Source organism: Tamandua tetradactyla, chromosome 9 (assembly GCF_023851605.1).
Source record: "Tamandua tetradactyla isolate mTamTet1 chromosome 9, mTamTet1.pri, whole genome shotgun sequence".
Classification (NCBI taxonomy): Eukaryota; Metazoa; Chordata; class Mammalia; order Pilosa; family Myrmecophagidae; genus Tamandua; species Tamandua tetradactyla.
Genome location: NC_135335.1, coordinates 41,068,559 through 41,140,647, shown reverse-complemented (window position 1 = coordinate 41,140,647; position 72,089 = coordinate 41,068,559). Strand labels below are relative to the sequence as shown.

General features: G+C 40.6%; 1 long non-coding RNA gene across 1 annotated transcript; it reads left to right on the top strand.

Moving 5' to 3' along the window:
- Nucleotides 1–22,593: 22,593 nt before the first annotated feature.
- On the top strand, nt 22,594–33,910 carry LOC143646071 (uncharacterized). Its single transcript, XR_013157252.1, has 3 exons — nt 22,594–22,827; nt 30,938–31,005; nt 33,202–33,910. It is a non-coding gene; the product is annotated as an uncharacterized LOC143646071 (long non-coding RNA).
- Nucleotides 33,911–72,089: the final 38,179 nt, after the last annotated feature.

The following is a 72,089-nucleotide window of genomic DNA, read 5'->3' as shown; positions in this document are numbered from 1 at the left end:
ATTCAAAAGTATTTATTGAACACCTACTATGTACCAGCTGTTGAAGATACCTGGTGAGCAAAAACAGACAGACAGAGCTCCTCACCTTGTGGGCTTTCCATCTGTTGGGGTCACAGACGTTAAATAAGCACAAAAATCATATAAAGTTAAAACAGTAATAAGTCTCCATAGGAGTCAGGTAGGGGGCTGCTTAAAGAGCATATGATATGCAAAGCAGCTTTAGAATAGTGAGACTCAGAGAGGGGTATTTGGTGGTATCTCCTTAGGAGGACTGGGTTCAGAGGACAGGAAACAGGGTTGAGAGGATGGGTAGGGATAGGGGATAAGTTGAGCTCCTCAAAGTGACTCCAGCTGGGCTGTAGAATTCCATAGGAAAAATAATGTCTTTTATCCGCTTTTTTGGTTTTCTAAGCCAACTCAGTGTAGTGGACAGGAAGTCCAGATTCAGTACTAATTTATTCAGGAATAAATTTGGCATTTGGCAGGAGTGTCCTCTGGACTCTAACTCTGGTGAACTTGACTCCCCCATGGGTAAAGGAGGACAGACCTCTCAAAGCTGCCACCACTCACAAGGTATTGGCGTTCCAGCAGTGGCACCAGGAGCATTAAGGCAAAGAAAGAGCTTGAAGAAGCACGTGGTCGGAAAAGTTTGCTGAGCTCTGGATTCTGACCAAACTGGAGCCTGTCACTTATTAGCTGATTTTCAGATGTCTTAGTTTAGGCTCCCCTATGAGCAGACATGGAGGCAAGGATTCTGGGGCAAGTAATGTGTATGAGAGGTGATTTCAGGAAAGACAAATAAGAGGGTGGGGACCAGGAAGAGGGAAAAGGAAAAACAGGAAATAAAGACCATACTATCAAGCCAATTGCCACTGTGTTCTTAAATCTGCTGAGATAGTGTAGTAGCCAAACTAGAGCATGGGTGATCCATTCAAGGGATGAAGGAGAAGAGGTGTTTATCCACTTACTTCCATGTGTCTTTGGTTGAAGTCTACTCCCAGGGATGCTAATTTCACAGACTCTTCTGTGTACCCTGTTTCCAGGCAGAGCAAACTTCAGCAGGCATGGAGAACCAGCTAGAGGGAGAGAGCTGCAGGTATGAGCTCTTGGAAGTTAGAAAGGCATGCACAGAAATGGTAAATACCAGGAGACTAGGGGCACGTGAGCTAAAGCATCCTCTCTATCACCTTCACTTCTCAGAAACTCAGTTTTCACATCCAGGAAAGTGAGATCTAAATTCTCAGGACTGAAGAGTCCACCAGAAAGTCTGCTCTGTACAGAAAGGCTGCTATATGTTCAATGCTTGCAGCACACACATGGTCCCCATAAGTATCTGTTAAGAGAATAAATACATACATTGTTATACTGGAGCTGGCTTGAACTGGCTCAGAAGAGCAGAGTGTTAAATATTCGGAATTTCATAAACCACTTGTTAAACTGTTGGTGGCTTGAAACCAGACATCAGTGGGTATATTTATGCACCACAAAAGTCAGCAAATACTATAAATCAGGTTTTTTCCCTTCAAAAAGCACCACTGAAAGGATGTAAAGGTACTCGGCACCGTATCTAAAATATAGATGATGGAGGTGTTTTAATGTGTATTTTCTTCCTTTCATTGTAATTTTAAGAAAGGAGAAGATTTCAGAGGTTGGGGGTGGTCCCAGGACGCTCGCACCACCCCATCCACCCCACCCATCCACTTTCGGCACCATGTGCAATTTGCATTAAAAAAGTCAGTCTTTTGACTCTGCTTTGCTTCTCTATCCTGGGTACCAAAAGCACCCTTCAAAGTGGATGCCATCTCTATCTGTAACATTTTATTTAAAGATAAAAGGTGCAGAGATAAGCAAATATGATAAACTGTTTTATCTGGTTGATGAATATATGGGAGCTTATTATTCCCTGCAATTTTCTATGGGTTGAAAATGTTCCATACTAAAAGGAAAGGAAGGAGAAAAACTAGAGATACTTCTTAGCTTCAGTCCCGATGTCATGGCTTCTTGGAGTGATAGAATGAGGGTTTCAAGACAAGCAGACACTGAGAGACCCTCAAACCAGCACAAGTGCTGCCCATCTAATGTGTTGGACCAGAGCAGGCTGCAATTAAGACTTCATCTGCCTGCAAGTTTGAGCAAAATGAATTACAACAGTGCCTCAAATCCAGACATAACCTTCCTAATCTATAATCAGAGGCAAAAGGTAAAAAATGATAATTAGCACTTAACATGTACACCTTACAAATGTCGCTAAAAAAACACATCTGAAAAATTCAAAATTATCAGTTGAAACCATCATATATTACTATTCTTATTTAATGATAATTAATTGTGAGGAACTGGTTAAACTGATGAAATTGTGCCTTCCTTTGCTTGGATCCTTTTGTTTCCAGAGTAGCAGGAAATATTATATACACAGGAAATTGGAGAAAGCATTTCTTTTTCTCTCATGAGCCATAACCAACTTTTCAAAATGATAAATTCTTAATTTCAGAAAGCTTGTCAATAGTCTGTTTTCCTATTTCTCCACTGAAGAGTGGTGAAGAAGACTTTGTGTTATCAAATGCAATCTTCTTCGGAAGCTTGCACTCCTTTTACTGAATCTCTGACAATAGGACACATCTCAAGTCTGTTTGAAAATTCCCATGATTGGAAACTCACTCCTTCAGAAAGCAACGAATAAAAGCAGCTAAAATACACTGAATACTAACTGTGTGCAAGGCGCAGTTTATAAACAGCAGCTCTGTGGAATCTTCATGGAGATACTCTGAGTAAGTGATATAATTATCTTAATTCTAGAGATAACAAATTGGGGGGCTTAGAAAGATTACATAGTTTGTCCCAAGCTGTAATCCAGCCAGCAAAAGCAACATAGGATGGCCCGATTGCAAAGCCCATGTTCCTAAAAGTTATGTAAAAAACTGAATCCTTACCATTTCAATACAGTGATCTTTGAGTCACTCCCTGGAGTCACACAGAAAAGGTTTAGTTCTCCCACCCAAACTTTAATGTATTCTGGCCTCAGTTGGCCTTAGTCTGGCCTCTTTGAAAATTTCTCGTGTGACATTTTCTTGCAATTCCCTCTTCAGCACTTCCTACCCCAGATGCTTTCCAAGTCCTTATGTCCTTCTTAGAGACCAGCAGACAGATAAAATGTGACCACACAAGGTCCGCTAGGAATCTTACTTCCATTGTTTTCAGGCTATCTTTCAATTATTAATCTTTCTTAATCTGAGGTAGATGATTAATGTCTCCAAATATTTTTTAAATTGACTGTAACAAAGCCAACATCTACCTTTCTTTATGGTAATTTTAATTTTGCTTTGTTTTGTTTTGTTGTGAGCCTGAAGGTAGGGTTTTACCTCACTGTTGCACTGGGTATCTATGGGCTTAGCCTGCTCAGCATCCATTCCACCTTCTTCTGGTAAAGCACCCAAATTTGTTTCGCATAACCACCCGTCTGCCATCGGCTCCCCACCTGGGAGGAGGTGGGTCTCTCCCAGCATGTCAGCTTTGAGTGTAGTGGCTCGGGCTAGTAGGAGCTGATACAAACCATGGAGGATCCCAGAGGAAATTTCCATTTGTACCTTCTAGCTGGGTCCTCAGAGACACCCTCTCAAACCCCAGTTCCTTAGCCCTCATATCCTTCCAGTGAACCTCTTTACTCAGTGTCGTTCTGTTTCTTAAAAAAAAATAAAGAACCCGAGATAATGCAGTTGACCAGCCAGCCGCCAATTACACTGTTAACATGTGGCGGACAAAGGCAGAGCTGTAGCACCATTCTCGTGTTGACCCAGTGAGCCATTCATTCACTGACCCACTCACACTCATTCCATTCGTTAAGTCTGATGGTGTGCTGGAAGCTGGAGTGCTCTTCTAAGTCAGAAACATTTCCTGGGAATAGTGTTCAGATACCTTATGCTGAATAACGAAGCAGCATGTAATGCGTATCTACCACTTTACCCACAGGGATATCAACAGAAACTTTGTCAAAAGTGTTGCCTGAAATCAGATCATTTTTGAAAGCAAAGAATCCCTCCCCTGACACACAACACAAACAGGAGGGGGAGAGGAAGGGGAAAAGGGGGGAGGGGAGGGGGAAAGGGGGGAGGGGAGGAAAGGGAAGAGAAGGGAGGAAGAAAAGAAACCAACTTAATATTCTGCTTGAACTTTTCTGTGATAGCCAAATCTATGTTTGCTTTTATATATATTTAACATATGCCTATATATTTATATATAAATTTCAACCAAATACATCTTTGTTTTTCCAAATGGTATATGAAACAAATATACAGCAGGCGTGATTTGTCTGCTGATTTTCAGTTATGTATTTCTAATTGAAAAGCAAGTTCATCTTAGGCACTTGGAGAGCAATTACGTTCTTACTATACATCTCAGTCCAAATGTTAGCATTAGGACAAACATTTATTCCATCAACCTAGGCTGCTTCTGCACTGGGGAATCTTTTTCTTCAGCATTATATCACATTTTAGATACACCTAAGTTTCTACCTTCTAAGATCAATTTCCTTCTAGCTTCATATTTTTTTCTGATCCATATACGTTGATTTAATTTTTGCTATGTCTCCTTTACTTTGTCCCATAAATAATAACTTTGTTTAACTAAAAATGCCTCCCTAAGATTAGGTAGGCAAAGGAATGCCTATGAGTGAATAGACCTGGTTCCTGGACTGGCCTCTCAATTCTCTACATCATCGTGGATAGCTCACGTAACCTCTCTGAGCTGCATTTCTTCATTCATTACATGGACTAGATCCCAAACTAGTCCTGGTGTTTCGGAAGTTCATATTCTGTGTCTTACCCCCAATTTATCAAAACAAAATTCTGTGGATGGGGGACCAGGAAGCTATATTTTCCAGAACCTCCCCTAGTGATTCTGGTCCAATCAATCCATGGAAGAATATGCAGGAATAATAAAAAATGACAATAACAATAATGGCGATGTGTATGGAACAGTTGCTGCTAACACTTTCTACCACAATAATCCCATGAGTGAGGAATTACCATTAGGTTGCTTTTACAGCTGAGGAAACTGAAACCTAGAGATGTTAAGAAATTTGTCTGACAGCCTAACACCAGTAAGGGCAGCTGGAGTCCTAACTCAGTTAGTCTGTCTCCAGAGCCCTGCTTCCGCAGGGACTATTATTCCTGGGATCCATTGGGTTAGATGATGGCCAAGATCTTTTTCTAGACTTATGGCAACTTTGCTTTTTATTTTTTTTATTTTATTAGTGATACCAATCGGCATTCAGCATGAACATTCTTAACACATGAACATTCCATACTTGGTGTGCAATCAGTGGCTCACAGTGACATCACATAGTTGTATATTCATCACTGTGATCATTTCTCAGAACATTTACATCACTCCAGAAAAGAAAAAGTGCATACATATCGTACCCCTTACCCCTCCCACTCATTGACCACTAGTATTTCCCTCTACCCAACTTATTTTAACATTTGTTCCCCCTATTATTTTTTCTTTTTTTTGTTTTTTGTTTCTATTTTTGTATGGGCAGGCACCAGGAGTTGAACCCAGGTCTCCGGTATGGCAGGTGAGAACTCTGCCACTGCATCACCATTGCCCGCCCTCCCCCCTATTATTTATTTATTTTTAATCCATATTTCTTACTCATCTGTCCATACCATAGATAAAAGGAGCATCAGAACAAGGTTTTCATAATCACACAGTCACTTTGCAAAAACTGTATCATTATACAATCATCTTAAAGAAACATGGCTACTAGAACACAGCTCTACAGTTTCTGGCACTTCCCTCTAGCCTCTCTAACACACCTTAAACTAAAAAGGGGCTATCTATATAATGCATAAGAATAACCTCCAGGATAGCCTCTTGATTCTGTTTGGAATCTCTCAGCCACTGACACTTTATTTTGTCTTATTTCTCTCTTCCTCCTTTTCAGTTGAGAAGGTTTTCTCAATCCCTTGATGACAAGTCCCAGCTCATTTGAAGATTTCTGTCCCACATTGCTAGGAAGGTTTACACCCCTGGGAGTCTTGTCCCATGTAGAGAGGGGGAGGATAGGGAGTTCACCTGCCATGTTGGCTGAGAGAGAGAGGCCACATCTGAGCAACAAAAGAGGTTCTCTGGGGGTGACACTTAGGCCTAATTTTAAGTAGGCTTAGTCTATCCTTTGCAGCGATAAGTTTCATATGAGCAAACCCTAAGATTGAGGGTTCGGCCTATTGATTTTGTTGTTCTCACTGCTTGTGAGAATACCAGGTCTTCTCCAAATGGGGAAGTTGAAGTTTCCTTCTTTCTCACCATTCCCCCAAGGGGATTTTGCAAATGCTTTTTTATTCACTGGGAAACTTTGCTTTTGCTCAGTAACTTTCTATATCCTTTGAACTGATGTCTGAAGGTTCTAATTCATTTGTGATGCCTTAAACATACTTGCAAACAATTTGTAGGCATAGAGAGAAAATTCTTTTACCATTAAGGATGTGGTTCTTTGCAAATGTTATTCTTCTACCAGGAATACCTCCTCCTGCATTCTTAGATACTTTCCCATCTGCCTTCTCAAGACCCCACATAGATGCCATCCATGAAGACTTCATGACTATGAGTGTAAAGAACATGCATGAAGCTTTAATGTGGAGTGTGTTACATTTCCAAGCAAGGGCAATGCACATGCCACTGACCTGTCAGCACATGGGCTACAAACATGGATCCCGATGACCTACTTTTTCCTCTAGGAAATGCAGCCAGAGGAATGGGTGGATGGATGAAGCTACTTAGAGGCTCAGTCCAATCCTTCTAGGCATGTGCTTGTATCCATCTCCAGGGTCTTGTCCTCAGCTTCCCAGTAGCTCTCCAAAATGTTTTCTTCACCATCTAGAAATTGGGCATGTGCTCTTCTGTCTTTTGCCCACAATATGCGGAATCTAGAATTATCATTTCTGAACAAATCACATACACAAGTCCACACACACGTACAAGCAAGTATCATTTAATCAAGCAAAATCCTTTCTTTTAGTTCCACTTTTCTCAAGGAATAGCATACACTATCTTTGAAATCAAAATTAAAACTTCAAGATCAGTACCCACCACTCCTATTTTCCTGCACTGATTCTAGCCCCTTTATTCACCCAGATGCCCTAGCCAGCACCTGAGTGTCCTCTTTCTGTCCCCCACCCCATCCTCATCTCACTCAGATCCTATCTGTTACTATCCCAATTGAGGCCACCATCAGCTCTCACTTCCTAACTCTATCCCTGCTTCCGATCTTGCTTCCCTCCAATCCATTCTATGTTATGATCTTTCTAAAACACCAATTTGATTTTGTCACCCTAAAACCCATCAGTCAGCTTCTCATTGCCCCAAGAGCAAAGTCTAAATTTCTTAGCATCAAGACATGGCTTAAACCTACCTTCTCTGCTTCCCCCAAATGAACTCACCCCCCAATCTCACTGAACCACAGCAGTTTCCTACATATATTCCAGCATGTGGCTCTTTACATGTATCGTTCCCTCCACCTGATAAACCCTCTCCACCCTATACTCTTTTGCTAACCACTTTCTACCTGCCCTTCACTACCCAAATTTAGGCATCATTTCATCCAGGAAACTTTTGCTAATCCTCTCTTCTCAGCACTCATCAAAATAGTATAATGTCCCTTCTCTGTGCTCCCAAATTTCCCAACATCACTTGTCACATTTTGTTGTCACTATTAGCGGATTTTACTCTCCACTAGAGTGCGGCTCTTTAAGGAAAGAACTATGTCTTCTTTGATCTGTATGGTTCAGGAATTGGCAGATGGTGGGCACATAATAAATCTTTACTGAATAAATTAAGATTTGTTTGCCTTTGACTGGCTCTTAGTGTATTTACTACCGAAAATGGCACCCTAGTTAGAACATTATATGAAAATAAATAAGTTAGAAAGGATAGACAGTGTTTCATCTCATGCTTGCAGAAAAGATATAAAGCTCTGAAACTACTGTACCCATCTATTTAGATAAATATTTTAAGATGCTAAGTAATGCTCTATTTTTAAAACAGTGACCCTCTTTCTTCCCCTTGGCTAAGGCACAAAGAAATCCATTTCTAATTTTGAAAATAAGAAATACAGCAGATTGCTTTCCAAGTAAATACCCAATAACTTCCTGTGGACATAGTTTTAACAGCTATGATTTGACCCAGAGCATATCCAAATCTTCATGATAATATATTATATCATAAAAGTTTTGTACTTTCAGAGAAAAACAGGACTCACCTAAATTTATGACACTGCTATAAAATGATATAGATTTCAAAGATTATTTCCTGGTTATGGATTTCAAAGCTCACAAACAAAACATGTTGCCTTCTCTTTAATTCTGTTTACCATCCCAACTAACTTGTGAAGAATTGCTCTAAAATAGAATCATTTCTACTATCACAGAGACTATTGATATACCTTGGAAAAAGGCAGAATAGAAGGTTCAGATTTAAGGTTATTACAAGTTACATGAGATAATCCTAATTCTTTCAGACATTTCTTTAGAGTCTGAGTCATATGGCCAGGCTACACAGCACTCATCCCATCACCTCAGTGACCAGCCCTTGAACCTCGGTTCAGTTAAGAGCAGGGAGCCTCATTAAGTGTTGTGTAGTCAAAAGGTCAACCATTCCTCACGCTGAAAAAGCAAAAAAGGAAAGACTACTCCAGCAAAACAAGTGAATAACACTGCAAATGTTAGTAAATGAGTAAATACAAAAAAGTTTCTGCTGCAGCTTTGTTGGCAAAACAATCAAAGCACGAAGGAAGATTCTCTGTCATCCATCATGGTCCAAGAGCAGGTCTTCTGGTTAGCCAGATGTGTGGATCAATTCGGCATTTGACACCTACTCAGATTTCCAATTTTCAAATGAATATGATTAAATTAAACACAAGTAATCTATTGTTTCTCCAGTGACTCAGAGTGCTTTGGGACATGGCAGAAACTCAGAAAAATCCAACAAGCTAAAATTTTCCTACATCCTTATCTTTTCTCCCCTGACATCAAGTTTCAGCAAAAGCTCTGCCACCAGGAATTGGAAGCCTTTGGAACTCAACTACCTGGTACCCCAAGGTGTCAGGGGTGATGATGGGTCTCGATTCTTCCCAGTTTTAATAGAATAATAACATATTCTTTTCACTGGAAAGTTGTAGTGACAAAGTGAAAACTCAGATATTGTTTTTTGCAGGTTTTTTTTTCTCTATGTAGACAGTGCTAAGGTCTTTTACCTATCATTGGATTTTTTTAATGGAACTGCTAGACAATCTGACTTGGATGAAGGCAACTTTAATCAATTCAGAAAAGATCATTTTGATGCTTTTAAGTGTGTTGAATTTTTCAGGTACTTTCTTGAGTATAGCTCCTCTATCTCATCTTTGCAGTTCACTTTACAATTAATATTATAGTGTGGAAAAATTCAAAATGGGCACAGGAGAGCTTTTTTCCACAAAGTAAAAAAGCAGAGGGTCTAAAAAGTATACAAATCCTAAGTTATTTTTACATTTCTCCCCAAAAGAAGGTTGTACTATCCATTAAACACTATTTCAAGAATGCCAGGACATTTGTCATTATCCACTGAAACCCAACCTTTATCTAAAGTTTTCCATCTTAATGACAGCTCCTAGGGATGACTCCCATTTAGGAGGTGAGGAGTCATTATGCTTTATTTTCTTGCAAGTAAACAAATATTGTTAGGAATCAGGGAATTAAATATTCAAGGCATTTAGTGCATTTATTTACAAACCCCAAGACAGAATTTATTCATATTATTTCATTTGGGTTCATGCTTCATCAAGCATTAAAAAGCCCTGCACGACATGCCTTTCACAGTTTGACAATTCTGTCAACTTAGCTCTACCCATGTATATGAATAGGTAAATCTGTAAAGACACAAAAGACACAAGGTGAGCTAAAAAAAACCTCACTTACTCTCAAATGACTGCACTAATCGCTCCAATTGTACTTTTGCTGAAACACTTTCTTAAGGAATTCCAGAATTTCATGTCCCTCTGGCCAGGTATGGCAACAAATCCTCATTCCATATTCTGTCAAATCAAACTACCCATACACTTGACACCCAGTTTATCCTTTATTTTCAAATCCATGAGTGATTTCTTTAAAATGAGCCATTCAAAGGAGGGATAAAAACCAAGGGTGGTAATTTTCAAAATCCCTAGGTGAGAAGCTAAATCACTGAATAATCTCTGCCTCAGGGAAAGCTTGATGGGGGCAATGCCAAATCATTTTTGTATTTCTAAATTTGACCTTGTTGAGTAGATTGGAACCCTGCAAGGCAAAATTTTCCTTTGGCACCTGACCTGTTTTTGAAGTAGCTTATCAAGGCCAGATGCAGCAAATATAAAAAAAACACTAAATAACCACTATCTCTAACTGAATTGCTGGGGAATCCTTTCAATAATTTAGAGCTCTTGGGTGCCATGATATGAATAAAGATGACAGTTTAAAACAGCCAGTATTTTGTTAAGGGTGGATATTGTTGAGTATAGTAGGGACGATCTCATCTTACATTAAAAAAAAAAAATCCTCAGTGAAGAAGAAAATTCAAAACAAAGACAATTCTAATTAGCAATGGCACTGAATAACTTTTGGGAATATTTGAGAAGTTTGATGAGATTTATTAGGTAAATGTTGAACTTCCAAGCTCTGGGAAAAACAGACAATATTCAGGCAAAGAAGGAAAATGTAAAGAACTAATGGACACATTTGAGAAGATTAATTTTTTGCTATTTTTTTTTCTAAATACACCATCAGGAATGCTAGGGATTATTCTCTGACACTAAGTTTATGAATGGCCCACTTCGATGTCCTAGTGTCTTATTTCCTCATGACACCTCATAGATGAATTTCTGAAAATTCTCCTTACAGATCAAACATATGGGGAACATGTGACACAAAAAGACAGCTCTAGAAGGAAATTATACCTGTGACTATGACAACCAGAGTCACCAAGCAGTATATGTTCTGAGGTGGGAATAAGAAAGAGTCAAAACATTACTAAGGGGAGGAAATTCTTCCCAAGCTCAGTATGGATTGAGTGGTGATGGGAAAGAGTAGGTTTTGTTGGATTTGTGTTGGGTGAGAGAGTCAGGCATAGTATGACACATTGTGCCACCCACACTCACACCCCAATGTAACAGGCAAAGAGTTACCCTTGTTGACACGTTTCTTCAAACAAGCGAGTATTCAAATTATAATGCCTCCGTGAGAATGGATGCCACAGTGATGATTGGCAAAGGGGATGTCCTGGTAAAATCCGATGAAAGACAAGTGCTGGTATACAGGTCCTTCACCCCACATACACATGGCACTGGGCAAATGCCTCCAATCATGAGGATGACAGCCTACCTGGGAGATGACCACAAGGTGACAGCAGACCGCAAAGGGCACTCTACAGAGAAGAGAAGTTTTCTGTTTAAAGATCCTCCCTGGCATTTTGTCTCTCTCTTTGAGTTCATAGGAACCTGCTGTCCCTGTCCCCACAATCAAATTCTCTGCAATATGAGGCCCTCCACACGTGGACCTCTATCAAAATCTACAGCAGGGTTGTCAAGCATCAGCATCCATCTGAATTGCCTAGAGTCTATGACATATTTAGATTCCTCAGCCTCAACCTGGGTAGTTGGTGTTCAGTAGGTCTGGGGTAGAACCCAAGGATCTATCTTTTAAACCAAAATCCTATTCTAGGCAGATAGTACTTAGATCTCAATTTAAGAAACACTGGTTTAAAGGAAACCATTCTTCCTTCTTGGAAAGATGCACCCTTGGAAAGTACAGATAATATCAGATAGAGTCAACCTCTCCTAGACTTGGAATAGAGAGAACAAAAGAAAAAAAAGCAAACATTTGCTTTCATTAATACAAGATAGTTAATGTATGGAATTAAGGCTAAATTTGTAAGTCCTGATACATGTATCACCTCAAGCTAATCCTGGAAAAAACTGGACATCTCATGTAATTAGTTATGGTGAATGACTATGAGAGGTCCCAATTTAATAAAATGATGGTGGAAATGAACAGAACTTTGGGAATCACACATGGTTTTATGAAAGACATCGTTAGTACCTGTGGTACTTAGATTCAGTTGTCAACTTGGCCAGGTGAAGGCACCTAGTCCTGTTGCCATGGACAGGAGCCAATGGTACGTGAACCTCATCTGTTGCTGATTACATCTGCAGTCAACTAGGAGGCTTGCCTGCTGCAATGAATGACATTTGACTTAATTGACTGGTGTTTAAATGACAGAGCTCAACGTAGCGCAGCCCAAGCAGCTCAGTCCAGGCCTTTGGAGATGCAGAAAGGAATCACCCTGGGGAAAGTTGTTGGAACCCAGAGGCCTAAAGAGAAGGCCAGCAGAGACCATCCTGTGCCTTCCCACGTAAGAAAGAACCTCAGTTGAAAGTTAGCTGCCTTTCCTCTGAAGAACTGACAAAATAAATCCCCTTTTATTAAAAGTCAATCCCTCTCTGGTATGTTGCATTCCAGCAGCTAGCAAACTAGAACAGTACCTCAATCGTTCGTATTAGAAAATGTTCACATGTGCAGTGGCCTAATGGAGGGTTCGCCTTTCTATATAAGAAATGCTCTTTGGAGATGAGACTGAATTCTAAACTAGGGCTTTCTGTTATTATCATAGCATGGCCAGCTGAACAAAAAGAATATAATTATGTGGGAAAAATAAGAGCTACAATAAGTGTTTTTACTCAATTACCAATCACAGGGAATGGGTCTGGTTTAAATTTCATATTGCAATTATTTGATATCTATTTTAATTGCTTTAAGGAAACTGTGATGGTTATGTTAGGTTCTGGTGTCACTTGGCCAAGTGATGATGCCCAGTTGTCTGGTCAAGCAAACACTGGCCTGACCATTGCTGCAAGGATATTTTGTGGCTGCTTGATAAACTGGAAAACTGGTGCATTAAATCATCAGTTAGTTGGTTGCAGCTGTGGCTGATTACATCCACACTCAGCTAAGGCATGTTTCCCCACAAATGAGATAATTCAATCAGTTGAAGACTTTTATGGGAGAAGAGAGGCTTTTTCACTGCTTCTTCAACCAGCGAACCTCTCCTGCGGAGTTTGTTTGGACCCTTCATCAGAGCTGCCAGCTTCATAGCCTGCCCTATGGATTTTGGACTCTTCCATTCCCACAGTTGCATGAGACACCTTTATAAATCTCATAATTATAGATATCGCCTGTTGGTTTGTTTCTTTAGAGAACCCTGACTATTACAGAAACCCATGTTTCAAGTAGAAAAAAGCGATTAAGTAGTTTTGTTCCTGCGACTTTTATACCATGTGAACAGTGGCAGAGAGGTATGGAGTGATTAAATAATAGTAAAGTCAATAAAATTTTAACTTGCATGTTCATAATTCTAAATACTCTAGGATAGACAGTTATTTGGCTGAGCTTATTGTAAAACATGCATATGTATCCCTCAATTTAATTGACCTGTTAAATTTTGGTTTCTGTATAAATGAGCATGGCTTTCTTGCCTCTGAACCACAGACAGGAAGCAGAGAAATTGGTAAGGACGCTTTTTAAAATGGAGAGCTTTGTAAACACAAAGTATTATGTCTCACTCTCTTTGGTGGGCTCATTATTGTTGCCCTGTGCTCTAGGCAGTGTTATTCTGAGAAGCTTAAATTTTGAACTCCTAGAAAATTGAACTTTTACTTTAGCCTAGCATTTTACTTTAAAAGACTCATAAAAAATACGCCTTAACAATCAAAAAAATCCCAGACAGATTTCCATTGCACAGCTCTGATGTAGACAAATAAATTCATCCCAAAAGCAGAGGATTTGAGGATACATAAATATCAACCATCAACGTCAATCAGCTGTAGAATTCTATTGCATTTAGCTGTTTTCTATTTTCCAGGTCTCACCTTAAAGACGATCTGAGCCTGAGACTTGACCTACAAAGCAAGTTCACTAGATTTAACGATGGGGTCTTGGTGACATTTCCAAAGAGCATTTATACCTATTTTCCTACTCATTCTAAATCCATGTATCTTGATCACCAATTGCAGTCCTGACAGCCCCAGCCAAGTCTATTATGTTGCCATTTGATTGTGTCCTGGCCGTGAAAGTTCCTTGTCCCTCAGGTTTATCATTAAACAAGCATTTATTGAGCATCTTGTATAAGTCAAACCCTTAGTTCAGCTCTATAAATCAAGACCTGCTCTTGTGTTCAACTTCTCCTTTCTGAGAGGGCCCCAGTATCCTCATCTATGCAGAGACAGGGATGGACTAGGTTTTCTCTAGGGTTCTTTCCAGCTAGGACCAACCCTGTGGTTGGGTTTTAATGCATAACGAATGAAGAAGAGAGAAGTTCCCCAGACTGTAAGAGAAAGTTTGCCTAATTGATTCCCATTTTTTATTTCCAGAGAATTTTGAGGAATTAGGCACCCTTGTCTGCTTCTGGTGGGTTAATAATTTTTATATTCTATGAAACAGAAGGTTATTTAATGATACAGCATAACAAAGAATTGTAATAACCAGAGGGGACATGCTTTTTCTGACCATTTGTCATGCTGCTGACTTGAAATCATTTATTTCTCTCAGCACACCATGTTACTGCCCAGGTTTGTACTTGTTCTATTACATAAATCACTAGTTTAAATGGGAAAGGGATCAGATCCCTACTCATTGCAATTATTCTTTGCGACAACCTCCCACCAAATAAATACTTCAACCAAAAAAACAGATGTAGCCTCTATCTGGTCCCCATCTTCCAAATCATTTCAGAAAGAAATGCCCAAACAGAATACTATTCTGATGATCACAACCCTGTATGCATGATTTGGAATGTTAAAACATTTTTACCAATAACACACATAAGAATGGCCGTTTTACTCTATTTCCTGTAGTGTGGATTCTGGCTCCAGAGAGTCCAGTGTGTACTCCTAGGAAGATTTATCACCTGCACTGTAAAGCATTCTTTACTTTTCAAAGTGTTTCCATGATTGGTCCCTTGATGGAGACTCACCACAACCCTGGGAGGAAAATGGGGCATGTGGCAGATGAGGAAGATGAAATATTTCTACAGGACTGTAGTGAACAGTCTGAGATCGAAAGTGAAAAGACAGAAAACAAATCCTGGTGCATTTACATTCACAGTGCTAGGACTTTCACCCAAATAGGGTGGATGCTACATAAGGAGCCACAGCAGTATCAATTAGCCTCTGGGCTCTGACTTAGTCCTCTCCATTAAAAAATTCCTCGGTGCTGGTTTGAAAATATTACTTACCCCAGAAAAGGCATGTTTTAATCCTGACTCAATCTTGTGGAGGCAGCTGCTTCTTTCAACCCTAATTCAATATTGTAGGGCAGTAACTTATGACAAAGTTATCTCCATGAAGATGTGACCTGGCCCATTTGTGGGTGTGATCTTTTGATTAGATGGAGATGTGACTTCATCTATTCCAGGTGGGTCTCAGTTAATTTAAAGGAATCCTTAAAAAGAGGAAACATTTCGGAGAGAGTCAGAAATGGCAGAGCAAACAGAAACTTCAGAGCAGCGCTGACACAGATGCAGACATGTGGAAAACGCAGGCACGGGTATTTGGAGATGCTTTAAGCCCAGCAGACATCACCATGAGATGTTAAACAAGCCAGAACCTGGAGAGAGCCAAGGGAAGCCAAGAGATGAAAGCCAGCTCTGGAGAAGTAAAGTGAGGAACTCCCACAGGAACAGAGGCTGAAAGCAATGGAGCCCAGGAGCAGGGGACCAGCAGATGCCAGCCACATGACTGCCCAGCTGACAGAGGTGTTCCTGACATGTCGGCCTTTCTTGAGTGAAGGTAACCTCCTATTGGTGCCTTAATTTGGACATTCACTTCCTTAGATGTGTGAACTTGTAAGTTATTAAACTCCCCTTTATAAAAGCCACTCCCTTTCTGGTATACTGCATTCTGGCAGCTTTCAAACGAATATAACTGCCTACCTTTCCTCTGCCCTGGCTGCACCACATCATCCAACCTGCTGACATTATGGAGCTGGGGGCATGGGCATATCCAAGTTAAATGTTTAGAGTCTCAAGCATTGCCAAGACTCTCAACTTGGCAAGCATTGCCAAGATTAGATGCACATGTCAACCCAACCAAATGACAATCCAAATACTAATCCAGAAAAGAAGCATGAGAACATCTAAAACATTTTTTGTTTTCCCTAGGTTGGCTACTTGGATGTCTTCTCCCACATATCACTATTTTTCCATCTGTTTTGTTGGTACTCCACACGTGTGCCCATTGGTTTTCAAAATCAGCCCCTTAGAGGTCGTTGGTAAAGGATGGATGCACAAACACACACGTACTTCTCATCCTACTCACAACCCATGCTCACAGCAGGGCCCCACTGCCAAATGGACAGGGGTCATTTATCAGATCTCCAAGGAAATGTTCCCAAGACGAAACTACAACAAACAACATGCTTGCCCAAGGAGCCATGCTGTCCCTTCTGCTTCCTTCTACCAGGGCTAGAACCCTGGTGCCCTTTTGACTGTGTCAGAATCATTTAGCTCATGGCTAACCCTGCCATGACCAGCAACACACTCCACTAGGATCATCCAAAGTTAATACAAGTATAAGTTTAAGAACTGAATGGAAACCTAAGCTTCCTTGCTGCCCGTGGTAGTGGTGGTAAAGAAAGAAGTCCTGGGTCCCATCAGTAAAGCGATAATAAATATGCCAAGCAAACTGCCAGTGGGATGATAAAATTCCCATTGTGTCCATTACCAGAGGAATTTTTCCTTCTATTAGCAAATTAATGTTAAAAGGAACAATTTGCATTTCCAACCAGGGTGTCTCAAGCCAGAGAAAACATTTAAATGCCATATCAGACTTCACTTTGGCAACTGTATATTATCCTGTCCTATTCTTCAAATAGCCATTTAGTTGTGAAGCAATTTCCTGGCAGTTGTTAATTCTTCATGGTGGAGGGGAGGTAAAGCAATATATTGCTCATCGAGACATGCAAATTGTATGCCTGTTTTAGTAGCAGCCAGCCATAATGGCCCAGTTATGTTTAAACTCAAAGTACAAACTTTAACAAAAATGCACGGTTTACCATGAAAGATAGTTGGGGTGACAGCTAGCCACCTTCTTTGTAAATAAGCATAATGATAACTAACATAAATGACAGGATCTGCGTATTTTAAGTAGCTTTGGTGTCATTGCTACTACAATACTTTATTTGAAATTATGTCTCATGTGACACCAATAATATTGAGAATCAGTGATTATTATCCTATATTTCTCTTTGAAAAGAGCAGACTGTGTGATTTTGATCCCAAAGACTCACCTGCAGTTAAGCTGCAACTACCACTTGTGTTAGGTTCCTCCCTGGAGTTAGGCCTGCAGTGAGATGACCTGTTAAGAAATACAAGGTTTTTAATTGAAGCAAGGAAATCAGCGTATTATAACCTCCTTCCTATATTGGCAAAGGGCAGGGTCTTGAACGTTAGGAAAGAAGGTAGATAGGTTTTTATCCTAACTCTCACTCTTCACTCTGTGCCCACGTTAGGAACAACTTCAACCCTTCCATCTCCTTCTCACCTCATCCGTCCTCCTCCACATATACATTTCTACAGGTTCAACCCTGTCCTGGGTTATGCTGAAGGCAAAAGGAAGAAAGAACTGGCCCCAACTTGATCCTTTGAAAATAAGACCCTCTTCCATTACTCTCTTCCTCTCTGGAGTGAATGATGTTGAACCTCCACTTATTTGCACTAAACTCTAGTTGAGGGAAAAATATACCTCTCTTGCATGAATTCACCAAGATTGTAGATTATTAGTTACTGACAAATTATAAAATAATATACCCTTCTTTTTCCCTGGACCCCCACCAAGCAATATCATTTAGCCGGCAGGACAGATAAACTGCCATTTCCAAAGCCAACCCTACCCTTTATAAAATCTTCTTCATGCATCCAGCTTCCTATTACTTCTGGCAGCTCTCTATCACCCATTGAAATGTTGGCCATCCCTCCACTGTGTGAGGGGGTCAGTAAGAAATGAAATGCATCAAAGCTCCTGGCTGTGCCTTAGCAAGTGTGCTGTAAATACAGCCAGCCTTAGCTGATCAAGCAGCTGACTGAGTCTCTAAATTAAAATATTTGATTTGAGCCACATGACATCCTAGGATCAGCAGGACCTCGGTCTGGAGCACAGGGTGGTGACATCAGACTACGGTAGGCAGCTGGTAAGTGCATCTGTTCTGTAATTAAGGTCCTTCCTCACCCTCCAGGGAATGGTGCCAGAGCTTGGACTTGAGACATAGGCTGATAAAATGTTAATTGCAATCATGTAGGAGGAGGCACAAGGTATGAGCTGCACTGCTCACCTTGCTTAGACTTCAGAAAGTCAGCATATGGGGGTTGATAGCTCTATTAGCATTCTGACTGTGCCTTCCAAGCCTGGCATGTTTGCAGAACTCTATCTCCCAAACACATGGTTAAGAAGAGAAAAGAGATCCCAGTAGGTAATAGGAATAGGGCTCAAGAGGGCGGTAACCTGTAGAACTGGGGACATGTTACACACGCAGATTCAGAATTTTTACGCTTCCTACATTAAGCCTGGCTGGTCTGAATGTTTAATACCTAATTATATCATGCATAAAGTGCCAATAGGTTTATGTTCTCAGAAAATTTGTTCCCTTTGCAAAAGTTCCTAAGAAGCTGCTTGCAAATTTGTCAGCATTTTGTCTTTTAGTGATTGCATCGGTAGGTTGAAGAATTGGCAGGCGCAACTCTGAAAAGGTAAAGGAGAAATTCTTGGTGGAGCACAGCTAGTCCCTTTATGCTTGAGTCAGAATCGAGTCTGGTCTTACAGCAGAAGCCCCCTGGCTTTCTTCTGTGCCCCAGCCTGATATGCCTGTGGTCACCCACTTCCTATCAGTAAACTAAGGATGTCAAATATATGGCATTTGAACAGACACTTTCTGTCCCACCTATGTCACATCCAGCTAATCGATCTCAGCAGGCTTTCTCAGCCATTCTCCAGACAGCTGCTACTAATTGACCAAGGTTAATAAAAGATATGAAACCAATTGTTCAACCAGGTGTTAGATGCCGCACTTACTTTCCTGTTAACAACTGCTTGAAGCTGGCTCCAACCTCTCTCCTCATCCCCAGATGCTCTCCACCCCCACCTCACCCCAATCTGCACTGGGCTCAATCTGCCTTTATGACTCAGTAGTTACATGTCCTTGAAGAATGCAATTGACTTTCACGACCCTCTACTTTATTATGTACAAAAATAGGAAATAATAACACTGTCATCCTGGTGTGACTGGGAGGATTAAAGAAGATAACATGATAACATGCATGGAAAGCCCGAGCACAATGCTACCACCGAGTAAGCACTCAATATACATGGGCCCATTTCATTCTCCCACACAAAAGGCATTAAGATGCCATCCAGGGCCAAGAAGAATCTGTTCTCTTTCTTTTTCTCTTATTCTACCATCATGTCATGTCCATTAATGAAACATAGATCTTCTGATAAATTTCATAGTTAGAAATATGATTAACATTGGTGGTGAAACAGGTAGGCACACATGCAAAACAGATTTTTCAAAATATTGACTTTTGTTCCCAACAACGTTGGCAGAGAAAGCTACTAAAAGCTGTAGGGTTTCTTACATTGCTAAAAGATGTTAACATTTCCTGCATTTTAAAATAAAAGTTAAGAGAAAAGAAGATGGTAGCTGGATTTTCTGGCATGTCTTACTTTCCATAAGCTATTCTGGGTGTGTGGGGGGAGGGGAGACCGTGAGATGCAGAGGAGTCTCCCATTTTCCCAGAGGAACAATAATGAGAACTTCAAGTAGGTTATCAAAGTCCTGCTTTACAACGGGAAGAGAAGCAGGCCTCAGGCCTGCTTCTCCCAGCCTACAGCACAGCAAGACTGAGACCTTTGAGCAACAGATGATGTCAGCAGCCTTCATCAATGAAAACTTCCCTGTACTATAGTGGAGACCATGGAGCACGGCACTAAGGAGGTTGGTGTGAGCCAGGTGAGTTAGGGTATAGGCGCATCTGTTGCCATCTGATGGGTCTGCTAGGGAAGCAGCCCTAGGAGCCACTTTGGTAGATCCCCAGAGCTGACAGGATAAGGTCCATGACTCTGAGCTCTTTGTGACCCAACTCCTCCGTGATCTCCAGTCTCCTCTCTCACACCCTCTGCCTCATCTCACAGGAGCTCCAAGCTGCTGGTAATGCCATGCAGACCCTGCCGTGCCTCTCCCCTGGACCTCTGCTCGTGCCATGTCCTCCATCAGGAACGCCCTCCCTCCTCCTGCTCTTCCCCCAGCCTCCTCCAGTTCTCCGACTTGATTCCTCATCTTTTTAGACTCAGTAACCCCAGGAAGCCTCCCACAAGCTGTGGTACCTTTTCTTCCCATTGGCCTCTAATAGGCTGAGCTCTTTTGTGGCACGTGCCAGCCTGTTTTATGATTATCCATCTCCGAATCGCTCTTGTTAGCCACATGAGGACAGGGGCCAGTGCTGCTCAGGGCTTGGCACAGAAGAGATAAAGAAATGGCTATGGATGAATGAATAAACAGATAGTGAACAAAGTACTGAGTGAATGAACGAAATAATAAATGAATGAAAAATGTGCGAAGGCTTCAGCCAAGTGAAGTAGAAGAGGGAGGGAAACCGTCATTTCTATACTACCTGGTATCTGTTCTGCAGTAATGGGGACCTCAAAACCCCACCCACACGTGTGGAGGCATCCTGATAACTGTGCCATCAACCTTTAAGTAAACTGGGTTTCTGGATCTATCAGACCATCCTCTCACCCTCCACAGAGGCAGTGACTCGTCTGAGCTTCAGTTCAATCCAGTCTCTTTGCCCAGAGCACTCCTTAAAGCTACGTTACTTTTTGTTTTTGTTTTTTTTTTTTACCTCTTTCAACAGGGAAAAATTCCTAGAGCTCAAACACTAATCACGGTAGACTGTCGTCTCTGTCAACCCGAGTGGTGAAGGTATGCCCATCACAGCTCCCGCTTCCCATGAAACCTGACAACGCTGAGCTCATAAGAACTGACAGTAGACACTATTAACATATGCAGACCACCCACTCTGAGGGTGCTACATGGGATTTAGTGGAAAAGCATTTTAAGACTAGGCGTAGGAAAGGAAGGCTGTTTCCCAGAATTTGCGGTTGGAATGCAAAGGACAGGTGCAAACTGCTCTCCAAGCAGCATTGCCCTACAAACAGCCCTCAAGGATTTTGCAGCTTCCTCTTGACTCACTGAACCTCTTTCTCTTTCCTCCCTGTAACAACAACAACATATGTTACAAATGTTCAGTCACATGACAGCCTTGCCTTCCAAGGGACCAGCTGACTTGCTGGGGCACAGCCAGGAGCTTGGATGCATTTCATTGCTTACTGATCTCCTCACACAGTGGAGGGATGGCCAAAATTTCAATAGGTGGTAGATAGCTGCCAAAAGCAAAAAGAAGATGGATGCATGAAGATTTTATAAAGGGCAGAGTTAGCTTTTGAAACGGCAGTGCATCTGTCCTGCTGGCTAAATGATGTTGCTTGGTGGGGGTCCAGGGAAAAAGAAGGATTCATTATTTTATAATTTGTTAGTAATGACACAGGTGTCCATACCAGAGCTATGGGATACAGAAGAGTATCCATTTTACTGCACCTCAAGAGTATCAATTCAGCCTACTTGCTACAATGTATACTTTCTTGCATTAGTACATTTAACACAGATGATACAGCTAACAAATATCGCTCACTTTGTGCAAAACATTGTACCAGGCTTTGGGGACACAGTGCACATGACAGGTAGAGAGAAAGACAGGACTAGGAGGGTGATCTGACATCTAACATTTAAGTTGATGCGTTTATAAAATAAATAAGATGAACCTCTTACTTGACAATTTCTTAGCAGCGGGTTGCAACATTTGTGAAGGCAGGTGTCAGGTTTATGCTCTGCCTTTTTTGAGAGGTGAAGCTAAAGTAGGCACAACACACTAGCTCTAGGATGCAAGCAGATGCAGCAAGGAATGGTCTGTTCTGTTCCTTAATGAAAGATGCATCATCTGCAGTTACCCTGGCTTAGACTATTCCGGTAAGAAAACTAGGAGAAATGAGAAGGTACATGAATCAAGAGATTCAGAGGATCCAGGGTAACTAAAGGTTATGGACAGTTATTAATTTAGAATAAAATTAAAAGTAATTAATAAGAAGACGATATTTTCACCTTAACACCTGGTACCAGATGTTATCTGAGGGAGAGAATTAAAATTGTTAGAGAAATCATTTATAAGGACTTGAGTAGGTGTTGCAAGCCTAAGGATGGGGAACCAAGATGTCTGGGAAGGGCAAAAGAAAAAAGAAGGATTTTATTTTCATTTCTGAGTATGATAGGGCAGGGAGATAAGCAAGGAAAAGAAAAAATGGGAACTGTAGGCGAGACTGGCCACAAGGGGCAAGCAGAGAGCCATCTGGCAGGGTTGGCTCAAAAGAATTTTAGGAAAGAGACATTCTAATAGCCACAATGGAATTTGTTTTGTATGCCAAGAGTGGAAGGTAAACCTCTCCACTGTTCCTCTGAGAACCTTCTATACAGATTATAGTGCTCAAAGACATTATATGGAAGCTGGTAGAGATTTTGTGGAACTCAAAGAGTTTGACATCCAATTATGGAGAGGAGCACAGTAAAAAAATATATGTGGACACAGAATCCCTGGAGGCAAAAGAGGGCAACATAATTCCTGGGAAGAATTTGCTGAAATCTCGAAAACTCCCAGAGACTCTAACTGGTAAGGGTCCAACCCAATTATTCTGGTTTGCTAGCTGCCGGAATGCAATATTCCAGAAATGGAATGACTTTTAAAAGGGGGAATTTAAATAAGTTACATGTTTGCAGTTCTAAGGCCATGAAAATGTCCCAATTAAAGCAAGTCTATAGAAATGTCCAATCAAAGGCATCCAGGGAAAGATACCTTGATTCAAGAAGTCCAGTGAAGTTCAGGGTTTCTCTCTCAAGTGGAAAGGCACGTGGCAAACACAGTCAGGTTTTCTCTCTCATCCAGAAAGGCATATGGCAAACACGGAGTCTGCTTGCTTCCTCTCTGTCATGGTTAGGGACATGTGTCAACTTGGCCAAGTTGTGGTATCTGTTTATCTGGTTGGGCAAGTGCTGGCCTGTCTTTTGCTATGAGGACATTTCATAGAATTAGATCATGATCACGTCAGCTGCATCCACAGCTGATTCCATCTGTAATCAGCCAAAGGGGAGTGTCTTCTACAATGAGTGATGCTTAATCTAATCACGGGAAGCCTTTTAAGGAGGATTCAGAGGAGACAGGTTCCATTCCTGCTTCGACTGGTGAGCCTCTCCTGTGGAGTTCATCCAGACCCTCCACTGGAGTCGTCAGCTTCACAGCCTGCCCTGCAGACTTTGGACTCTGCATTCCCTAGGTCACATGAGACACTTTTATGAATTTTATATTTGCAAGTGTTCCCTGTTAATTCTGTTTCTCTAGAGAACACTAACTAATACATGTTGGTACCAGGAGTGGTTCTTAAGAAACAGAATCTTAAAAATGGTTTTTTATGGATGGTTTTCTACTCTGACTAGACTCATAGACGCGAAGGACTCCAATTCCCATAATCAGAATGACACTCCCAATCCATGGAGTGAGTTGGCAAAAGAGATAGTCAAAAATATCATCATTTGATTCTCCTAATGCTTTGCGTGTACAAAGCCAGACTCTGGGGGATAATGTTTTTGACACCTTTACAGAGTTTTGTAGAAATAAGAGGTATATAGATGTTGGTTGGTTGTTGTTAGATACACTGGCTACATTAAGGGGTGAAAGGGATGGGCTTAAGGCTTCAAACGAGAAGCTTAAGCGCCGTCTGAAAGATGCAGATGTTTCCTGAAGGAAAATCTTATTTCCTGTAGCCATAGACTTGAGATCTCTGAAAATCAGACTCAGAATCTTATTGTTAGAGCAGCAACTTTACAACGTAAACTGAAATCTCAATCTTGCATGGTGTCTGCTGTTAAAGTGAGGGCATTGATTGGAAAGGAGTGGGGCCCTGAAAACTGGGATGGTGACATATGGATTGATGATGATGTTGGGGGTGAGGTTGAAACCCTAGATCATGCAGAGTCTTCTCTAGATAACCCTGTAATAGTTTTCCCTGAGGACATAACTGCCCCACCTCCAGCCTGCCTTGAGGAGTTGGCTACTCAACCTCCTCCTGAAGGGATTAGCCCTAGAGTGATTAATCCTGTTTCACCAGATGAAACTGCAAACGAAGGCCCTGAAGCAAATGGCTTGGAAGATATTTCTAATTCTTCTCACGACTCCCCCACCACCCCTCATTTCTTCCAGACCTATAACTAGATTAAAGTCCCAACAGGCCCCTAAAGGTGAGGTACGAAGTATCACACATAAGGAGGTACATTATACTCCAAAAGAACTGTGTGAGTTTTCCAATTTATATAGACAGAAATCAGGGGTATATGTGTGGCAATGGATTTTAAGGGTGTGGGATAATGGTGGGAGGAATATAAGGCTGGATCAGGCTGAATTTATTGATATGGGCCCACTAAGCAGAGATTCTGCATTCAGTGTTATAGCTTGAGTGGTTAGAAAAGGTATTAACAGTTTGTTTGGATGATTGGTTGAAACATGGATCAAAAGTTGGCTGACATTACCTGAGGTTGAAATGCCAGAACTGCCCTGGTATAATGTAGATGAGGGGATCCAGAGGCTTACAGAGATTGGAATGTTAGAGTGGATTTATCATGCAAAGCCTGCTCTTACACCCCAGGAATGCCTGGAGGATGCACCTTTTACCAGAACAGTGAGAAATAAATTTGTGAGACTGGCATCATCATCCCTAAAGAGCTCTGTGGTTGCACTTCCCTGTAGGTCAGATATTACTGTAGAAACTGCTGTCACTGAGCTGGAATCCTTAAACACAATGGGGATCACAGGATCCCGAGTTGGCAGAAGCCAGGTGGCAGCACTTAACTGCCAAAGACAGGGTAGACATGGCGTTTATAATAGACAGCAAACTCAAAGCAGGCATCAAAATTATATGACATGCAGAGATTTGTGGCATTGGCTAGTAAATCATGGGGTACCCAGAAATACAATAGAAGGGCAGTCTACTAAATTCTTGCTCGAGCTGTATAAACAAGAGTTCTAGGCCAAGTGTACAGAAGTCTAACTTGAATTACAAAAACACAGAGTCACAACCCCTTAATCAATTTCCAGACTTGAAACAGTTTACAGACACAGAGCCCCTTGAATGAAGGGGAGGCCAGGTCTCTATGGGGGAGAAACCTGTTACACTGCCACAAATTTATACTGTTAATCTTCCTCCAAGCCTTCCTCAAGGAGACCAATGGTCTTTTACCAGGGTAACTGTGCATTGGGGAAAAGGAAATGATCAGATATTTTGGGGATTATTAGACACTGGTTCAGAAGTGACATTAGTTCCAGGGTACCCAACATGTCACTCTGGACCACCAGAGTGGGGACTTATGGAGGCCAGGTGATCAATGGAGTTTTAGCTCAGGTCCATCTCACAGTGGGTCCAGCAGGCCCCTGGACCCATCCTGTAGTTATTTCCCCAGTTCCAGAATGTATAATTGGTATAGACATACTGAGCAACTGGCAGAATCCCCACATTGGCTCTCTAACTCATGCAGTGAGGGCTATTATGGTGGGAAAGGCCAAGTGGAAGCCACTAGAACTGCCCCTACTGAGCAAAATAGTAAATCAGAATCAATACCAGATTCCTGGAAGGATTGCAGAGATTACTGCCCCTCTGAAGGGCTTGAAAGATGCAGGGGTGGTGATTCCCACCACATCCCCGTTCAACTCTCCTATTTGGCCTGTGCAGAAAACAGATGGGTCTTGGAGGATGACAGTGTATTATCATAAGCTCAACCAGGTGGTAACTCCCATTGCAGCTGCTGTTCCAGATGTGGTATTACTGCTTGAGCAAATCAATACATCCCCTGGTACCTGGTATGCAGCTATTGATCTGGCAAATGCTTTTTTCTCAATAGCTATTAGTAAGGACCACCAGAAACAGTTTGCTTTCAGCTGGCAAGGTCAGCAATATACTTTCACTGTCCTACCTCAGGGGTATATCAACTCTCCAGCCCTATGTCATCATCTTGCTGCAGGGAACTTGATCACTTCTCCCTCCCACAAGACATCACACTGGTCCATTATATTGATGATATCATGTTGATTAGACCTAGTGATAAAGAAGTAGCAACTATTTTATATTTATTGGTAAGGCATTTGTGTGTTAGAGGATGAGAGATAAATCCAATAAAAATACAGGGGCCTTCTACCTCAGTAAAATTTCTAGGTGTCCACTGGTGTGGGGCATGTCGAGATATCCCTTCTAAGGTGAAGGATAAGTTGCTGCATCTGGCCCCTCCTATGACCAAAAAAGAGGCACAATGCCTAGTTGGTCTTTTTGGATTTTGGCGACAACATATTCCTCATTTGGGTTTGCTACTCCAGCCCATTTATCGAGTGACCAGAAAAGCTTATAATTTTGAGAGGGGACCTGAACAAGAGGAGGCTCTGCAACATGTCCAGGCTGCTGTACCAGCTGCTCTGCCACTTGGGCCATGTGATCCAACAAATCCAATGGTGCTGGAAGTGTCATGGGAAATAGAGATGCTGTCTGGAGCCTTTGGCAGGCCCCTATAGGAGAATCACAACGCAGACCCTTAGGATTTTGGAGCAAAGCCTTACCATCTGCTGCAGATAACTGCTCTCCTTTTGAGAAACAGCTTTTGGCCTGCTACTGGGCCTTAGTAGACTGAACGCTTAACCTTGGGCCAACAAGTTACCATGAGACCTGAGTTGCCTATCATGAGTTGGGTGTTGGGCATGCACAGCAGCACTCTATTGTAAAATGAAAATGGTATATATGAGATAGAGCCAGAGCATGTCCTGAAGACACAAGTAAGTTACATGAAGAAGTGGCACAAATGCCCATGGTTTCCACTCCTGCCACATTACCTTCTCTTTCCCAGACCAGAGCTATGGTCTCTTGAGGAGTTCCTTATAGTGAATTGACTGAGGAATAGAAAAGTCAGGCCTGGTTTACAGATGGTTCAGCACGATATGCAGGTAACACCTGAAAGTGGACAGCTGCAGCATTACAACCCATTTCAGGGGTGTCCTTGAAGGATAGTGATGAGGGGAAATCCTCCCAGTGGGCAGAACTTTGAGCAGTGCACCTGGTTGTTCATTTTGCTTGGAAGGAAAACTGGCCAGAGGTGCGTTTGTATACTGACTCATGGGCTGTTGCTAATGGTTTGACTGGATGGTCAGGGACTTGGAAAGACCATAATTGGAAAATTGGTGACAAAGAGGTCTGGGGAAGAAGTATGTGGATAGACCTGAGTGGGCCAAAACATGAAGATATTTGTGTCCCATGTGAATGCACACCAGAGGGTGACTTCAGCAGAGGAAGATTTTAATAATCAGGTGGATAAGATGACCCGTTCTATGGATACCAGTCAGCCTCTTTCCCCAGCAACTCCTGTCATTGCCCAATGGGCTCATGAACAAAGTGGTCATGGTGGTAGGGATGGAGGTTATGCATGGGCTCAGCAACATGGACTTCCACTCACCAAGGCTGGCTTGGCTACAGTCACTGCTGAGTGCCCAATCTGCCAGCAGCAGAGACCTTCACTCAGCCCCTGATATGGCACCATTCCCCAAGGTGACCAGCCAGCTACATGGTGGCAGGTTGATTACATTGGACCACTCCCTTTATGGAAGGGGCAGTGATTTGTTCTAACTGGAATAGACACATACTCTGGATATGGGTTTGCTTTCCCTGTACGCAATGCTTCTGCCAAAACTACCATCCATGAGCTTACAGAATGCGTTATCCACCATCATGGTATTCCACATAGCATTGCTTTTGATCAAGGAACACACTTTATAGCAAATGAAGTGCAGGAATGGGCAAATGCTCATGGAATTCTCTGATCTTACCATGTTCCCCATCATCCAGAAAGAGCTGGATTGATAGAACGGTGGAATGGCCTTTTGAAAACTCAATTATGGTACCAGCTAAGTGCCAATACCTTGAAGGGTAATGTTCTCCAGGAAGCTGTATATGCTCTGCATCAGCATCCACTGTATGGTGCTGTTTCTCCCATAGCCAGGATTCATGGGTCCAGGAACCAAGGGGTGGAAATGGGAGTGGTACCACTCACTATTACCCCTAGTGATCCACTAGGAAAATTTTTGCTTCCTATCCCTGCTACTCTGAGCTCTGCTGGTCTACAGGTTTTAGTTCCAAAATGGGGTGTGCTTCCTCCAGGAGAAACAACGATTCCCCTGAACTGGAAGTTAAGATTGCCACCTGGTCACTTTGGGCTACTTATGCCACTGGATCAACAAGCCAAGAAGGGGATTACATTATTATCTGGGGTAATTGAGCCTGACTGTCAGGAGGAAGTAGGACTGCAACTACATAATGGAGGTAAAGAAGAGTTTTCTTGGAATATAGGAGATCCCCTAGGACATCTTATAGTACTACCATGCTCTGTGATTAAAATCAATGGAAAACTGCAACAATGCAATCCAGGCAGGACTACTAATGGCTCTGAAACTTCAGGAATGAAGGTTTGGGTCACCCCACAAGGCAAAGAACCATGGCCAGATGAAGTGCTTACTGAGGGTAAAGGGAACATGGAATGGGTAGTGGAAGAAGGTAGTGATAAATATGAACTTCAGCCATGTGATCAGTTACAGACACGAGGACTATAATGCTGTTTTGTTCATATTATACTATTTAAGTTGTAAGATATCAAGTTTAAGAATGAATGTTGCCTAAGTATTTGCACCCTATTCTGGAGAGATTTAATGTGTTTCCAGTATATGCAGAACAATTGAGTATTGTCAGGTAAAAGAAAAAAATGTGTGTTTTATTGTTTTCATTTGGAAATTAAGTATGGTTTAAGGTGATATATATATATAGCTGCCAAGTTGACAAGGGGTGGACTGTCATGGTTAGGGACATGTGTCAACTTGGCCAAGTTGTGGTACCTGTTTATCTGGTTGGGCAAGTGCTGGCCTGTCGTTTGCTATGAGGACATTTCATAGAATTAGATCATGATCACGTCAGCTACATCCACAGCTGATTCCATTTATAATCATCCAAAGGGAAGTGTCTTCTACAATGAGTGATTCTTAATCTTATCATGGGAAGCCTTTTAAGGAGAATTCAGAGGAGACAAGTTCCATTCCTGCTTCGGCTGGTGAGCCTCTCCTGTCAAGTTCATCCAGACCCTTCGTCGGAGTCGTTGGATTCACAGCCTGCCCTGCAGATTTTGGACTCTGCATTCCCTAGGTCATGTGAGACAATTTTACAAATTTTATATTTGCAAGTGTTCCCTGTTGATTCTGTTTCTCTAGAGAACCCTAACTAATACACTCTCCAAGCTTCCTGCTTCATGAAGCTCCCCGGGAGATGTTTTCCTTCTTCATCTTCAAAAGTTATTGCCTGGTGGACTCTGCTTTATGGTTCTGAGGTATTCTTCTCATTCTCAAAAGGTTGTTGGCAGGCGGACTTTCTGCATGGTGGTTCTGCAGCATTCTCTGCTCTCTCAGAATCTCAACTTTCTGCAAAATGTTTCCTCTTTTATAGGATTCCAGTAAACTAATCAAGACCCATCTGAATATGTGGAGTCATGTCTCCATGTAATCAAGTGCAATACCCACATTTGATTGAGTCACATCTCCATGGAGATAATCTAATTAAAGTTTCCAACATATAGGATTGAATAGGAATTAGAAGAAATGACTGTCTTTACAAAATGGGATTTTGTAGGCTTTTCTAGGGTACATAAATCCTTTCACACCAGCACACCCATTTTACCTAGTTCTTGAGGGCTTGCCTTCTCAGTTACTTCAAGCCTTATCTTGAGCAAGAATTTTGCCTTTGGTGGTAAAGAAAAGAAAAGTTGGAAGTATTCCTCAGATGTTTATGGCCATTAAGATTTGGTACCAGGCGCACAGACTGTAATGTATTACTCTGGGGTCCTGAAATTTTGCCAAACCTGTGTCCACTGGCATTCAAACAAACAGTCAAAATCTGCAATGTTACCTTTATTTCTTTCTCCATAGATAAATAAAAGTTTCTCACAAAACCAAAACCTTATGATTAAAATACAATTGAATCTTAAACTGTCAGAGTGGTCAAGTAAATACTGCTTTTTTTTTTCTAATCTGTTACTGAGTGCAAAGTGCCAATCAGGACAAATGACTTATGTAAGTCTAGACAATTTGAATACAATTTTCAAAGGGCACTTGAAGTTAGGCAAGAAAGGGCATTGAAATAAGCCTGTTCTTTTACCTGCAAAATGAAGTTATTAATGGTGAAATTGGAATGAGGTCTGTAGTGTAGTTAACGGTATCGTACAAATGTCAATTTCCTGGTTTGATAATGGACTATAGTTACCAAGATGTCATCACTGGGAGAAGCTGAGTGACGGGTACACAGACCTCTCTGTACTGTTTTTGCAACTTCTAAAGAGTCTATAATTATTTCAGAATAAAAAGTTAAAAAGAAATGAAATTGTTAATATTTTCCTCATGGAGTCATCATTATTGTATGGAAAAAAATATGAAAGTATATTGTTAAGTTGCCAAAAGTGTACAATTATTGGTTATTTAAACATCACTCCTATTCCCCAGCTCTCAAAATCAATGTTTTAGTAACTTTCCCCAGGTAATAATAGCTAATATATATGCAACCCTTATATGTGCCAGCCACTATTCTTAGTACTTGATCTTTGTTATTCCATAAGAGCCTGTCAACAATCCTGAGGGAAGTGAATAATAGTATTCCTTTTTGCAGATGGGGAGACTGAGACTCAGAGGGACAGGGCACCTGAAAGAAGTCACAAAGCTTGGAACTGGGTAGAAGTGAGTTACAAACCTGTGTCTGGCTTGCAAGAGCTGGGCTCCTTACTACCACATATATTGCCTCTCTCCCTGTAGTCTCACCTCCCACAGGTGCCAAAGGTAAACAGGTTAGGGCCTATATTCATTTTCCATTGCAGCATAAAAAATTACTACAGATGTATCGGCTTAAAACAAAACTCATCAGGTGGCTGAAGGATGCACTGACAGAGAAGTAGATTGGCAAACAATTGTGCTTATTTATGAACGAAGGTTGTGCTGCTATAAAAAGGAACAAAGTTGTGAGGCATGCTACGATGTGAATGAACATGTGGGACATTTAGTGAAACAAAATGAGCCAGAAACGAAAAACAACAATGGTACGGTCCCCTTTAGAAAATGCTTATAAGAAAACAGGGGCCTATATTGTAAGCTTTTAGCGCAGACACACTAAGTCCAGAGAAGTGATTAATATTTCTGGATTTTGAGAGGCTGTTTTATATATATAACCTGATATTTAGACATAAGAATGAAGCCAAACAGGTCAGAATTAAAGTAATTCAGAGCATAAGGGTAAGGAAGACAGTATCTATATTTTAGAACCACACATACTGTTTGAGACCAATGGAAGAAAGGTTTATTTGATCTGGAACTGAAATTTTCTGTAGTGCATAATCTAATTCAATCTATCTATGTAGCTCATTTGAACAACTGAAACACAGGAAGGACAGAATAAGAAAGAGGTCCTTTAATCCTGTATAGATTATTGTAATGCCTGGAAACATCCTAGAGTATATTAAGCAGATAATCAAAAAGTATTGGCAAAGTCCCCTAAGGGAGGAGAGAAAGACTATGGAACTATTAAACCTTACCATCAGCTAATCCCCTGATATTGTGTCAAACTTTAGGGACACCCAAATCAATAGGTCATGCCCTTGATCATGAGGCTTACTCTTGTGAAGCTTATATAAGTAGTAGAGAAGCTTAGACTACATATAGGCATGCCTGAGAGCTACTTCTGGAGGACCTCTGTTGTTACTCAGATGTGGCCTCAGTTTCTCTAAACTGAACTCTGCTAGTTAAATCATCGTCCTTCCCCCTACGTAGAACATGACATCCAGGGGTGAAAGTCTCCCTGGAGACGTGGGAGAGGACTCCCAGGTATGAATCCAGACCGGGCACCATGGGATCAACAATTCCATCTTGACCAAAAGGATGTAATTAACAAAGTAATAGTGGCAGAGAGAGTTCAAATAGAGTTGAGAGGCTACTCTAGAGGTTGCTCTTACACAAGCTTCAGGTAGACCTTGCTACCTATCATAACCTTCCAACCCCCAACCAGAACCATTCCAGCCAATCCTAAAGAACACCTACAGCAATTTATAAGATTCCACAAGAGTTCCAGCCACTACAGTAATTTTACAGAAACCTGGATAGGTCCCTTGTCCAGATAATTCCTGAAACCTAGCCCAGCCTCTCCAGAACATCAGATAGTTCCATTTCCTTACCCCATATTAGTGACAGACACTTCAATATAAAAAATTTAGAATTGCCATAGCCCAAACAACCCCAAAGAGAGGTATGGAAAGATCAAAGGTGATGGTGGAATTATACCTAGAATGTAGGACTTAACAAATGAATATGAATGCTGAATCATTAAATTAATATCTCTTTCAGTCTTCAGTATTTTATACCAGCTAGAAAAAAACCCTGAAATTATGAAATTGTAACCCATGTCAAAGTCTGAAATATGTTCTGCACCTAATTGTGCTGCTGTGCTTTGAAATTTATAGTTTTTTTGTATTTATGTTATTGCTCGCAAAAAAAAGGAAAAAAGTCAACTGTGATGATAAAAAAGTATTTAAGCCCTCTAGCCTCCTATATTCTGGAGCAACTAGAAGGAAAAATATGAGACGATCATGTGGTAGCCCATGATGAATTCTGGGATCTATCCTGTAGCAACTTTTTGAAGAGTGCTTTGAAAACTATTGTTTTTTTTTATTTCCTTGCTTTGTATAAATGTTATACTATACAACAACAAAAAGTAAAAAAAAAAAAAGATGCAATAGAGTGATATATCAAAATATTAATCTTAGAATTGGAGTGGGAGGTACATGGTATTTATAATCTTTTCAACTTTTCTATATGTTTTAATTTTTTCTTAATAACTTTTATATTTTATAATAAAAAAAACTCATTTGTTATCTCACATTTCTGTAGGTCAGAATTTTCAGCACAGCCTGGCTGGATTTTCTGCTGTGGCTCTCACATTGCAGAAGTCAAGATGTTGGCCAGCTACATTCTCATCCGGAGCTTAGGGTCCTCATCCAAGTTCACAGGGGTTTATTTCATTGTTGGCTGTGGCTTGGAGGCCACTCACAGCTCCTAGAGGCTCCACTAAAGTCTTTGCCATGTGGCATTCTCCATCTTCCAAGCCAGCAACCCAGTCTCCCTCATATGGAATTCCCATCACACTTCAAATCTTTATCTCCAGGTACAGCCCACTCACTTTTACAGGCTTACCTGCAGGTCAGGTGCATCCAGGATAATCTCCCTTTCTCAAAGTCAACCATGGCACAAAATCCATCATCATCACAGTCCTGGGGATTATTCCAGACAGGAAATCTTGGGTGCCATCTTGGAATTCTGCCTATGCCAGGGTCTTCTCTACTTTTCCAAAGTTGGCAACCTTCTCCCTTAACCTTAAAGGATTAAGGTATGAGAAGATGAAAGACTTTGCAGATGAGGAAACTGAGACTCAGAGGGAGGGAGCACTTGAAAAAAGTCACATAGCTTGGAACTGGGCAGAAGTGGGTCTCAAAGTTTAGTCTCAAAGCTCAATTAACTATATACCTAGTCTCCTAGTTTGTATCCCACCAGCGTTCTGCTGTGTCCTTTCCTAACGCTGTCCAATAAATGGAGATTTTAATGCATACTGAGAGTCAAAGGGCAATGATTTTGTTGGATTTATCATTATTTTTGTTGCATTTTGACTAGGGCAGAAATCAATGTAACATAAAAAAAAAAAAAGAATGTATTGAGAAGCACACAGAATAATAATTACCAGGATAACCTGGAGACTCCGGCTCACAATTGGCCACATGATCTGTCTATTCTTCAGAACATTCATATACACAGGACTCTCTAAATGGAAAGTATTCTGAGGATTTCTCTGTCAGATAAATGACCGCTAAAGGAAAGGGTAAAGAGGTAAAAAAAAATATTTACGCGTCAAGCTTCCTAGGTCTCCCCTTCCACCAGGGTGGATAAAGAATATGCTGTGTTCGCCACCCACCTCTCCTTCCTCTCACCCACAGCTGGGAGTCCCCCCAGCCCCCAGGAGAGGCCATGAGTATCAGAATGGTGATTTGTATTTGTCAGTACATACTTAAAGAAGGGATAGTAAGACCTGAGGCCAAGAGGGAGGCAGGAGCAGGAAAGGCCTTTATAAGAAACCTACAACATACAATCTACAGTAAAAAGGTAGAAGAGAAAGAGAAGATGAGAGAGAAAAATGTGTGTAGGCTGAAAACAAAGATATAAGGGATGTAGAAAATGAGATATTCCAGAGAACGAAGAAGAATATGAAAGATATGAGAAATTTTATTTGGGAGTAGTAACTATACTAATACATTTGAACAGATGAAAGTTAAAGATTAGAATTTCTTAAGGAAATAATTACCTTTATCTGTTTGGAATATCAGGCCACATGGAGGCTTTCTGGGTCCTACATGAATTTTCCCTTAATTAATTTATAAACTACTTTTAACCTCTTTGGAAGAAATCTTTTCTCCCTTTAACTAAGGGTTAATTAGCCTACGGAGGAGGGGCATTCATAAATCTTCTAAAACTATAAGTAGAATTGTGGGTGGCTGTATTTTTCTTGAAGTAAGTCCACAACTTTTATATGATTTAGAAAAGACTATTGATTCCATGTATTGTGGAAAAGAACCATGACTATGGGAAAGTAATTGAAAAATTCTGAAATCTTCAGAGGGAAACAGCCAGAGGTTTATTAATATAGTAAAACACTCAAGACAATCACAGGCATTAAGGATTCCTGAATATGTAAGTCACTGCCTTCCTAACTGTGCATGGGACAGACACACCTAGAAGATACAACATGAAAATGTACCCAGTCTCTGGTGACGGCTAATGCTGGCCTCAGTAGGTCTTCTGTTCTCACTTGGTAACAGTCTATGGTAGGTAGCCTCCAAGATGGCCATCAGTGGTCTTTGCTTTTGGTTTCCATGCCCTTTTGCATTTCCTTCCCAAATTGAATTGGGGTTAAGCCAAATGACAAAGGTCATCAGGAGCAAATATGTGGCTATCAAGGTTAGGTCGTAAACATTACTGAGACTTTTGCTATGGTCACTTCGATTGCTCCCTGAGAAAGGTGGCCACCACTGTCAAGAGGGCACTCAACACTCCTGCAAAGGCACATGTAGAGAGGAGCTGAGGCCTCCCACCAAGAGCCAGAGCCACTGGTCAGTCATGTAAGGAAACCAGTTTGGAAACGGATCCTCCAGCCCACACCAAGCCTTCAGATAATTGCAACCATGGTTGACATCTTACTGCAATCTCATGAGATAAGTCCGAGTCATTACTGCTCAGCCAGGCTGCTCATGAATATTCGGTCCACACAGGTTATAAGAGATAACAAGTTATTGCTCTTTTCAGCTACTAAATTTTGGGGTAATTTGTTATGTAACATTAGCCAGCACAGGCCAATGTGTAGAATTTGTGGTGCTCAATTAATTACTAATCGCTAACACTGATATTCAATCCAATATAAACAAAAGGTAACTTCCAGTCCAGTCAGAACAAAAGGGTCCTGCTTATGTTGGCCAATAATTGCACTATTACTTATAAACACACAATAGGCACACATTCACCTTTGGCTAATAATGATTATGTTTATTCTTTTAGCAAACAGTAGGCATCCCGTAACTGTTGACTGAAAACGGAGGCACGTGTTTCCTTCTCATTACTAAGGAAAACTGCAAAGCCTTTATTTGCTGTTGATATATTAATATCACAGGTATACCATAGATCTGTTTTACTCTGAAGTGAAACCACTGCCTCATAAATAAAAACAAAAACAAAAGAAAAACCACAACCTCTTCACATTGCTTGTCTTTATAATAATAAAGGGAAAGGCTTCTGCTAGTCCTCAGTTGGAGTTAGAAACAGAAGAAACTGAAATTTGCTAATATCTTTAGTGACATAATAATGAAAATAATCAAATCATCATTAATACTCCTGATGGAATTTGTATAAGTAATGAATTTAAATGTATTCACCACAGACCTTGCATAATTTGATAGTCTCTACAATCAAAAGTTAATAAGCATGAAAGTCTACAATGCATTTATTCCTGAAAAGACTAAATATTACAGCCTCATAAGAACAAATGTATGATCTCAGTATTTCCCTGCTCAGATCTAAAGCAATTAAAGATGAACCAACCAAGAAGAAATACAAATAATTACAGAATGGAATCAGTGAGGAATATCTTACAAACAAATAATGGATGGTGCAAACTACATCATTAAAGCCTGGTAATTTCCAAAGTCTTGCTCAGCAGAGCAGTAAAATATTACCAATAACATGAGGCCTCATAGTTGCTCACTTCTGCAATACTCTGCTAATGACATAAGGGGTGTCATTTGGGATATCTAGAAAGTGATATACATATATATATATATATTTCTATAAGTGAACTATACCTGGGTTTCAATGAAAAGTCCAAAAAAGAAACTTAGGAGATCTCCAACCTATTATTAATAATCTCTTTAAAAATCAATAACAATGGTGATAATGTCTATAGCAAGTGACAGAAAATAACTAGTTTAAAAAAATAGTAATAATAATAGCAGCAACTTATCATGGGACTTACTGAACAGTTACTATAGTAGACAGAAAAAAATGGCCATAATCATTCATAATTGTCTCTGCAGCCACACCCTTTGCAAAATGACTCTGCAATTCCTTGCATATAGAGGCAGAAAAGTCTACTTCTCCACCTCTTTAACATGGTCTGGCCTTATGACCAGCTTTGCTCAAGCAGCAAAAGAGATGAAGTGCCAGCTCCAATCCCACACTTCTAGAAGCCTGCATCCTTCCACTCTTTCTCTTGGAACCCTGTCCTACCACATATGAACAAAACTTAGGCTCGCCTGCTGGAGTATAAGGGACCAGGTGGAGGTGAGCTGAATCATCTCAGAAAATGACCGCAGATGCATCAGTGAGCCCAGCTGAGCTCAAAATAACTACCCAGCAGAACTGAGCCCAAGCTGCCATCCCACAGAATCATGATCTCAATGATTATTTTAAGTCAATACATTTTAGGGTAATTTGTTGTGCAGCAATAGCTAACTGCTATGTGCCAGGCCCTGCCTTAAGTGACTGATACACATTATTTAATGTAATCCTCAGTACATGCTATGAAGTAGGTAGTATTATGGCCCCCATTTCATAGGCGAACACCTGAGGTGTAGAGAAACAAAGGGAACTTTGTAAATGTAATGGAACTTAAAAATGAATAATCCAAGTATGGGGATTTCTTGCTGGCTTCAAGTATCCTGTTCTAGGATTTAGGGCAATATCACCAGAAATCTTCTTTGATTATTCTCTGCTCCCATCTCCTTGCACTTTTAGCGATGGGGGGGTGGGGGTGGGGGGCGGTCCACTTGCCTCTACCTGGATTTATTCTCAGACAGCTCTTTCTACATGGACTCATATTGCCTGTCAGTAGCCTCAAGTTTACTTTGCCTTTATGGCTCACAATCCAGAGAAAGATAGCTCAGATGAACCTCTAGAGAGGTTCGACTGGCCAGAATTATGTGCCCAGCACAGGACCAGAGGGCAGGGAAGACTTGTGATTGACAGTCTCGCTAGGATCAATGGATGGTGATGGGAGGAGGGAGGAGCAGCTCTGTTGGAAAGAGAACTGGGCAGATGGTAATATAATGTCCTCCATGATCACTCCCAGATTCACAGAGGGGATTCTGATCGCTGAAGAGACTCCTTACTGATGAATGAATTGGAAGCCTCTGAACTATAACATCATGTGTCTAGAAACTGGCTTCCCCTCCATCACACAGAACCAAGGACCCCCCCACACACACACTCAGATCTTCAGGCTGCCTTCTCTGCACAGCTCTCCACACCTCCTCACCTAGCTCCTTTCCCTTGAACAGTAAGGACATTCTCTAACGCCTTGTAGTTTTACAGATTCACCAGATGTTTGAAGAATAGCATATTGTCTGAAGTTAAGTTGGAGAATGGCTTATTTGCTTCATAAAGGGATCCTTGACTTTACAAAGGATTTTCCTTTGTAAAAATAGCAACCTCCACCTGGTGCCGTTAAACCATGATTCCATTTGCAAGCAACTGCTGCTCAATGCTACCAACTCTGCTTACCTGAGGGGTGGGTCGAGCCAATTTCTGAAGAGCCCTTCCAGCTTTAGAAGTGCTTGAGTCTGTGGGCAATAGCACAGTTTCAAGGGGGCCAGGATACTGTAAATAAACTACCTGGGAACTATCCAGTCCCTATCATTGATTTACCAGGTGTGATGACCTTGGGTGAGTCACTTGCCTGCTCTGAACCTATGCGTCCTCATCTCTAAAGTGGGTATAAGAATGTCACTCACTTCAAAGTTTTTTGTCAAATGAGGTAACATGTAAAATGCTTAGCACATTGCTAGGCACATATGAAGTATTTTGCCTGCAACTATTCTGACTACATTCTAACCCATCCTGCCCTCTGTAGCCAGAGGCATCCAGACTCACATTGGAAATGCAAATTCAGTCTTGTAAAAAACTCTGTTTAAAACCTCAGTGATTTCCCACTTGACTGATAAAATCCCCATTACTTCTGTTGTACCACAAGGGCCTCCATGCCTGGCCTCCTCCTGGCAGTGACGCTGATCGTTGCTTACCATCCTCTTTCCTACCACAAGACTTATCCATGTTCCCTGTCTTCATGTCTGCCCTTTGAAAGGACCCTAATAAACTAATCAAGGCCCTCCTTGAATGGGTGGAGTCACTTCTCCATCTAATCAAAAGGTTCACCCACTATTGGGCATGCTATATCTCCAAGGAGATAATCTAATCAAAACTTTCAGCTCTTTGATACTGAATCAGGATTAAAAGAAACAGCTGCCTCCACAAAATTTAGTCAGGATTAAAAATATAGTCTGGAGTATATGCTATATTTTCAAACAGGCAAAACAGTGCAGAAATCCTTTCAAAATAGAAATCAGTCGCATCGTGTCTCTGCTCAGAGCCCTCCAGTGGCTGGCCTTCTCGATCAGGGTAGAAGCCAGATACCTGAAAACGGCCTAGGAGACCCTCCGCGGTCACCTTCCAAATATGTGTTCAGTCATCTCCTTAATGAGGGCTTTCTTGATCATTCTATTCAAAATTGTGACTTGCTCCCACCCAGAGGCACTCAAGGTTCTCCTCTACCCTCTTTCCATGTCACTTATCACTGTCTAGTGTACACTGTAAATTAACTTTTATTGACACCTCTTCCCAAATACAAGCTCTTCAAGGATAAGCATCCTTGTCTGTCCTTGTTCATGAATCCTAATCAACTGGAAAAATGCCTGACATATAATAGATGCTCAATAAATAGCTGTTGGTTGAACATATGCTCTCTGCTCAGTGGTCTTTTTCCACTGCCTCCTAGCCTGTGGTTGCAGCTCGCAAGTCACCTCCTCTGGGAAGCCTTCCCAGATCTCCCTGGTCAGGTTCCCTGTATCTCTCCCCTCTGGAGAACTTCTGATAATTTCAATTTTATATTGGTTTTGAAGGTGAGTAAGCTCCATCAGGGACATCGTTGAGAGTATCTGGTACGTAGTTGTTGTCAGAGCCAAGTCTGGGACAAAACAGGTGCTCTATGAATATTTGTGGTATAAAGGAATTTTAAATGGTTATTCATATTATTGTGAGCAGTTAACACTTTTTCACTCATCAATGGTTCCCAAATGCATAAACAATTGACATGACTGAAATCAACTTTATTTGCTACTTGATTCAACTGTGACTTGCCCCACAAACAGGCATGAGGCTATCTGCAAAGTTATTGTATATACTCTGCTTACAATCTGTGCAGCTAAAGGAGTGTACCAGCTGATTCATCTTTTATTGGAATTCAACCTCAATATTATTTTCTCTCTGAAGCAGGCTTTTCATTTCCATCTTGGAGGCATGCAAACCTTTTTGTTTTATGGGAACAACAAATTAAAATTTGTAGTTTACACAAAAAAGAAAAAAATCCACTTTTAGACCTTGCCCATTTGGAGTATTTTCTTTCTAAATGAACTTTATGAGAAATCGTTTCAAGATTCCTCTCAGAGCTGATAGATCAACACAGTAGTCTACTACAAAGCAGTTGGTACATTTCTGATCTTCTGATGACGAGCGCCCATAATTCAACATACATGGAATTATGATGAATAAAATTAGCACTAATACCAGATGCCCTGGAGTAGTTAGTTGTGTCACTATTTTAACATGGAAAATGATCTATTCAATGCTCTGCTTACTAACTTTCCCTGGGATTCCCTTCTTGAAACATAGCACCCATTTTTGTTGGAGCCTGTAGAAGGATTCAGAATGAGACTTGAGTTAGCAGCTTCTGCATTCCTGACTTTCTCCTAGAAGCATTTGCATAGAGCATCCCCATTGGGATGTTCATGATTGACTGTTGAGCCCTAAACAATGGGGGCCAGCTGCAGGAATGGATGAGCACACAGGGGCCCTGATGGAATTGTCCTCTGCTGAAGGGCTCCACCTCTCCTTCCCACACCGCTTCTGAACCAACAGTAACTCTTGCATGTCTTGCACGCCTCGTGGCAGCAAAGGGAGATGGGCATGCTACTGTTGCCAGGGGCTCTTGAGGAAAGGAGTGAGTGCTTTAGCAATACTATTACTAGATATTTCAAATGTATAAAAAACAGTATACAAAATCTTGGTAAAACTAACACCCCTGCACCCACTATCAAAATTTGTCAAATCCTAATATTTTACATTAATAGGGTCAGGTCCTTCACAAACAGAAATAAAGGAAACCTTAGAGATGTGGTTGAACCCCCCGTGACCCCCCCCCCCTTTACTATCCATTTGTCCACCTTCTTCCCAACACAGACTCTTCTGGGTGTGCAGTTTATATTGACTTACGAGCTTTTATTCTTGTTTACCACAAACCTCAATTTTGGCATTACTTAAAAACTTTATATAAATGGTAGACCATACGTCTCTTTCTGCAACTTCTTCACCCATACCCCTCCTTTCTATTTTTGAGATGCACCCATGTGAAAACATGGCTAAAAAAAGCATTTCAATTCATGCATTTTAACTATTGAGTTGCATTATATCATTCAAATAACCCAGAGTTTGTTCATTTTCATAGCACTGGGTATTTGTGTGTTTCCTTTTTCTTGGTTGGGGAGAAGGCTGGAGGGATAAAAGATTTATTCTCTCCTGGCAATTCGTATCTTAAACCTTGTAGGAGAACCCACATGGTTAAAAGACATGGAAATAAAACTTGTATTTGTTTTCATTTGTGGCCCTGTGGTCTTTGCAGAAAATGCAAGCATTTCAAATAGGCATAGAGCAAAAATAATAGGGGCATGTTTCTTAGTGAGTTACCCTGTTAATCAACAAAATCTATACTTTCTACCCTGCACTATAATTTATCTTCTCTACCAACTGTCCGTGATTGATTGGAGGACATAAGATTTATCTCTGTGGCCCCAGCAAACCCTCAACTAATGTTTGTTGAATTATTAGGAAGACAAATATAAAATTTTTCAGAAACATTCAAAAATCAAACACAGGGATTACAGTAACAAAGGAATCAGCTAACCAACAAATCTATCAATACAAATATATCTTTGGGACATGGTTATACATTTAGCATGACCCTGGTTGGTGTTGGGTAGTGATGGGATTTAATGCAGAGGCTTAGGGAAAGAATTGCAATTGTGGAATTTAAGAAAAAAATAAATAAAAACAACCCAAAGAATGCTTGGACAAACAGAAAGAAAGAAAATGTGAAAAGAGTCGTAGAGTAATGATGAACAGTAAATTATGATGAGAAAATTGTGAGAAGAGCAAGAGGTAGCATGCTAGAATAATAAGTACACTGGATTTGGAAACTGAAGTACTGGATTCAAATCATAGCATTGGCCTTTCCTCACCAGCTTGGGCCAATTAATTCTCTGTCTTTGGTTCTTCTTCTATGGAATGGCTTCAGATCATACCTCATGCTGTTCACCCTTCCAGATTGCCCCCGTACAGTCTGATGAGTCTATCAGGGCTGGTCAGAAGGTGAGACACCTAAGGAGAGGTCAGCTCACACCAGCTCAGGGCTTGGGGCCACCCACAGAAGCCTAGCTCCAGCAGCACAGGGTGGAACAACATCTGGCTGAAGTAGAGAATAGACAAAGGCAGGTTCCCTTGTGGGTGTCGGTCTCACAGCCTGTGGCTCTCAATCTTTGGCCAAAGCAGAGATGTTCTACTCGCACACACCTCTCTCGTGTGTGCTTTAGTGGAGGCATCCTGCTCCTTTCCTGCCAGGGACAGATACAGCACAGGGGCGGGGGTAGGGGGGTGAGCCAGAAACCATAAATGACACCCGCCTTCACAAGACTGTCTCCAGTGAATACTTATCTAGCTCAGGACAATAGGGGAAGGAATATACCAGCAGTCCCCTTATTTACTAGGAGATTCTGTTTAATCCCATAAAGTGGAATTAAACATAATCCACATCTGGTTCTGAGCATGGGTCCCAGGGGAAGGTCAGGCCAAGCTAGGACTGCTTCCTACCACACTTAGTCATCATACTAACATTAGTCACTAATTTATGGATTTCCCTCCTACTTACTGTCACCCAGACATAACAGCTAGTCAAGCATCTAGAGGCGGCAGCATTCAATACTCAAGAGAGGCATCTTTAAACAACACTATTGATCTCTGCCAACAGCTAGTGACATGAACAAATGTGGGGTGTGCCACCCCATTACCTCTTGTGTGATTTCATGTCTCATATCCTTTCTGGAAATTTCCACATCTTGTGACATATTAGATAATGGAAGAGGGGTCAAGTGAGGGTCTCCAAGTTGCTCAAATCAGCAATCCCACAACAAGATAGGCAGTCAGATGCAATTATCAGATGCACAGATGGCACTCCATCGTGTTTATTGCAGGAGAATGCCCTCTCCAAACATGCAGGGGTTGAGTCCTCTCCCATGCTACCCCCTTTGCAGAAACATTTTATGTTTAATCAACCACTCTTCCCCGACAATGCCCGAGAAATGCTGTTCTCTTTTCAGTGTGGAAAATTGGCCCCTGACTGATTTCCATTATATTTAGCCATCCTCACCCTTGCTGGGTGTGCATTGGCTGGGTCTCTGCAATGACAAAGTGATAGATGGAACTTTCTGCATAGAGAAGAGATGAATCCCCAGAGGACAGAGCTTCTCCTCTCCATCTATCTCTCCTGAAGGTATAGCATCGTACGGCCAGCAGCCCTAGAAACACAACCCAAAGATCCTGGGACCCAACAAATTTCTCTGAGAAAAAGAACTGGGAAACTAAGGGCAGTGGTAGGGGTCAGAGGCTTCCATTCCAGCTCCAGTTCTGCCACTAGCTAAATCTACAACCTTGGATAAATCACACTAACTCATTGGCAAATGGGGATTCTTTCTGCTTCACCTATGGCTGTGAATTATTAAAACAATGATATTAGGAATGTAAAGTGGGTTTGAGAAATATTATCCCATTCAGTCTTATCAGGGATGAAAACTCAAGGTACTTTCTGTGATGCCCCTATTTGGCTCACAGTGGTTACCAGTAAGAACGTCTCTGAAGGGACCTGCAGTGTTTAATTCCTGCCTCCAACCCTGTCTATGCGTGTGACCTCAGGCAACGTGTCCACACGCTAGACCTTTCTTCCATAATCTTTCAAATAATTAGTTCATTGAGTAAGTGTCAGGTTAATTCTTTGGATGTCAGAAGTAATGCTGCTGTGTTGACTCTAGTCCTAGACATTCTTCTTTTTTTTTTCTACACATGGGCAGGCACCGGGAATCGAACCCGGGTCCTCGGGCATGGCAGGCAAGTATTCTTACCTGCTGAGCCACCGTGGCCCGCCCCTAGACATTCTTAAGGTTTGATTCTTTGCTGGTCCCCTTTGTCACAGTGTGTAAAAGAATGAAAAGAAGTCAGCTCATGGAACACTAGACCAATCAGAGGGGGAGAAGCTGCTTTCTGTGCCCCTACCTCAGCTTTCACGATGAACTTCCATACCTCCTTCCTCTCATGCCTTTACAAACCTTAAGCTTTTGTGGGATTTTAAAACAGCTCTCCCTCCACACTACACAACAGAAGAATTAAACTGAGATACAAAACACTTTCTTCCAGGATGTGCATTTTATGGCACCAAGAGTGTAGCAGAGGACACAAGGACATCTGGAGGGAAAATTCCAGAGTGTTCACAAATATGCTTAAAAGGAGGGATATTAAGATGAGGAAGCAGCAAGGATATTTTCTTGGTCACCGCGGCTAAACCAGAAACATTCACAGCTATGGTTTTAAGGATCAGTTATGTAAGCATTGTTCAACCTATGTTACTGCATGTAATCTCCATCCTCAAAAAAGTAAACAGCTGACTTCCGGAGAAGATGGCGGCTTAGTAAGACATGCGGGTCTTAGTTCCTCCTCCCGAAAAGCAACTAAAGAAACAGAAACAATACGAAACAGCTCCCGGAGTCACGACAGAGACCAAAAAGACAGCGTACCCCATTCTGGAACGGCTGAACGGGTAGGGAGAATCCACTGCGGTGAGATACCCGAGGGGCGCACATTTTCCCGGCTGGGGCAGCTGGCGACTGGGGTCCCCTCCACGCACGTGGCTCCCCGGTCTGACTGGGAACATTGGATAGTGGGGCCCTCCCGTCACGCTTGGCGTCTCGGGCCAGCTGGGCAATTTGGACCGGCACTCCCCCAAGCTGCGGCCAGTGACCCCCGCCTCCACGCGCGGTTTCCCGGGCCGACTGCCCCGCAGACAAACGACTGCCACAAGCACCACCTACTGGGCAGGAACAGAAAAACAGAGCCCAGAGATTCCACAGAAAAACCTTTCAACCAGCTGGGTCCCACACCCAGGGAAATCTGATCAAATGCCCAGACACCAGCAGAAAATAATGGATGACGCTCGGAAAATTGAAGATATGGCCCAATCAAAGGAACAAACCAATAGTTCAAATGAGATACAGGAGCTGAGACAACTAATGCTGAATATACGAACAGAAATGGAAAAACTCTTCAAAAACCAAATCAATAAATTGAGGGAGGACATGAAGAAGATATGGGCTGAACAAAAAGAAGAAATAGAAAATCTGAAAAAACAAATCACAGAACTTGTGGGAGTGAAGGACAAAGAAGAAAAAATGGAAAAAACAATGGATACCTACAATGGTAGATCTAAAGAGACAGAAGCTACAATTAGTGAACTGGAGGATGGAACAACTGAATTCCAAAAAGAAACAGAAACTATAGGGAAAAGAATGGAAAAACTTGAGCAGGGAATCAGGGAACTGAATGACAATATGAAGCGCACAAATATACGTGTTGTGGGTGTCCCAGAAGGAGAAGAGAAGGGAAAAGGAGGAGAAAAACTAATGGAAGAAATTATCACTGAAAATTTCCCAACTCTTATGAAAGACCTAAATATACAGATCCAAGAAGTGCAGCGCACCCCAAAGAGAATAGACCCAAATAGGCGTTCTCCAAGACATTTACTAGTTAGAATGTCAGAGGTCAAAGAGAAAGAGAGGATCTTGAAAGCAGCAAGAGAAAAACAATCTGTCACATACAAGGGAAACCCAATAAGACTATGTGTAGATTTCTCAGCAGAAACCATGGAAGCTAGAAGACAGTGGGATGATATATTTAAATCACTAAAAGAGAAAAACTGCCAACCAAGACTCCTATATCCAGCAAAATTGTCCTTCAAAAATGAGGGAGAAATTAAAACATTTATAGACAAAAAGTCACTGAGAGAATTTGTGACCAAGAGACCAGCTCTGCAAGAAATACTAAAGGGAGCACTAGAGTCAGAAACGAAAAGACAGAAGAGAGAGGTATGGAGTAAAGTGTAGAAAGAAGGAAAATCAGGTATGATATATATAATACAAAAGCCAAAATGGTAGAGGAAAATATTATCCAAACAGTAATAACACTAAAAGTTAATGGACTGAATTTCCCAATCAAAAGACATAGAATGGCAGAATGGATTACGACCCAGCAATACCACTGCTAGGTATCTACTCAAAGGACTTAAGGGCAAAGACACAGACGGACATTTGCACACCAGTGTTTATAGCAGCATTATCTACAATTGCAAAGAGATGGAAACAGCCAAAATGTCCATCAACAGACGAGTGGCTAGACAAACTGTGGCGTATACCTACAATGGAATATTATGCAGCTTTAAGACAGACTAAACTTATGAAGCATGTAATAACATGGATGGACCTAGAGAACATTATGCTGAGTGAGTCTAGCCCAAAACTAAAGGACAAATACTGTATGGTCCCACTGATGTGAACCGACATTCGAGAATCAGCTTGGAATATATCATTGGTAACAGAGACCAGCAGGAGTTAGAAACAGGGTAAGATAATGGGTAATTGGAGCTGAAGGGATACAGACTGTGCAACAGGACTAGATACAAAAACTCAAAAATTGACAGCACAATAATACCTAAGTGTAATGTAACTAGGTTGGAACACTAAATGAAGCTGCACCTGAAATATGGTTTTTTGTTTGTTTGTTTGTGTGTTTGTATCTTTTGTTTTTGTTTTTTCTTTTTCCTTTTTATATATATATATTTTATTAGTATTATTATTTTAATTCTCTTCTCTATATTAACATTCTATATCTTTTTCTGCTGTTTTGCTAGTTCTTTTCCTAAATCGATGCAAATGTACTAAGAAATGATGATCATACATCTATGTGATGATACTAAGAATTACTGAGTGCATGTGTAGAATGGAATGATTTCTAAATGTTGTGTTAATTTCTTTTCTTTTTTTTTGATTAATAAAAAAAATTAAAAAAAAAAAAAAAAAGTAAACAAAACCTCCTATAGGATAAATATTATCCTCATTTTACAGGAGGAAGAAACTGCTCAAGTTTCTGTTTCTTGGCTAAAGACACGAAAATAAGTGTGGAAAGGAAATGAGTGTGGCAGGCTGTTGCTTTCACAGCCGTATCTTAAACCCCTATGCTGTCATATTTTCAAAAGTTCATTTAGCCTGTTATATAAAATAACTCACCCCAAAGTGGCTTCTGGACCTTTGGTTGCTGTTTACCTGCCTTAGCTGACCTATAAGGAGCTTCATTCAGTTCCTTAAATCTCTGGATAAGGAGTAATTCCAAAGATCCTCTCAGGCTAAATGGTAGAAGGAAATAATCCTTAATAAAAATGAAAAAAACAATGGCCACAAAATGGGAACCTAAATTTTGTAGAAAATATGGGGGTGGGGTTTGATTAGACTGACTTTCAAAAATACGAAACTAGAACTTATGAAAATAAATTCATCTGGAATTTTTGTAAAAACATGCAATATTGCAACTAAGCAGTATTATTAAAATTAACAAATAATATAATTTTAATGCAAATTTTACTGAGATATATTCGCATACCATACAATCCATCTAAAATATACAATCAATGGCTTACAGCATTATCACTTAGCTGAGCAATCACCACAATCAACTTAATATCTTTGACATTATTTTCCACAGAAATTACATAATAATAATTTACCCACGTTCCAAAGAAATTACATAATAGTAATAAACCAAACTTCAAGCACAGCTATAAAGTGAATCATTTTGGAAAAAAAAAAACAGTTGGGGTTTTATCAATTTTCCCAACATCTCTATACATCCTTTGATATTCAAATCATCAAATTATTCTTTTTTGAAGCCTATCATGTTATCACTCTTGTCGATTTTCTCTTCTTTAATTAACTAGTCTAATTCTGTCAGATCCTCATTTTTCAATTACCTTGCATGTGGTTAGAGAAGTTCTCCAACATCCCTTTCATCTTTTCAAAATCCTGTTTCTTCTTGCAAAGATTTGCAGTTTCCTTTTCTTCAATCTGATTGCAATATATTTGTGCTTCAATGTCAGATATTGGGAGTAGCCCAACAAACATATTAACTTCATGGATATGGAAAGAAGCACTTTGAGTGAAGAGAGAAGTCTGTGCAAGGACTAATTTTAACAGTTAGCCGGTTTATCAGTGAATACTATTCGGCAATTGTTTTTGTCCTAGTCCCCTAGGCAACCTTGTAACTTTGGGGACAATGATAATAATACAGGAATAAATAGAATTCTCCTTGGTAGAAGGTATAATATCCCCTACCTCCTGATATGGATGGAAACCATGTTCATGTTCATCACCTCCTGCAATCCTAACAGTATCCTTTAGAGATAGGTGTAAAAAGTATGTTTATATGCATTTCACAGAAACGGAGCCTCAGCAAGAGACATACTTTTGAGAACATCACCCTAGCCCAACTTCTACTTTAATAGCAATGACTTCCATTCTTTGCGTTCTTGCTCAGCATTCTCACGTAGCACTATGCTAAGTACTTTACCCTCATTTATTCTTGGCAAATGTCCTAATATTTTTATTTTACAAGGGGAAAACTGAGGCTAATTGAAATTAAGGAATGCCCTGTATTGTCAGCTACTATTGCAATAAAGGCGCATAGCAAACCACCCCCAAATCTAATTGGCTTCCAACAAACAAAATGTTCATTTCTCACTGTAAGTATCTGTTAGAGGGCTGGGCTGACTTGGATTCAGGTCTGTTCCATTCATCCCTTGCTTGTGACCCAAGGAAAGCTCTTCTCATGACTAATGAAAAGTAGTGCAAGAAGCCAGACCAAACACCCCAAGCACAGGCACTCCAGTCACACCCACTAGCGTGTTTTAGTGGGCTGAATGGTGGCCCCCAAAAGATACTTCCACATTCTAATCCCTGCAACCTATGAATGTGACCTTATTTGCAAATGTAATAAAGTTAAAAAAAACTTGAGATGAGATCATCTTGCATTATCAGAGTGAGCCCTAAATCTAATGAAAAGTGTCCTTTTAGAAGAGTTTCCAACAAGGAGAAGACACAGAGGAGAAGGCCATGTGACAATGGGGGCAGAGAATAAAGGGAGGTAAGGAACAAATTCTCTCCTAGAGCCCTCAGGTCTCAGCCAGATTTGGGACCCCTAGTGTCCAAAACTCTGAGAGAATAAATTTTTATTGTTTTAAGCTACTTAATTGGTGCTGCAGCAGCTCTAGGAAAGTAGCACATGTCACTGTCCCAAAAAAGGTCACCTGGCCAAATGTAAAGACAGTGGGATGAAGACACAGATGGTGTTGCTTCTACTGGGAGGCATTGAAAAGTTACATGTCAAAGAGGATGAATAATAGACTTATAGAGCAGCACAGGGCTGGTCAGAAAGTTTCCCACTGCAAGTGAGTGACAGACCTGGAATTCTTTCTGACTCCAGTAGGCTATTCCATTAACCACCCCACTGAGCTTCTTTAGGGCCTGCCCCCGAACCCTAAAAGGTGAGCCCCTGTAGTTGTGTGGATAGCTTATCCCATGTTCTGCTGATCAGAAATGATGGGCGCCTGCTGGCTGAACCCTCTTATCTTGTTTGGCCTCACTCAGCACTGGGACCAAGCCAGACTTGAATGTAATATTGTCTGTAACTTCAGACCAGCTGCTAAACAAGAAGAAAATATTTCCCTCTGGCCCTGTTCCAACATCGAAAAAATACTGAATTTGAATATCTTCTTTCAGTTCCCAAAAATATTCTTACAGCTATTTCTCTGGAACCCCCTTCTCTGAAACTCGTGGATAGAAGATATTATGGCCATGTTGTAGATTTCGAAGCTGAGGCTCAGCAAGGTGAAAGGATTGCCAAATAAATATGACCATGCTCTCCATTCCACAGTCTTGATTTGAATTGCAATCTTGTCTATTTTGACTGTTAACTGGGTATTTCCTCTGGTGGCGGCCACTTGCTGAGACTGCTACAAATATTCCTTCATTTAATTCTCACAGCAATATGGAGGGGGAGATTTTATCCCTTTTTCTAACATGAGAAATTAAAACAATTGTCCAGGTCATAGCAAGGAGGTGGCAGAGCCAGGAGTCCAACCCAGCTCTGACTCCCACCAGAGCGAGTGCCCTGCACTGTACCATCCTCCTCACCTTTCTATTCTTGTTCCATGTCACTCCTGGTCATAGGCTGCCCAGGACAGCTTGCCTGGAGCCCTTGCAATGCCGCGAATCTGCAGCGTCTGGTTCTTCATTTCCAAACTCTATCCCTGACTCCATGCCCACATCTCTGCTTTGGGTTTCTGTTTTCAAACTCTTGTACTCCACCTTCTGCGCCCATCTTGGGACAGTCACTTTCTGAACTGGTACCTGTCATCCTGCCACACAGAACTTCACTTTGTGACCTGCCACCCCCGGCCAAGCTGCCATGTTTACATAGTACCCTGTTCTCAGACATTGCTCATTTCCAACATTTTGCTTTGTTTTTTCCCAGTGTATTGAAACTTCTTTGAGTTTTATCTAAGAACAACTAGGTTATTCATATCTTTACAGGAATAAATCTATCATCATTGAAGCTTTTGTCTGTAACATTTCTTATATTTAATTTTTTTATTTTAAAATTAGTATACAGTGAAATTGACCCTTTTCCATGCTCAGTTTTATCAAATGAATAGGTTTTGTGTAAACATAGGCACAACCAGGACACAGAACTCCGTCACCACTACCTCCAACACTTTCCCCTGCATTCCCTTTATGGTCACATCCTTCCCCAGACCCTAACCAATGGGGACCACTGCTCGGTCCCCCAGCACTTCAGTTGCGTGTTCGCAAGAGTGTCATAAATATGGAATCATACCACACGTAACCTTCTGAGACTACCTTCTTTCACTCGGCATAAAGTCTTTGCAATTGATTCATGCTGTGATATCAATGGTTTGCTCCTTTTCATTGCTGAGTGGTATTCCATTGAGTGGGTGTACCACAGTGGATTCATCCATTCAGCTGCTGAAGAGCAGTTGGGTAATTCCAGTGTGGGATGATTATGAATGAGCTCCTATAAACCTTCACGTAGGGATTTTTACATGAACATAAGTTTTCATTGCTCTGGAATAACTCTCCAGAAGTGGATCATGGGCTTGTATGGAAGTAAATGCCTAACTTTGTAAGAATGCATTAAACTATTTTGCAGACTTGCATCTAGTTTGTTTCCTTACCCACCTGTATGCAGCTCTATATTATAGACAGCTCTATTACTGGGCTTGATAGTTTTCATTTCAACCTCCAAATCCACTCTTTGAACTCCACCATTTCTCAGTGTCTCAGATGTCTGGTCAATCAGCTACCTCAACAGCTCCTTTGTCCTCGGCTTCTGACTGGGTTTGGCTGATAGAAGGTACTGTCAGTAGAGCAGAGGGCAGGAGGAGAACAATGGCCACTGATTTATTTGCCTGCTCCAGCAGTGACTGCCTCTGTCCATCACAGCCACTGAGTCTGGTTCTCTGATCTGGCTCTACACTGTCCCTGGTAACTTTCCCTAGACCTTACTTACAACTTTATGTACTTACCTTAGTTGCCCAGTGTGAGGATGCCATCTGCTTCCTGCCAGACCCTGATTAATAATTATTCTGCATAATTCTATGTACTGCACACTGTCTTAAAAACAGAGAAAATGAATCTTCATATTATTTATGTGCATGTGATCTGACAATTTATAAAGCACACATATACTGAGTATCTTATTTAAGCTTTCCAAAATCACTGGGGGAGTGGAATACAGATGAGGAAACAGAGGCACAAAGAAAACTTGCCCAAGGTTGCATTGCTGGTAAGTGAAAAAGCCAAGACTAGGATCCAGTCTTTTGAATCTTAAAAGCCCCTGATCTTCCCAGCAAACGCTGATTTCATCCCATTTGCAGCAATACTTTCATTTAGACTTTTACATGTAATTCATTGTACATGCTGGAAACATAATAAATTAGAGAAGTATTGAATTCATGACCTAGTTCTTCTGAGCAGGTTGTTTACATTAATTTAGCTTTTCTTCATTCTGTTTATTTGATCTTTTTTCAATTCCTAATAATCATGGTATTGTTCATACCAGTTCAAACTTTAATAAAGATGAGCAAAGTTCTTAGCAAAAGCCTAGAAATGTAAAATATTTTTATCCTTAAGTGAGCATTGAATAATGCTGATAAACTCCAAATTCATTATTTGATTGAGTTATTTATTAGGTTCATTAATAATTTATTTTAAACTTTAAATATTTAAAAATAAACTTCTATTGACATATAACTTAAAAGGCAAAGCCAAAAGCCACTGATTTTGCTTAGGAAAGAAAAAAAACTAATGCCTACCATCGAGCAGGCATTATTCCCCTTAGCGATGAATACATGGATGAAATGGACAACTCTGTGCACTCATCTTTTCATTCATTTGCAAATAATCATTGACTTCATTTAAACTCCTTACCCACAGACTCACTGCTAGTTAGTAGGAGAGTGAGTTGTCTTGCCTTCCATATCAGGTAGGTATTCTCTACATGAGCATAACTTGAACTGGGGTCAGCACATCTCCAGGATCCGTAGATACACCCTCAAGCATCTACGAGGTTAATCTAAAGTGACCAACCATCTGATTTGCCTGGGACTGAGGCTTCCCTAGAATGTGGGACTTTCAGTTCTAAAAAGTCCTGGGCAAAGCGGGATGAGGTTGTCGCCACACTTAGACATCATGTGTCTGACTTCAATTATAAGGAGAGCACCCAGATGATACAGCATAAGCTTATATATACTCTGCTCATATTATCATTGGAATCAAAGCTAACAAAAATTGCTATGGCTCTAATTCTGTCCCCTGCCACCTTCCTTCCCTTTCATTCTCCACTCTGGGGGAACCAGAAACAGCAGACTGAGTCGGAGTGGAGACAGAGATAGGAGAAGCATAGAACATAATTTTGCATCTGCTTCCAGGTTGCTGTTGCTGGAAATGCAGGGCAGGTGTTAATTGGAGTGAGGAGATAAGCTCTGAATTGGTGGCAAACTGGAGTCTTGATTTAGGGCTGACTGAGATTTTCAATATCTGAAATATTGCTAAAATATCTGAAAGTGACCAGAAATATCATGGAATCTGCCTAAAATTTTTCTAACAGAGAAAAGAATTCAACAAGAGATGTTCGAAGGTAGAACTGGGTACAAAGGCATTTCCTGATAGTCCACTTCCAAAGCCAGCCTGCTTTAAAACCTGATCATGACAGAATTAAAGGCCTTGGTAAAGGATTGATATGTAGAAAAGGAGCGGCAGGAATTAGGTGCCTCAGTGTGTGGACAGGGAAAACAGGACGATCAGTGATATCTCCATGCGCTGTGAAGGTCAAAGATATAAAGACAGAAAGTTTGAGTTCCAGTCTTCATAACACCATTTTTGGCCATGAGGCCTTTGGAAAGTCATGACTATTTCAAGCCTTCTTCACATCTATAAAATAGGATGGCTTACCACCCACCTCCAAAGACTCTGATGAGGATTAAATATGATAACACATGCACAAATGCTTTGTAAAATGTAACATGTTCTGGAGATATAAGGTAATATTGACGGCCATAAGAAAATCAGGAGAAAGGGAGCCAGTATCGGATAAACAGCTGTGCTTTGACACATTCTGAAATGATAAAGCACAGAGAGGTGGAAAACTCTGCAGACTGTGGGGAACATGACTGGATTTCAGGGCTAAGGTTATGAATTTGTGACTCTCCTAAGAGAGGTCAACCACTGTTGAGTGTTCCAAGGTATCACCCCCTACCCTCACTCTCTTGCTTGATTTCGATTCATCCTTGATTTCAGCCCTATGAGTGCTTCCTCAGGGCTGGTTTCTCTGACCACCCTCCCCGTGAGAAAAGTTGAACTCTGCCCAACTGGAATCGCACATTCATTTCTGCAATTATGCGATTAAATGTCTCTCCCCAACCAACACCACTAAATAGCCAGTGCCAAGGAGGCAGAGATTACACATATGTAGGTTTATCATTGTGTTTTATTGCTAAGATATTGACTGGTGTTAAATGATGCTGAAAACCTGAATAATAATTGATACATCCCCTGCTCTTCCTGATCTATCTAATCAATGGCACCTACCATCTCTCCTCGAATCCTGAAGTCTCATTCGATACGGCCTCACCAAGTTGCTGGGCTTGTGATGGGCTCTCCAAATGAACTATGAGCTCCTTTGGTTTATTCCCAACATCCAGGATGATGTAGGACCATCACTGGTATTCAGCACATGCATATTGGTTCATAAATCCTACTAGAGGGAGCCATCACTCTCTCCACCATCCTTGCCACCTCAATGCAAGGGACCTGTAGGGGCAAGGGTTAAAACAAGACCTGCAGAATTTGTTGAGAACAGCTGGCTTCAGAGTGGTGGCAGTGGTAATCTGTGGAGATTGTTATTTGCTTAATGGAGAACAGTCTGGGAGAGAGAGAACGTTTGTTTTGTCTTAGCCCCAGGTTCTTTACGGTCATCTTAAGTAAGCAGTCTGTCTTCTCACGCCCTGCATACGCATTCTTTGTCACATGAACCCTGCAGATATATAAGCAGGAACTAGTTAGGAATAAGGCTGTCTGTTGTCACTGAGCTTCAGACCCCCTGATCCCGTCTGTCTCGCTCATCATTCTTTAATATCCTTCGCACTCCACTCCAACATGGAAGCAACAGGGGCCCATCAGTACCAAACTTGATGCCAAGTAGTTCCCTAATTAAAGGATATCAGACAGAGTTCTGACAAGTCCTCCTCTAACACATAGAGTTAGAGAGTCCCTGGTGTAGTACTGAAACTGTGTACCTGTGCTGCTTTGAAACTAAGTACCACCTAACCCAGTCTTGTGGGAGTAGGCTTACTATTTGGGTAGGGTCTTTTTGATTAAGTCTCCATGGAGATGTGACCCAGTTGTGGGTGGGACCTTTTGATTAGGTGGTTTCCATGGAGAAGTGTCTCTGCCCATTTAAGGTGGGTCTTAATCAACTGACTGGAGACCTTTAAAAGGGAACCCTTTTGGAAAAAGCTCAGACCTGACACACAGACAGAGGCGTTTGAAAGGTAAAAAGCAAACGCCCCTGGGGAAGTTGTTTGAAATCAAAAGCCAAGGGACCAACAGACATTGTTATGTGCCGTACCTGCTGACAGATATGTTCCAGATGCCATCAACCTTTCTTGAGTCAAGTTATCTTTTTCTGGATGCCTTAGTTTGGGCATTTTTATGGCCATAGAACTGTAAATTTGTAACTTAATAAATCCCCTTTATAAAAGCCAACCTATTTCTGGTATATTGCATTCCAGCAGCATTAACAAACTAAAAGAGTACCCCAGAACCCCAGGTACTTCACAGCAGTATTTCATAAGCTGAACAGATGAAGAGACTTAGTTTGGAGGCAAAGGGAGTATTTAAAATTTCCTCATCTTTTCTTTAACCAGGCAGATCTACTTCTCTCTGTTTTGTATACTGAGGTTTCAGGTAAAGCTTCACTGGATGAAACTACTATTCTAGTCCAGTCCTATCATTTTATGTAAGAGGGAATGATGTGCAGATAAAGGATGGGTTTGGCTGCTGAAAACCCATGGCAAAATTCTGCAAATGAGAAAAATAAAATGATAACATCCTGAGTCAAAGTATTTTCTAAGTTTCTACGTGACCTAAACCTTACTCTATATTAGAACGATCGACTTTAGAGCCCTCTTCTTATAATATGTACTAAAGTTTGGCTGTCTTGGCAGTATCATTAATAATACCTCTTATAAAGCGCAGGAGTCAACAACAGTGACTTGCTCAGAATACAAATGTGTGGCTCCTGTCACTCTGCTACAGGGTCTCTTCCCATACAAGTAATCATCCTTTCATTAAACCCACACACATCACACTTGTCAGCATTAATCACAGCAACACCTATAATTGGCATAAAATTGAACAGGTATTTCAAGGAAATGGACACACTTAGGGTTTTAAAAAAATAGCAAGATCTTTAGCCTTGGCATGTGTCACTTTGTGTGTGTGTGTGTGGTTTCTTTCTCACAGACATTGTTTTTTTCTCATTTGTTCTTTCTGGCTTCTTAATCACATGCAAGTTTATAACACCATTTTTCCATTTCACCATCCTACATACGGATTCACTGAAAACATAATATTAAACCCTCAAAAGAGGAGGAAACCATTTGGGCAATGATAAGACAGGGAAATATAGAAGATCCCCTGGCCCAATGGATGACTTTTTTTTTTTCCCAGAAGAAACATTGTCGTTAATTCAACTATGTAAAGACATTTCTGAGACCTAAATCTCATGGTGGAGACAGAGAGAGAGAGAGAGCAACAGAAACAGAAAGACACAGAGACATACACAGAGAAATAGACAGACAGAAAGAGAGAGTGAGAAGGAGACAAAGTGACCGAAAGACAAAGAAAAAAAGGCAGAGAGAGACACATGCAAAAAAAGAAACACCAAGAGAGAAGTTCAGAAAAGGGGGAAGAGGGGGAAAAGAAGGATGAGGATAGAAAGAAAAGGAGTAGATCAAGACAGTTCTCTGTAGCAGGCACTAATTTGAGTCAATGCTACTCTTGCCACTTACAAAAAACTGTTCTGAATTTTGGAGGTTTTTTTTTTCTTCAATGGGATGAAACAGTATCTCTACATCAGTGGTTTTCAATCATTTTTACTCTCAATACATCTTTGTATATTAAAAATCCAAAGGGCATTTCTTTATGAGAGTTACATCTTTCAATATTTACCATATTTGAAGCTGAAATTGAGAAATGTAAAAAAATTAATTGTTTTTAAAATTACAGTAATATACCCGTTACATATCAACATAAACAATATATTTCTATGAAAATGAAAAAAAAAAGCTTTACACATTGGGAGGCTGTCAGGCTTGTGTCGACAAATGCAAGTTTTCCAAAATTCTAAGTGTTTGCAAGGATGCTAGAATTCATCATTGGCAACAAATGTTGCCACTTCTTTTTCTTGGAGTGACAAGCTCACTTCATTCATTTTAGAGAAAATGTCTGCCAAATGCTCAAGTCTAAATAACCATAGTTTATTTGTCGGTTGTTCTTTCAAGTGAAAATCGTGTTCAATGAAAAAAGCAGTTAGTTCTGCTCGCAGCTCAAACAATCATGCAAGTGCTTTTCCTCAAAACAATGATTGTATTTCATTTGCAACAGAAATACTTCATGTACGTTTCTTATTTCTTCACACAGAATAGTACTCAAAAATCAAGATTTAATAAAATTTGAAATTTTATTGTTTCATCCAGAATATTCTTAAGTGAAGTTGACTTTCTTTTTTGTACTGCAAGCATGTGGTGAGAAGAATACAATGACTGCTAAAACAGTTTTGGTGCCAATGCCTTGATTTTTGCTAAATTGCCAGTTTTACTCACTGTTATTTGTGCCATCAATGCAAACATCAGTGGACAAGGCATATAACATCATAGCATTAATATGAAAATAGCTCTGACCTCTCAGAGCACCTGAAAGTATAGAGACTTTCAAGAGACTATGGATTATTAAGAGTAACCTCCAAATGACCTCTTTTGTTGCTCCGATGTGACCTTTCTCTTTCTAAGCCCAACTCTGCAAGTGAAACCATTTTGCCCTCCCCCCCTATGTGGAATATGGCATCCAGGGATGAAAGTCTCCCTGGTGGCATGGGAGAGGACTCCCAGGGATAAGCTTGGCCCAGGCACTGTGGGATCAACAATTCCATCCTGACCAAAAGGGGGAAAAGAAATAGAACAAATAAGTTATCATTGGCTGAGAGTTCAAATAGAGCCAAGAGGCTACTTTGGAGGTCACTCTTACACAAGCTTCAATTAGACATTGCTACTGTCATAATTTGCCAAACCCCAACCAAAACCATTCCTGCCAATCCTAAAGAATACCTAGAACATTATATAAGATTCTACAAAGGTTCCATGCACTAGAGTGACTTTCCAGAAACCCACAACCTCCAGATGGTTCCCTGGACCAAATAAGCCCTGAGATGCAGAGGAGCCAGCCTATCCAGAACATCAACTAGTTCCATACCCTATCCCATATTATCTACAGCTCCTTCTAACATGAAAAAGTTAGCATGGCCATAGCCCAAATATCACTAAAGAGTGAGATCAAAGATGATAGTGGAGTTATACAGAGAAGGTCAGGTTTAACAAATGAATATGAGTGCTGAATCAGTATATTGATATTCCTTTCAGTCTCTAGTACCTTAGAGAAGCTAAAAGTAAAAACCTAAAACTGTGGAGTTGTAACCCATACCAAACTCTGAAATCTGTTCTACAACTAATTATTGAAATGTACTTTGAAATTTATTGCTTTTTTGTATGTGTTATTTGTCACAAAAAAAGGAAAAAAAGAGAAGGAAGAGTATAATAGAGAAGACAGGATTTAACAAATGAATATGACTGCTGAATCATTATATTGATATTTCTTTTAGTCTCCAGTGTCTTGGAGCAGCTAGAAGAAAAAATGAAAAAAACTGTGGAACTGTAACCCTTACCAAACTTTAAAATCTGTTGTATAACTACTTGTTAAAATGTGCTTGGAAATTTATTGCTTTTTTTGTATACATGTTATTTTTCATAATAAAAAAGTTTTTTTTTTTTTAAAAAAGCCCCTCCATCATCCCATCCAATCTCTTTTTTCACCTCCAAAATTAAACTGCACTCAATTCTAATAGAAACTACTACCTTGCATTTGTTTTTGGTTATATGATACAGGTGCACATTCTTAAATATTATAATTTAATATTTCCCACTTTACCTAGAACCCAAAAGAGTTTGAAATCCAGCATATTCACTAGACTATGTACTGCTGCTGGTTCTTCTCAGATTGCTGTTAAATTGAGGGAAAAGTAGAGTTTTGTTTATTCATTTCCCAATCTGACTTTGTTTCTTTGTCTTCCTTCATTACACCAGCTGTGAACTTCGGTATCGTGACGGGTGAAAGTGGTGACAACACACATTCTTGTCTTGTTCCCAGTCTTTGACAGAAACCTTCAGTTTTTATCATTAGATATGATGCTTACTAAACATGAGAGAGAGAGAGACTATGGACTTTGATAACCACTGTCTTAAATTATGTCCTCCTTCCCTCCATTTCTAAGCAAAATTTCTATTGGACAACCATGAACCATTTGACAAGTAATGGGAGAAACGTAAATACAACATGCCCTCTTCTTCCTACGGACCCTAGTTTCTTCCCTGGAATCCCTTATCTCTCTTTTTTTTTTAGCAATTTTATTGCGCTATATTACATATTCACTTACCGTATAATTATCCAAAGTGTACAATCAACGGTTCACAGTATCATCATATAGTTGTGCATTTACCATCACAATAGTTTTTGAACATTTTCAATACTCGAAAAACAAAAGTAAAAAGTAAAAAAGTAACAAAGCAATAAAAAAGTAAAAAAAGAATACTCAAAACGTCATACCCCCATACATCCTATTATTTATTTATTATTTGTCTTTATTTTCTTACTCATCTGTCCATACACTGGATAAAAGGAGCATCAGACATGAGGTTTTCACAACCACACAATCACATTGTAAAAGCTATATTATTACACAACCATCTTTAAGAATCAAGGCTACTGGAACATGCCTCAAGTTTCAGGTACTTCCCTCCAGCTACTACAATACACTATAAACTAAAAAAGGATATCTATAAATGCATAGAAATAACTTCCAGAATAACATCTTGGCTTTGTTTAAAACCTCTCAGCCACTGAAACTTTATTTTGTCTCATTTCTCTCTTCCCCCTTTTGGTCAACAAGGCTTTCTCAAATCTATGATTTTGGGCCTCAGTTCATCCCAGGATTTCTGTCCCACATTGCCAGGAAGATTTACACCCCTGGGTATCATGTCCCACATAGGGGAGAGGGCAGTGAGTTCACCTACAGAGATGGCTTAGAGACAGGCCACATCTGAGCAACAAAAGAGGTTCTCTGGGGGGTGACTCTTAGACATAGTCATAAGTAGGCTTTGTTTCTCCTCTGCAGGAATAAGTTTCATAAGGGCCAGACCCAGGATCAAGGGCCTGGCCTATTAAATTGGTTGTCCCCAATTCTTATAAGAATATAAGACCTTACCCAGGGGGGGAAGTTTAATATTTCTACCTCCTAACCCAGTTCCTCAAGAGGACTTTGCAAAACTTTTTAATCTTCTGCCTGGATTACAAAAGTAAAAAGAAAAAAAAGTAACAAAGCATCAGGGCATCACACTCACCTGTACAAACCAACAAGGTCTCATATCCTATTCAAGATTCCATGTTATTATGGTATTCAAATAAACTGACATACAAGGTAGATACTGTGCTACAAAAATACAAAAGTTGTACCAAATAAACATCTCTTCCTTTGGTCTCCCACAGAAGTTGAAGTTTTCAATGGAACCCCTTCTCTCTTAATAATACACTCCCTTTTCCTCCCTGTACTTCTTGTTAGTTGATTCTATCACTTATAACCAAAGAAAACAAATCAAACAACACTCGAAAGATCACTCCTGGGAGCCACTAGATCTGATTCCACAGTTTACTCCTCATGGACGTCCCATTCCATAATTGAATTTAATCTATTGTCATTGATTATCACTGCTTAACTAATTGGCATTCAGTTATTCATTATTCTTCACAGCCCCCTTTCCTTTAAAAATATGCTGAAGCAACAAGTTCTAAGCATATTTATTGGCTTGAACCATAATAAATTGCCATTTCTGGCGGGTCAATGAGTTATTATCATCAATCCACATAGTTTAACCTACTAATAAACAAAAGATTTTCCACCTTTGGAAGAGAAGAATCAAAATACATCAATTGAAAGAAAATGGAACACTTTCCAGTGGTCGGGTAGATATTTACTCAAACAAGAGGGAAAGCCAGTAAGGCAAAGAGCACATGATTTTAAATTTGTCAATCAAAACCAATGAGGCAATTATGGACCATACTGGGCCGAATCAAATACTAAGCTCACCTGCTTCATGTCTCCATGACCCCACGTTACTGAGGGGGACACATTCCCCTCTGCTGATGCCCCTACCCCATGTGGAAGGAGATCCACTACTGGATGCTTCCAGCCTCTCCCCCAACCTCCCCAGTGAACTATGTGACATAAGGGGTAGGTTCCAGCCCCTACCTTCTTCTTGTAGGATGACATGTGTTGGTGAACTTCTCTGAACTTCACGGGGAGGGATGGGATGGGGACAGATGGATTGTGTTGGGCAGCATTGTTTCTGACTGGGTGGCAAAGTTTGTCTCCTTGTGGGCTCAAAGTAAAGAATCCCACTGTTCACACACATCAAAAGCAATTGTTCCTAACGGTAATAGTTCAGGGTCCATCTTTCTGACTCCTTGCTGGCTAGCTCTCAAGTTGGGGGGGAATGGAAGGTGTATTAGGGTTCTGTAGAGAAACAGAATCAACAGGGAACACTCGCAAATATAAAATTTATGAGTGTCTCACATAACCGTGGGAATGCAGAGCTCAAAATCCACAGAACAGGCTGTGAGGCCCACAACTCCAATGGAGGGTCTGGATGAACTTCACAGGAAAGGTTCACCAGCCGAAGAAGGAAGAGAGCCTGTCTCTTCTGAATCCTCTTTAAAAGGCTTGCAGTGATTAGATTAAGCATCAGTCATTGCAGAAGACACTCCCCTTTGGCTGATTACAAATGGAATCAACTGTGGATGCAGCTGACGTGGTCATGATTTATTTCTATGAAATGTCCTCATCGCAACAGACAGGCCAGCACTTGCCCAACCAGACAAACAGGTACCACCACTTGGCCAAGTTGACACATGAAGTTGACCATGACAGGAGGTTATTTTTTGGTTGTTTAAACACCAATGGATGTCTCCTCAGAGGAATTGATGCCAGAGAATCCACAGCATAAGAGAGGAGCCCCAACATTTATGTAAGAGAAACTACTTCTACTTTTCACTTTAGGATCTTCAGTGAGCTTTGGACCAAGGGGTGGGGTAGGAATAAAGAACAATGTGAAACAGCAGTACCCATAAAACAGGGGAAGAGTTTGCTCTCATGACACAATTTCCTCTCTCCCAAGAAATCTCTGTGGACCCACTGATCTGGCGCTAGAAATGGGTTTTCGGATAACTCTAAAAGACCAAGGGATAACACTATCCAAATCCCTGACTGCCACTGACTGGCTTAATCAGCCTGTGCCTGAGTTTCATCATCTGCAAAATGAGGATAATAATAGCACTTCCTTCATCAAGTTGTTGTAATAATGAAATAGGTTAACACAAGAAGTGTTTAGACAAGTGCCTGTGCATATTAAGTGTTCAAAACTGTTGTATTGAATTCATTTTTATCAAATGTAATTTTTATATGTTTATATATATTTATTATATAAGGCAGTTGACTCAATAATTATATTATTTATCACTATTATCAGTTAGTTGACTTTTATTCTTTCATTCAATAAATGCCTGAGCTACTGTTATATACCTGGTACATGCCAAGGCCTGAGAATACAGATAAGAGGCCTGTGGATACTGATAATCAAGACAAAGTACCTGCTCTTACATAGCCTCTGTTTTTCTCTGTTGGAAATCGCTGAAACAGAAGTGAAATATGACACCCCTTGAGGACTCATCTCAGCTATGAATGACATGTTCTTGCAAAATGGTTAAGGGTAGGAGACTTGGACTTAAATACTTTTAGGCAACTAAAACAATTTACTTATTGTTAACAGGTAGGTAGGGTGTGGGAATACCATTCTATATTCGCAATGTGCTTTAGCTTTCAAATTGCAATCATAGTCTTTTGATACTTACGGCAGTAAAGGATGGTGGGGAATATATATAACACCTCTGACTTGGAATATCTGAGTTAGAATCTCATCTTTAATAGCTACTATCTGTTTCCTTTACTGCATAGTAGAGGGAGCCATCCTAAAAACAATAATACTCATCAGAGCTATTTCACAGGGCAGATGTGAGGATTAGAAAATATGATACATCACGTACAGGATGGCATTACTTCCTTCAGTGAGTATTTAATCAACCACGCACAAGACACCTGGCTCTGCTCTACATACAGGTGGAAGGCTCAGCCTACAGGACCCTCTCCCTCATGAAGTTTATAGTCTAACAGTAGAAGGCAGACTCTACATGAAGAATCAAAAAATTCAGATTATAATACGTGTTTCTGAAGAAAAAATAAATGTAGTGTTGTGATAGATTATCCCTAGGGAAGCAGATTCAGGAACAGTCTCTATCTGGAAGGAAGACTGGAAATGTTGTGAGTGAAAAGGAAGCCACCATGAGTGAAGCTGGAGAGAAAATTTCTGGGGCAAATGAAGGATGAATGGAGGACAGGAAGGTGGAGTAAGTATGACGTGTGCAGAAAAGAGGCCAGTGGGACTGGGTTGTGGCGAGTGAGGGGGAAAGATGGCCTGAGATAGGACCCAAAGGGTAGGCAGGGCGAGGGTACATTGAGCCTTATAAGCTATGAGGAGTTTATATTTTATGTCAAGAGACTTGGAATCTATCAAAGGTTTTAAGCAGGAGAGAACATGATCAGATTCCTATATAAAATGTTATTTAAATAATTATGAGAGTAAGTGAGAACCAGTTTCTGGTGGCATTCCAGACAAGGACAGGTGGGGGAAGGAGGAGAGAGAATGTCATATGGGTCTGTTTCCACTTCATTACTTTCATGAGATTCTTTTCAGAGACAAAATAGGGAAATATGCATCCATCTCCATCTCCATGGGTGGATATTGTCACTTTTGTGACCTGATTCACAATATTTGTCCTTGGTACAATCAGGTCTTCCTGGGGCTTGTGAGGACAATGTCAATATTGTCCCCAGCAGGAAAAGAAAATTGACCCTGGAGTTTTATTGATGAGTTTTGGTGATCTGCTCCTCGGAGATAAAAAGCCTTCCAACATTATGTAACCGGCAATTTAAACACTCCTTAATAGTCTTTGTAGTCTAGTGATAGTGGATGTCAACTGGGGACACCCCAGAGGTTTGTCTTTGCTCTGTGTCTCAAAACTGCTTTTTATACAGACTAGGTGGACCACCCCAGGAATGACCTTGAAGAACAGCTTCAAGGTTTTAAGGGTAGCTTTACTAAAGACCACCCTTGAAAAAAGAATAGGTCTCTTCTCTCTGAGAAGATCAGTGTGCTGGTTTGGAGCTGTGAAGTACCCCAGAAAAGCCATGTTCTTTTAATCCAATCTTGTGGGTGGGACCTATTGTGGGTGGGACCTTTTGATTAAAGTGTTTCCATGGAGATGTGACCCACCCAATTCAAAGTGGGTCTTAATCCTTTTACTGCAGTTCTCTATGAAAAGGATAAAAGACAGGAAACAAAGAGCTCAGAGATGATGCAGAGAGCAGAGAGATGAAATCAAATGAAGGACACACTGAGGGAAGACGCACAGGACACAGAGAGCTCAGAGTGATGTCTCCAGAGAAGCAAGCAAGGATACACGGATGCTCAGAGAGAAAGCCACTGGAAACAGAGGCTGAGAGCAAAGGAGTCCAGGAACAAGTCTTCCCACATCACAGAGGAACTCCAGATGCCAGCAGCCTTCCTTCAGAGTCAAGGTATCTTCCTCTTGATGCCTTAATTTGGACATTTTCATGGCCTTAGAACTGTAAGTTTATAACCTAATAAATCTCCTTTGTAAAAGCCGATCCATTTCTCACATAGTGCATTCCAGCAGCTTTCATAAACCAAAATAGTCAGTAAAGGCCACAGCACTGAAGGCAGGGAACGAAGAGGACACCTACCGAGTCAACAGATCAGCTGAATTAATCTTGGCCATTTTAAAGGGGGCAGATATTGAAGGATGCTCACCTTAACACATAAATTGCAAGATAAATCTGAAGCTGGAATTAAAATCAATAGTGACCATGAGTAAATGAAAATAGGCTTGAGACTGTCACAAAGTTAAGAGACTGTATGTTATCAAATTAAAGGTGAGTAGAAAGCATACAAGCTATTGATGTTTTTTCCCCAGAGTCCCTAAGCCTTCAGACTTGGATTTCTGCTGGGAATTAATGGGGTTTAGATCATCTCAGCTACAGAACAGCGTGGAAATTGAACCATACCACCCTTTCAATCTGCAGCACAGCCAGACTGGGTACCCTCTCTCCCCATTACCATATTCTCCTGAGAAATGTTTGCTGACAATTTCAGCCATACAGTTCTGAATGGATAAGCCATAGAATCTAATTCTTAAAAAGCTAAATATTTGCAAACATTCATTCACTCAACAAATATTGAGTGACTGCTGTATGCCAGGCATTATGTATAGGCTGGGTAAACTAATGTGAACAAAACAGATACTCTGCGATTTCATGAAGACATATAAATGCAGACAGGGGCAGAATTTAAAATTTTTAATTTCCAAGTAAGGTTTCATCGAGAGCAATTTAATCTAGCCCATCTTTACATAAATGAGGAAAATGAGGCCCAAGGAGTAGAAACAACATTCTACCATCACACAGACAATAGACAGCAGGGTCAGGGGTGGTAATAAGCTTAATTTATTGAGTACTATGTGCCAGTGCGCTTGCTAAAGAAGTACTTGGCATGGGATGTTTTAATGAATTTTCACAAAATCCCTCTGAGAAAAGTACTATTATTATCTGCATTTTCTAGATAAGAGAACAGAGAGACAAGCTCATGGAACTGGGAAATCATTGAGCTTGGATTTATACCTAGGCAGAATAACTCTGGGGAAAGTATTTTTAATTGCTGTCACATGGTATTACAATCCAGTGCTCTTTCAACATCCCCATTCTGTCTCTTTAAAATGACTGCATGTCAATCATACAATCTCTTGTTACTTGCTAAAGTCCAACATCAATCAATATCAATGGAAGTGAAGGGAATTTACCCAATTTATGAAGGTATGGTGAAACAGGAATAGGATATACTTTGTTTTCATTAAGACCATTAGCGAGCTTGAAAGAATGAAAATAGGTTTGAGAGTCTCAAAAATGTTTGAAATCTTGTTTTCAGGTACTCCAAATATTAAGATTTCAGATTGGGGTGATACATTAAACTAGAAGATAATTATTCTTATCAAGAGAAGTATAAACAGAGGCTGGTACATTATAAAGATAAATGCCCTTCATTTTCAAACCCTATCTAAGACTCTAGGAAGATCTTAACAATATTGAATTAATAATTCTCTCTTATTTGTCTCAAAGAGGTTCAAAATAGTATGATTCAGGACACCCAAAACTTTGAGTTGTCTTTGCTTTACTCCAATACAAAAGTTTTTTTCAAGGTTTTAGAGACACTCAAATCTCAGTTTAAACCCTGGCTCTGCCTTTCACTAATTGTGAGACTTTCATTTCTTTATCTCTTGGGACTTCTGTTTCCACATCTTTAAAATGGCTATATAAACGCCTGACATTACAGGATTTTTTGGAGAGGAGGAGCTATGATGCTAGAGACACAAAGACACACTATGCATAAAAATTGACTCATACCTTTTGCTTCATTGAATGTTGCCTTCATTTGCAATAAAAAAAAACCTCAAGAAACATAGCTAAATGAACACATAATGGACCATTTTCTCACTTAGGAGGCCTGGAGAAAGATTCAGAGATGCCATGGGGATACAGAGTCATTGTATATTCAGGTCTCCTTAATGGAGACTCCCTCTTCCTGGTGACATAATGGCTGCTCTGTACCAGTCATCATGCTGCATTCCAGGAAGAAAAAAAACAGGAAAGGTACATGAGATGTGCCAGCTGCATCCATCCCTTTCAATATAGAAAATAAGAGCATTTCCAGATATATTACTATGTAGGGATATGGGTTATTTGCATCTTACCTGTGGTCACTCTGTTCTTACCTCCAGGGATACCTGGAACTGTGGTACTGTCCCTTGGCCAAGAAAGAAGAAAAGCACTAGATTGCTGTTTATAATAAGCTGTTTAAAGCCCAAAACTCTCCTTCAGACTTCCTATAGCAGCTTGTCTACACTGTTGAAAATGCCATGTGTTGGTAGACTGCACCTGGTTTCCTTGATTACAGTACAGTTTTAACTACTTGACTAGTGGAGTGTAAAAGATCCCTCAGCAAACTTTCATCTTGGCATCCCTAAGAATGAAATATCACACATGGATCTTGGTAGTCTTTGATCTTGAGAGGAAGTATGTACTCAGCCTCTGAGAGAGGTCCCTGGAAACTCCCACATACCTCAGACTTCCCTGATGTTTGCCTGTGCTTCCTTTCTTCTTTACATCGTACCTTTTGCCTTTATTAAAGCTGAAATACAGATACCTTGTGGAATCTTGTGAGCTCCTTTAATTATCCAACCCTGGAAAAATGCTATACCCACAAAGTAAATTTTTGCTTATGTCTCAGTGCTGAGAGGTGAATCACTTGGCAACCACAGATTTAAGCGATCTGGTGAGGTGAGGATTTTTAACCAGAAACTTTTCCTCCTTAAACAGAATTGGAGCTCAGTTGGTAAGAAAGATGAAAAGACAGACTGTTCATTGTTAAACAAGCAGTACCTGTCATACCCTTTCTCCTCATACATGTGAAAGAGAAAATCAATTATCTAGCACAGTGGTTCTCAAACTTCAGCTTGCAGCACAATCACCAGGAGGGCTTATTCAAACAAAGATCACTGGGCCCCAGCCCCAAACTTCCTGTCTCAGTAGGCCTGGGGTAGGGCCTGAGAATTTACATTTCTAACAAGGTCCCAGGTAAGAGGGATGCTGCTCATCCAAGGGCCCCATCTTGAGGACGATAAATTGACAAAAGAATGGTATTGGTTTTGCTCAGTCTCTCTCAGCTTCCATGGAGTCCCTTTATGATCCAAACAAAACAGAAAGTAAATCAAGAATGCAATACAAAATCTGGATGGGACTCATTTCTAATTTCCTGAGGAAAATGCCATACAAATATCAGTAGATCCTACTGGCTCTATTTGGTCCCAGGACCGGAAGGATGCTAAGGAAGAGGCTGACTGATTGGCTGAAGGTTTTTAAGTCCTTCTCAGCAATAGGTCTGAGCTACTTGTGCCAATTGCCATATGAGGAACACAGAGCAAAAATGACAGATGAATCCTAGGGACAGCCAGTTCTGAAAATGCTCTTTTCCACTGTGAAAATAGGGTCAGAGAGACCACGTGTTTAAAAAGCTGCCAAGCTGGAGCAGCACCATAAACAGTGCAGCAGTATTCCTAAAAGAGGAGATGAGAACAGAGGCTCACAGCTTTCTACCTTCAGGTCTTCCAACTTCCACTTGCTTCAGCCCAAAGAATGTTTGCATTCTAGGCTGTCACAGTAAAGGGGTTTGGGAACCTGATCAGCTATCAGAATAGCTCACCCGACCAGACCTGGCTCTACTTGAGAAATGCCCATCTCCACCCTCCTGAGTTCTAATGACCTGTTTGTCTGTGTCTTGTTTGAAACAGCTCTAGAATCACTTATCCAGAATTCTAAAAGCTAAACATCTCTGAAAACCAAAAGCTTGTAACTCATCGATGTTTAAACTTGACATGTCTCTGCAAAACCTGACCCAGGCTGACATCAAGTTGTTCAGCTGTTTACATGTGTCTACTGGGTATGAGCAGCTACACATTTCACTGCAGAAAAAGTCACACACCTGATCACGGGGTATTAATAAAAAAAACTTCTGAATTATATCTGGCCCCGGGGAGCTTTAATAAGTTATCATAATAGCGTATTCATCCTATTCCAGTTACAACTTTGCCCCGGTCTCCAAATTCATTCTACAGAGCACTCCGTTAACAAACACAGGTATTCTTGAGTTCCTTAACAACCTGGAGATCCGACACCACTGGTGCTTGGTGAACCCTGTCTTGAACTTAGCAGAAAGCTTTGCTCTCGAAGTTCTTTCTCACCAGGCTAAAAAATCAAAAGAAGGAACTCTTAATGTCCTGGTTCTACTGCTAACTACAGGAAAATCACTGTAATAGTTTAAAACTGCATTTTTTCTCCTTAGACCATAGCCAGTACAGTCTTTGCATATACAAAGTGAAAAAAAACAAGGTGCAAAAAAAATTAAACATATTCATATATTACTATCCCAATATGATTCTAAGATACAATGTTGTCAGCTCCTGAAGGTGAGAAACAGAATCTTTATTTTCTGTACAGGTCAAGCCACACAATTTGCAGCACCCTGCAGAGATGAAAATGCAGGTCATTTTTTATTCAAAATTTTATTCAGAATTTCAAGACATTAACACCAGAGCATTAAACCAAGTGCTGAGCCTTCTAAGTGGGGAGCCCTTTATGACTACATAAGTGATATGTCCATGCAACCAATCCTGCTTCTATATTTTCCACAGCCCTTAATGTAGTATGACTTGAAGGAATATTGTTTTAATTGAAAGCCATTGATGACAATCAATGGAAGGTTATGGCAAGCAACAACAGCCAAAAGATGCTAGAGTTTGCTTCACAATTTCCGCCTCCTCCCCCTTTAGTATTATCCATTAGACAGTCTGCTTAACTTGCAAACTGCTGTTTTATGCGTTTTATTAACATTTCTGTAGCAGGCATATTGCCCAGGGATATGGAAACACTGTGAAAAACCTACCTGTGCCCAAAGCAATTTATTATCTGCAATGCTTTTCCTTCTATATACCAAGTGGTAATCTCTTCCAGAAACCATTACCCACCACTTTCTGAAAACACTTTATTTAGGTTACATTGTGGATTCGATGGTGTGTCCGTTTGTCACGATGTCTATAAACTCCAGGTGGGTTTATAGACATCCAATTTCTCTTCATTGAATATTCAACTTATTCAAGTAGTCCCAACTCATGACATGAAAAGCAAGCTAACCAGCCGGTAAGGACAATATCTACACAATCATGGCTAATTGGAAGAAAAGGTTGATCTCATTATAAATGAGCTGATAATGTTCAATTATCCATACAAACAAAAGGGAAGAGGAATAGGTAAAATTTGAAACATCGCAAAATTCAAAACCTTTTTTGTGACTATGCAGTTATTTTATTTCAACATTCTCATCAACTATGGCTTGTGTGTGATGTGTGAAGATCTCCACTTAGACAAAATAAAGAAGCAGAGAGCTGACTCAGATAAACTAAATACCTGTCTAGATTTCCCATTTTGTCACCTTTTGTGACAAAAACGACAAGAGGATGGTCCAGTTTTGGTAACCATAGAGATAAGTGTTGCGTCTTCCTCAGATCATTGAGAAAGTGAAGTTCAGAGAGGTTTTCTCCTATGCGCTCAACCATGCTGGGGACTAGAAAAAGATGCAGATCTTTTTGTTATCTCCTGAGACTGAAACTCACAGGTGGCTAAGAGCTTGACTTCCACTGCACTAATCTACATTCCATGTCCAAACCAGGGAAGACATGTCATGGAAACTGTTGAAAGCAGATCAGCTGTCATAGTACTGACTCTTAAAGTGTTCACAAGGTAAGCGCCTAAGGGTAGTAGATGTCAAGTGTCAGAAAAGGTCCAGCTATTTACTCAATCAGTGAAATAGCACTGGAAATGCTGCCAACAACCTGAGTGAGCAAGGAAATACATTCTCCTCTAGAGTTTCCAGAAAAGAACACAGAATTGCTGACCAGTTATATGGATCCGACCTGGTAAAACTCCTGCCAGACTTCAACCTCTAGAATAGCACAAAATAAATTTGTGATTTTTTAAGTCACAAGGTTTGTGGTAATTTGTTATGGCAGCAATAGAAAACTAATATATCCGCCATCCCCATAAGCCTGTTACTTCTTACATTCTCTATCTCAGTAAATGCTACCACCAAACACCCTCCTTCCTAGGCTTAAAACCTCAGAGTTAAAGATAAGTCATCCTTCTAAGAAAACTCTCAAATCTAAACAGTCTTAACATCAAAGTGTCTTACACATTTACTATAGGTATGTTGTGGAGGGAAATTAAGTGTAATGCATTTCTGTAACGTGTGCATTTGGCATATCATAAGAGTTCAATAAACACATATTAAAATAAACTAGATCAAGATTAGTTAATATCGCCTACAATTCTGGTTCATTTGCCACCTTTGCCTCTTGGTGCCACTTCTCTGGATTACACATGGCCCTTTGCTCTCACACTTGAACATCATTTCATAACCCTTCATCTTTATCTTCCCCTCTGATGTGCACTACACTGTCATCAGAATGATCCTTCCAAAACACAACCTAGTTATTTCACTCTCGGGAGGCTCCAAATCCCATAGAATGGCACTGGGGCTCCTGCCTACTATTTACCTTTCCAACTTCTTCCTTTACCACTTCACTCCCAAGAACTCCATTCTTGAGCTACCACAGGACACATAAAGTTCTTGTGTCAATTCAGGTCTTCTAAGAAGCAGATGCCAAGACCATATGTGCAAGAGATTTATTGGGAGAAATAATGGTGGAAGAAATAAAGGGGGAAGCATCGGGAGGAGCCAGGGAGAGAGTTCAGACCATGACACAGGTGTGACACTTGTAAAATTAAAAAAAAAAAAAAAAGAGAGAGAGAGAGATAGGGAGAGAGATAGGGAGGGAGAGAAGAAGGGACTGGGTACAAGAACCTTAGACTGCCAATGTATTTCCCAGAAACCTTTGGTTAGGCCATTGTGGATTTCCCAAACCAAAGTAGCCTGATAGAAGAATCCGAGTCTAACAGAAATGGGCCAGCACTCATATCCCACTGTGCTCAGGCAATGCCTGCAGTTGATGAAGGTTGTCAGTCAATTATCATGCTCCCTCCTTGCAGGGGATCAGATAAATCTCTGTGGATACCTCAGAGCTGAAACATGTTCTTCTTTTTTAGAACTCTGAGCTTAGAATGCGTTTCCTCTTCTAACTTTTTAGACAGGATCACATCCCTTCTTTTTTAGCGGGTGGCAGGGGGAGTTTCAGAATGTGCCCTTATTCTCAAACATTTTTTACTGCAATATA